Source organism: Oenanthe melanoleuca, chromosome Z, assembly GCF_029582105.1.
Source record: "Oenanthe melanoleuca isolate GR-GAL-2019-014 chromosome Z, OMel1.0, whole genome shotgun sequence".
In the NCBI taxonomy this organism is placed as follows: Eukaryota; Metazoa; Chordata; class Aves; order Passeriformes; family Muscicapidae; genus Oenanthe; species Oenanthe melanoleuca.
In genome coordinates this window covers 25,882,177-25,943,124 of record NC_079362.1, presented here as the reverse complement: position 1 = coordinate 25,943,124, position 60,948 = coordinate 25,882,177, and the positions used below count along the sequence as shown (strand labels likewise).

The window sequence follows — 60,948 nt, the reverse complement described above, 5'->3', positions numbered from 1 at the left end:
TGTTGCTATTTGGTTTTGCACTGAATTTTTTTTTTTTTTTTTTTTTTTTTTTTGCTGGAAGCCAAAATTAATGGACCATTCAGAAGGAAACAAGCTGTCAGAAAAAATACAAATCAATCATCTATGAGTGGCTGATGTCCCCATGTGGTCACTTTTACTGGTAGACTAAGGGGGATGGAAAAATACTCCCCTCTTCTGACTTGCTTCATCTTGAGGAGGGCAGTTTGCCATTGCCTGCCCAGTGGAACTGTCTCTGTTCCTATCCTGCCCTTCAAAACAGAGTTGTCCACTGTCCATCTTGCTCAGGTTTTTAAATATCAGTCTCATTGTCTTTTAATCTGGGACATTGCACTGTGACACCACAGGTTTTATTTTTCTGTTAATCTCTACAGTTCTCCACTGTCATCCATTTGCAGCCCACACTTCCCATCAGAGCTGAGGCTGTGTTTCAGTATAGTTTCAGAAGTCTTTAATAGAAATTATACGTCAGCTGTGTTTTTAAAGGTTCTTTAAAATGCTGTCTGGCTTGGGAGATGCTGTGTCATCACAGGAGGACTGTGGTCAATCACTAGCACTCACCTGGCCTGTGAGCACAGAAAACTTTCCTACCAGCTCACATCCTCAGCTTCTGCTCAGGGGAAACAGGCACGACTGTATTTCCCTTGACTTGTTGGTTTTGCAGTAGTTCTGCATAAGGCTGTAAACTCCATAGAGTGTATGCTATCTTTTGCACCCCCACAAAAATTTGGCTATGTCAGTGTTACATTTACACACGGCTCTAAGAACATCTCTGTCAGACCTCTTTGAAACCTGAGATCAAGACTAATGAACTGCAGTTATTCGAGGAGGGATGTATTGTTGACACCTTTGTCACTAGGCTAAATCCTTTCATTCTTTTCTGATGCAAAGCCCTTCTTGCAGTAAATAAATTGCAGTAAATAAGATTTACATGCCACATGCCGATGTTGCATTGTCTTAAACCAGGCATATTAACTTAACTGACCACCTTTTTAATTGGAGTATTTTGAATAGGTAACTCCTAATAGGTGCCATGTACTAGCCCAGGAATGGAAACAAGCACTGAAATGTTAACGTTGCTTAATTTAGTTTTTTTGAGGGTGAAACACCCAAATACTGCCTCTCTGTGGAGACAGCCCAACTTTATCAAGGCAAGGGTTATTTTTTTTAAGTCAAGGGCTTTCATCTTGTAACAGACAATGAGATAATAATGAGCAAACACATTCAGCTGCAAATTTAATGTAGTTTCAAGCCTTTGGGATGCCAATAATATAAAAAACAGTTGGAAGCAGGTTACATCCACAGAGAGTTCAGCGGAACTCTGCATACTGTCAAGAACATGGCATCTCCCTTTGTGTGTCACGCTGTAAATTAGAATATGAGCCTTTCTTGGAGACATACAGTACTTGGGTAAATATCATCCCTGTAGTCTGACCCGGCAAACAGGGTATGTCCCATCCCACTGTAAAAAGAGAATTGAGGAGGATTCTTATTGATGGATTTCTTGAATAAAAATAAAACACAGCAGCAATATTACATGTGAGGACTGTGTATTGATTAAGAAAGGTAAGTGTTCCTGCCGAAGAGGGACAGCAAGGAGAGCAGAGAGGGAAGGAGAGAGTCGGGGAGAGAAGCAGAAGCAGGGACAGACCGCTGCCGCGGCACGCCCGGTTAGCGGCAGCTCAGCAGATGGAGCTCGGCAGCTGCGAGCAGGGACAGATAGATAAATAAATAAATAAATAAATAAATAAATAAATAAATAAATAAATAAATAAATAAATGTGTCCGTGTGTCCATGTGTCCGTGTCCATGTGTCCGTGTCCGTGTCCGTGTCCGTGTCCCGCGGGCGCTCCCGGGGCTCCCGGCGCTGCTGCCAGCGGCAGAGCTCCCGCTCCGTGCCGGGAAGCTCCGCAGCGCTGCGAGGGGCCCGGGCTGCCTCGGGGAGCGGCGGGCAGGGAAGGGACCGCGGGCAGGAGGCCGAGCCGGCCTTGGGGCGAGCCCAGCCGGCCTTGGGGCGAGCCCTGATCGCTGCGAGACCCGCGGCCGAAGGCACCGGCTGTGCGGCAGATCATCGCTTCGATGCTCCAGCGGCTCCGTTCCCAGGCGCTTCTCCCCAGGCAGCCGCCCCACCACACTGGGGTCACTCGCAGCCCGATCGTGGGAGCTTCCTCTGCCCTGGGCGGCTGCCAGGCACAGGCTGCCGGGATGGGGCTGGCAGCACACGGGCAGCCTTGCAGTCTCTGCTCCTCATGTGTAGCATGTGCTGAGGCTTAAATAAAAACAAAATTACTCCCTTTTAGGTGAATGTGAATTTATGATTTAGAAGGTACCACATAGTGATACCCATAATGAATAGCAACCCTGAAAGAATTTTAGTCTGGTGCTTGTTTGTAGCTAAAACTGAATTAATTGCCCTTATGTCCTGAACATAAAAGTGCAGTACGTGCTTTTTCATGTGAACAGTCACCTTGAAATCACTGGGGATAAGTATCACAGTCGTGGGAAGTTTCATGTCTGATACGGATCTGCAGCCTGCTGCAGATGTTTACACAAAGCATGATTTTTAAAATTGTATGCTTTTATTTATTTTGATAGGATTATTTGTCCCCAGTAAGGTGATTAATTTGTATTTATTATTTTATTATTAATAATTTTTATTATTATTTATTATTATATTTTATTATTATTATTTTGGATTTAATCTTCTAAAGAAAGGGAAAGAGGAAGGAATTGAAAAGGAAAGTTTGCTACAAAATTATCCTTCTTGCAATAGGTACCTCTACCTGCTGCAAAATATACTGTCCACCCACAGTTACATCTGGAAAATGACAACAGAGAACACAGAGCATACTTTCCTGTGTTTGAGAGCCTTTGTAGCAATGTGAAGTGACAGCAGGATGATTGCAGCCGATGAAAAAAGATAAGATATTATTATCAAACTGCACAATCTGCAAGTTATTTCACTTGTTTGGGTTTAATTTTTTTCCTTTTGAGCTCTAATGCTGGTGCTGAGCTTTTGGTACATGATAAAAAACAATATACGGTCTTAATTGCAGTTCATCATTTTAGTAATTTTGATTACTTTGCTACTTGAATCAGAGCAAGGATAGAGTCAAAATATCATATATATCATTTGCAACGGAGAATTATGAAAACAAAAAAATAGTTTGTTGAGTAAAAATACGTTGTCTTAATGACTGTGATCAGTAACATACATTAGAAATGTAGTGAAGTAAATGCGGTCTTTATCTGCTGGCTATGTTGTGCTCTTATCTGCTGCAATTATCTCAAAATGAGTGGAAGAAAATGTTGTTTCCTCTTCCCTAGAGTGACTGTTGTCCTTCTGTTCTTAAGTGTGATGTGTGCCACAGTGGAAGGAACGAAAGGAACTTACTGTCTATGTTTTTCCTCCTCACCAAGTCCAGAAATTCACTTTTAAAGCAATCCTGAATAGCCACACAACTGTATCCAGTTAAACTATTATTATGACATTATTATTATTAGAAATCGCTGCAGCAACAACTTACCAAATGAACCACTAAAAGCAGGCCAAACTCACTGAACCACAGTAAAATCCATTAACAGCTGCTTGGGGCAACATATGGTCTTTTAAGGTCTTTATCTTTTCAACCATTTGTCTCTTCCAATGTTTGTGGCAGAGCCCTCCACCTGTATTTCATTTGAATATAAAGAGCCATTTCAAAAACTATAACTTCCTCTTAGTGACAGGCTCATTTAGTGGTGTGTCACTGTTCAACTGGATCTCTACTGCCATGCAGAAATTTGAATTAAAGTGAGAAAATACCTTCTACTGATAAGGAAAACGGTGTGGTTTTTCTGCTTTGGGAACTTCACTTGTGCCTTTCTGGCTGCTGCTTTGCCCTGTGCCCTGAGCATCCCTTTCGTGGTTGTTGCTTTTGAGGCTGAAGTTTCAGAGATGCTAACCCATTTTTAATTCAGATGACAAAAAAGGGAGGCGGAAGCCCGATTCCCGTAAGCGGAGTTGGCAGTTCGAGCCTGCTGTGCGAGCCCTGAGCAGCAGCTCTCCTGTGCCTCAGAGCATGTGCCGACACCGCCGTCTGGCTTCCACAAAGGCTCCGCGCACTTCTGCTCCTCGCCGGCTCGCGTTCCTGTGCTCACACGGCTTTGTCGAGCCTCTGCCGGCGAGTCGAGGCCCTGCAGGATTGGCTTCTGTTTGGAAACACAGAATCGTTTGAAGTGGTCGCAGCACGACATGAGGGATGGGAGAGGGCAGCAACAAACAGTAGAGGAGATCTGAAGCGGCACGGCTTCAAGAAAACTCACCGTCTGTGCTCGCAGATACGGAAATGAAGCCCAGCTGTCCAAACTCTTACAAGATATCTTGCAGCACAACAGGGCAGAAAAACAAGTTCCAGGTCTGTTCGGTATTTCTAGTGACAGAGCATTTGCAATGTCATTGAACAGGTTCTTCTGACATATCACCCCCATGATATGTCCATCAAGCTCAGTGTTGAATCCTGCTTTCCTGTGTGTCTCTCTCTCCTTTACCCTACTCTGTCTCACACCACAAATATATTTTTTTACTCTTCCCCTACAGAAGTTGAAGCTTTTGCTTCTTGGTCTGTGGTGACCTGGGAGCTACTTGTCTGAAGCAGTCTGAAGTACTGTGTTTAGGTTTTGTATCTTTTGTCTCGTCATATTGGGATTTTAAAAGTTTGTATAGTTTCCATTTACCATGAAATTGTGTTTATTCACCAAAATCTGTATTTATATATCCTTTAGGTTGCAGATGGTATTGCATAAATAATAAAGAAGCTAATGAAAGCATATAATTATTTTTAAGGAGGCCAAAGGCTTTATTAGGGCTCTAGTATGAAATTGCACTATTCCTCCATTTTCAAACAGTATGTAATGCAGGAATCAAGCAATTATGTCCGAGCTTTCTGAGTGGTGTAACTTGTGAGAAATTTATTGTCATCATATATTAAAGTGATTTAAATCTGTATTTAGCCCAGAGTGGCCTGACTAATTATTTTGTTTCTTGTTTTTGCTCATTTTCAATGGCCTTTGTTAAATAATTCAGCTACAACATCATAATCATAGAATCATCAGGGCTGGAAAAAACTTCAAGATCACCAAATGCAGCCTTTGATCAATCACCACCCTGGCATTTAGACTACTGCTCCAATTCCCACATCCGGTCATTTCTTGAACACTTCCAGGGATGGTGACTCCACCACTTCCCTGGGCAGCTTGTTCTAAAGCCTGACCATCCTTTCAGTGAAGAAATCTCTCCTCATGTCAACATGGACCACCCCTAGAACAACTTGAGGCTCTGTCCTCTCCTCCTGTCACAAGCAGCCTGGGAAAACAGGCTGACCCCCACTTTCAGGTAGTTGTAGAGAGTAATAAGGTCACTTCTGACCCTCTTTTTCTGCAGTCTAAAAATCCCAGTTCCCTCAGCCTTTCCTGTAGAACTTACTCTATACATTCTCCACCAGCTCTGTTGCCCTTCTCTTCAGCACTTCAGTACACACTTCAGCACCTCAGTGTATTTCTTGTAGTGAGGAGCCCAGAATTGGACACAGGTCATGAGGTGTGGATTTACCAAATATAGGGGCATGATCACTGTCCTGCTCCTGCTGGCCACACTATTTCTGGTACAGGCCAGGATGTCACTGTCCTTCTTGGCCACCATGGACACATGGCTGGCTCGTGTTCAGCCATTGTTGACTCACACTCCCAGGTCCTTTAGCTCTGGGCTGATTTCCAGCCCCTCCTTGCCCAGCCTGCAGCTCTGCACAGGATTGCTGTGACCCAAGTGCAGGATCTGGCACATGGCCTTGTTTAGCCTCACACAACTGGCCTTGGCCCATGGTCCAGGTGGTCCAGATCCCTCTGCAGAGCCCTCCTGCCCTGCAGCAGATCAACTTGGTGTCATTTGCAAACTGACTGATGGCTGATGGTGGACTTGATCCCTTCAATTAGATCATCAGTGAAGATGTAAAACAGGACTGGCCCCAGCACAGACCCCTGAGGGACACCACTAGTGACTGATCCCCATCTGAATGTAGCACTGTTCACCTCCACTCTCTGGGCCCAGCCATCCAGCCAGTTCTTAACCCGGCACAGAGTGCTCCTGTCCCAGCCATGGGCTGCAGCTTTTCCAGGAGTGTGCTGTGGGAGATGCTGTCAAAGGCTTTGCTCAAGTCCAGGCAGACACATGCATAGCCCTTTCCTCATGCTCTAGGTGGGTCACCTTGTAATTGCAGGAGATTAGGCTGATCAAATAAGACATGCCTTTCCTAAATCCACACTGGCTGGGCCTGATCCCCTGCTTGTCCTGTACACGCCATAGGAGCACACTCTAGAAAACCTATTCCATGAATTTCACTGGCACCAGGTTTAGCTGTCCTTACATATTCTTATCAGCCTCATAATTAACATGTATCCATGGGTACTGCTTCATGTTAATGAGATAAGGTTGCATTTGAAGGAAAATCTTTTGTCTCCACTAAAGCAGCTGTTAGTGTGGCTGCATACCTGGATGAATCAACTAATCATTTCATTAAACGAAAGTACTCTTAGCTATGCTAATCAAAAGCATGCTGATCACAATTTTTCCAAACAAACCCCCTGAAACTTATACAAACAAACCACTTCAACACTAACAAACCAGTCTTGCTCTGATATATAAGCTACGCTTTATTAAAAAGGATTAAAAAGGAAAAAAAAGATCTGAGGGACATTTCATCAGCATTATGCATATATTCCTTTAGCCATCTCTGGTGACATCATCTGAATGGTTAATGCTGCCTAAACATAGTTATTTGCTGTATAATTTTTAATGTGACAGGAAACACAGGCTTTCTGCTCTGAACTACATCTTCTTGGGTGAGGAGAAGATGGTGGGTGCTAAACACTGAGACAAAGCCCTCCTTATTGAATCCCAGCAGTAGGTTGAGAGGGGTTTCTATGTACTTCTTTACTTCTATGAGCAAGCACATGAGCAAAAGCTGAACAGAGAGTTTGAAAAAGAAGGAGGGGTGGAATATATAACACTGTCAGTGACCAGCTTCATAGACAGGTTTTTCAGAGAGGGGTAGATGCGTATATTTAAAAATGAGACTACAGTTTATGACTTCAGAGCTGTGGTTTAAGCCCAGCAGGCAACCAAGTACTATGCAGCTGCTTGCTTACTCCCACTCCAGCAGAACCAGGAAGAAAATCAGAAGAGTAGAAGTGAAAAACCTTGAGCTGATAAAATTACAGCTTAATAGATAAAGCAAAAGACACACATACAAGGAAAACAAAAGAAAGAAATCCTTCACTACTTCCCAGAGGCAGGCAGGTGTTCAGCCATCTCCAAGAAAGTAGGGCTCCATCACATATAACAGTGACTTCATAAGACAAATACCCTCCCACTTGATTCCTTCTTCTTCACCCATTACATATACATTGAGCATGATGCCACAGGGTGTGGGATACCCTTTGAGTCCGCCTAGGCTAGCTGTCTTTGCAGTGTCCTGTCTTCTACCAACTCCTTTGTACCCCCTGCCTCCTCCCTGATGGCAACAAAGGCCTTGGCTCTGTGGAAGCCCTGCTTAGCAATAACAGAAAATGCTTTATGTTATCAGTGTTTTAAGTGCAAATCCAAAACATAACCCCATACTGGCCACTGTGAAGAAAACTACTCCAGCCAAACCCAGTACATTCTCTACTCCTTACTTTGTACAATATACATCATGCTGTAGCCCTACATGATTTAATAGAATCTCATTGACAACCGCCATCCCCTCCCTATCCTTTGATATAATACGCAGATATCATTCCCTTAGTCTATGGACACCCCCTGCAAAACCCCATCAAATGTCAACATATGTCCATAGAACATCAGCTGAATTCATTTCAGAGCCCATGAGCTGGGGCTCTGTCTGTTCTGCTGGTCACTCAGGACAGGATAGGAGAGGAGAGGCGATTGGTGTGGTACTGTGGCCTAGAGACAGCTCAGGTCAAGTCACTGCTGCATTTGCACTGCTCATTGTAAGATTTGTCCTCCATCGGTTCATGTGGTTTCTTATTACAGTCATTTCTGTAAGCAAAACTCAAATAATGGGTTACAACAATTTATAGGTGCATCCATTACTATTTCCACCCCTGGGTATTTTGTGCCAGATTGAAAGGTTTAATAGTGTAATGAACTCTTCAGTTTGCTTCTAGTCTGGCTAGCAACAAGGGGCTCCTGCTATAGCAATTACAGAGTCCACCATGGACTCCATGGGATGCAGAGGGACAGCCTGCCTGACCATGGCTTCACCATGGGCTGCAGAGGAACCTCTGCTTCATCACCTGAACCACCTCCTGCCCCAGCTTCTTCTTCTTCTTCAGGGAAAGGACTTCTCACACTGCTCCCCTGTACTGTGGACTCATCCACAGGTTACAATCCCTCTGACTCAAGTTCATACTGGAATTCCAGCCTGTCCAGTACAGCAGCTGAGCCACCTGCCAGCCCTGGCACACCGTGGCTGTTATCAAAACGTTCTCAGGTACAGCAGAATGAGGTGATAAGCAGCACAGCACTACAGCAAACAGCCACCAACAAGCACTGGATTGCAATACACAGTCAGGCAAGTGAGCCCTGTGGGCAAGCACTAGAGCCTGCTGATTAATAATTAAACAGCCATAACAGCTGAAAGCTTCACTTAGCACATTCCAATCTACACTGTCATAATCTGAGTTTTCTGAGCCCCACATTGGGTCCAAAGAAGGAATGCTTAATCCCAGTCAGCAACTAAGCATCCCACAACTACTTGCTCACTCTACTGTGGTGGGATTGGGAAGAGAATTGGAAGGGTAAAAGTGAAAAAACTCATGGGTTAAGGTAAAGACAGTTTAATAGGGAAAGTAAATCACACACAGAAGCAAAGCAAATCAAGGAATTCATTAATTGTTTTCCATAGGCAGGCAAGTGTTCACCCATCTCCAGGACAGCAGGGCCCCATCCTGTGCAAAGATGACAAGGCAAACGCCATGACTCTGAACCTCCTCCCCTTATTTTGTCTTCCCCCAGATTTATATGCTAAGCATGGCACCATAAGGTATGGGATTGGCATATCCCTTGGGTCATTTGGGGTCAGCTGTCCCAGCTGTGTCCCCTCACAATTCCTTGTACATCCTCAGCCTTCTCACTGGTAGGGTAGGTAAGGAGCAGCAAAGGCCTTGGCTCAGCAGAAAAAAATCCCATCCCTATGTTATCAGCCCTGTTTTCGGCACAAATTCAAATTATGGCCTAATACTGTGAAGAAAATTAGCTCTACCCCAGCCAAAGCCAGAACCTTCCCACTAGACTAGAAGGAGGCATTTTTTAAGCCTCTATGGGTTTTTTTAATGCCACTTCTGTGTTACTTCTGGGAGAGGTAAAAGTGGCTTCTGCCATCACACTGACATGACTTCAGGTCAGCATCAGAATGTGGAACTGAAGATGTTTCTAGGACCCTTGACATTTAGTCTAGCATTGAGCTGTGAAAGCAGTATAGGACAGAGGATATAGAGAATAGTGAAGACAGGCTAGAGAAGTAAAAGCTCTTGAGTGAGGCTCTCAGTTCTTTTAATAAATGCAGAAACATCAAACAGGTTTCTCAGTTAGCTAAGGGCCATGTTATAAAAAGAGGAAGGTCTCCTTCTGCCTTCTTGCTGCCACTGAGCAAGGTCCTTGTCATAAGCAGGGACACTATCAAGTGTTTCATCTCTCTTGTGAGCAGTCATAGTCTCTGCCTTGGACTTCAGGGGCAAGAGAAAATGGACAGGCTTTGGTCCTCCAAGATTTTTGCAGAAGCATCCCCGAGCACACACACCGAGCAGCAGCTAAGATGAAGGGAGAGAAATTCGGCTGCTGTTGCAGCTGTGTTTCCCGGTAGTCCTGCACGGCGCCAGCCTGTGGTGCAGGCAAGCCAGCTTGGAGAGGATACAGGGGAGTATTTTGCCATCTCGTGGCAGCTCTGAAGTAAGGCACCTCTATGTGATCAAAACCACCCGCTGCCTGGAAGGAACAAAGCTAAAAAAGAGAGATATCCATTGAGCTGGCTGCAAAGTGACACTTGGAAGTTTTGCAGCAGAGCAGGCCACAACCCTGACCTGCCCATGTGCAGTCCCAGGTGCATGCCAGTGGTGGAACCTGAAACAAAGGTTGAGAAGGTAACAGGTTGAGAAAAGGTTGAGAAGGGGACCCAGCCCAGGGCAGGCCAGTGTTCAGAAACTATTTCTAATCCAGCTTTTGGTGTCATGCTGCTGGCAATTCCCAGGTAGCCAGGGAAAGGAGCAGATAACTGCAAGCTGGTGAAGGCTCCAACACCACAGTGAGAACAAGAGCACACTAAAGCTGAGCTTTTATGGTGTGGACAGTGAAGAATGACCCAGCTAGTCAGCTCTGGCTCAGGCAAAGTCAGTGGAGAGGCAGAAAGCTTGTCAGCACAGAAACCTTTGGAGGAGCACTGCTATAGGTCTATGACAATATTCATGTATTTGCAGGGTGATGTAGCTAAGATGGGAGATGCCGAACAAACTCAGGAATTAAACAATCTGAACCTTCTACTGACCTCCCTTCCCACAGGAGCAGCTTCTGCTGTGCCTGAGAGAGCATTGTCTGGGGTGCCAGGGTACACCAGAAAGAGGGCTGGGGGCTGTTCTTGGTCAGGAACTGCAGATACCACTGTCAAATTTGTCAGATTCCACTGTCAAGTTTGTCAGATACCACTGTCAGTGGCGGGCACTGCCAGTGCTGTGGCTGCTGCTCAGGAAGACATGAAATGAGACCTCTCCACACTCTTATTCCCACAGAGCTGCTGGCTGGGAAAATCCCTGCTGCTGACCAAAGGACCCCAGAGGACCTGATGGCAGAGGAAGGATGGCCAGGTTCCCCAAGAAAAGGCTGTTCCCCAGCTTCAAGAGGTATGTGGGATGAGGTGCTGCCAATCTGTGCAGGCAGTGGCAGAGGAGCCAGAGGGTTCTGCTCTTCACAGCTGTGTAGAAAGCCAGCACCTCAAACCAGACCCATTTTACTTCCAGAATTGCTTATTTTCAGCTCAGAAATTTTAAACCCCTGTGGAGAGCCTAGAATGCCTTTTAAGACATTTATATTTTCATGACCCAGAAATTAACTGTTCAACTGCCCACCTTGCATAAGAGCTGAGACATGCACACAGTGTTTAGCAAGGTGACAGAGTACAACTATTTGAGATACAAATCCCTCTTACTATGCCAGCAATGGGAGTGGGTAAGAGCCCTGATGCCAGCAAAGGGTGCAGGTGACAGTGAGGCTCCAGCCACTAGGGCAGGATGCATACATGTGCCCCAGGTGCACCTACTGGGGGAACTGAGGCAAGAAAAATGAGTGAATGCTGGCACCCACACACAAAGCAGGACTGCAGGTCACACAGCCCACATACCTAGTGCTACCTACTGAGAACACAAGAGAGGCTGCATCTGCTTTGAGCACCAGGGAAAATTATTGGGGGCAGGGGTGTAACTCCTGAGCAACCTTCAAGGTGGGCTACCTATGGTGAGAAGCAGGCTCTGGGTCCAGGCAGATCATGAAGGATAGGCCAATCCTGCTACCTGGGGAGATCTGCAGGAGTGGAGTGCCTGTTAGGAAGTGTCAGAGCATGCTTTTGCTCTTGAGCAAGAAGCAGGAGCAGCTGGTGCGTGGGAATGAGTAAAATGGCTCAGGATACGGGGCAGGGTTATCACATGAACAGAAGGGCTGTGCTGGTACTTCAGGGATCTGTGAATTCATGTGTGCTTTTGCAAACGTCAGTCCATACTGACTGCGGGTGAGAGAAGGGACAGGGCTGGCTGTGCTCGTGTTTTGCACTAGTCTGGCAGTAGTGATGCAGGTACTGCGGCAGGCTGCACAGCCTGCACAGCTGGCCTTGTCCGTGTCCTCTGCACACCAGTGTCTCCTGCAGGTACGTGATAGTAAAGGTCAGCAAGGACAGTGATTTTTCTCCTTCCTAACAGCGGTTTATGCTTTCCTGCGTGCTACTTATGTTTTACTTGCCCAACTAACCACACGGCTTCTTCAGCCTTCGATGGATTCCTCTGCACCCTCGGAGACAATGCGAAGCTCCGCTGCCGCTCCCGGTGTGCTGTGCCACGGCCTAGGGCAGCCCCCGGGTCAGGACGCGGCTCCCCAGCAGCCGCAGGAGGCCGCAGCCGCCGTGCGCACCCTCAGGGCAGCCACCGCCCCGGAGCACCGCGCGTTCCCTCACGGGCCCGGGCAGCACGGCCAGCCCCGCCCGCGGGCACGCCCCGGCAGCACGGCCCGCCGCACCACGGCCCGCCGGCCCCGCCCCGGCCCCGCCCCGGAACGGCGTCACTGCGCGGGGCGCGGATGTGACGGCAGCGGCCGCGGCCTGGCTCCCGGCTGAGCTCCCGGCAGAGCCCGGCTCGGCTCCGCGCCCGCGGGCAGCAGTTCCCGTGGCAGCGCCGCCGCCGATGGCGGACTCGTCCCGGCGCCTGGCGGAGGGCTCCCGCCGCCGCCGCCTGCCAGGGGAGGAGCGGCGGGAGACGCCCGGCGCCGGGCGCTGCCGGACGCGCCACAGGCTGAAGGCGGCCGCGGGCCTGGCCCGCGCGGGAAGCGAAGGCCCGGCGGCGGTGAGTGCGGGCCTGGGGGCGGGCGGGGCGCCGGTCCCTGCGGGGCGCCGGCCGGCGGCTCCCGAGGCGGGGGGAGCGGGCGGGGGCGGGCGGAGCGGGGCCGGGGCCGGGGCCGGGACCCGCTTCTGTGAGCCCGGGCTGCGCCACTGGCACCCGGGCGCTGGCGCTGCCTCATCCCCCGCATGGTGCCCGGGGTCCTGCCGGCGGAGAAGGCCTGCTGCCGGACCGGGTGCAAAACATGGGGTGATAGCTTTTGGAGCAGGCTTGTAACTTATTTCTGGATTGCAGTGCCTTAGGGTAACGCCAAAACCTAAGTAACTTTTAAACAGATGGATTTTTTGGTTGACTGTGTTTGACATCTCTCGTGATTTCACCCAAGCACCAGGCAGCCGCTCTCACAACCCCTGACCAGTGAGATCAAGGAGAAAAAAGAAAGGGTAAAACCTGAAAACTCGTTGGTTGAGATAAAGACAGTTAAATAAGGACACCAGAAGCCATGCACACAACCAAAGTAAAACAAGAAATTCATTCACTGCTTCTGATGGGCATGCAGGTGTTCAGCCATCTCCAGGAGAGCAGGGCCCTATCATGTGTGACGGTGATTTGATCAGATAAGCATCCTCACTCCAAATGTCTCACCTTTCTTCCCTCTTTTCCCTATGCTATATATTGAAGATGATGTTACATCGTCTGGAAATCCCTTTGATCAATTTGGGTCACCTGTCCCAGCTGTTTCTCTTTCCAGCTTCCTTATCAGCATGGAAGTACAGAAAGCAGAGACAGCCTTGGCTCTGTGTAAGCCTTGCTCAGCAGTAACAAAAGCATCTTTGTGTTATCAACATTTAAAACTTATTAACACATTTAAAACTTAACCCCAGACCAGCCATTATGAAGAAAATTTATTATTTCAGGCAAACCAGCACAACAACCTGACTAGATAAAAGGCAGTGTGTTCTTGAGGATGACATCTGGTTCTTTTTCTTCAGTCTTGAAAAAAAATACTTATTTTGGCAGGAGCACATCCCTGGAGATTGTCTAATCCAACAAGCTGTGTGTGGTCCAGCATGAATGCCCAACAAAGAGGGGCAGAGTGTGCAGGAACAGAACAGGTCCAGCAGAACTTGGAAGGTGATAATACAGTTCAAGTGCAATTACTTCTTTTGGCTGGTTTGTTTTAAAGTTCAGAACTAACTGTTCTTATAATTTTAATGTGTAATGCTAGATTTTTTAAGCTATGTTTTGGAAGATACCATGTAAATCATGAATTTACTGACCACATCAAAGGAGTTATTTAAGAGTGGGAAAGACAGGCCTGCCTGTTACCTTCATCTGTGCCAGCATGATTCGAGTGCTGTGTAAAACTTTCAGCACTGAAGAGCTGGATCTCACTGTAAAGAGAAGCCAAACAAAGCAGTTAGGTTGTGCTGCCTCTTTGTTCATCATTCTATCAGAGTCACTGCTAGGTTTTGCAATTTTAAAAGCAATTGTTTTGGGTTTCTGCTTCTAGAGGGTAAGATTTTTGCCACTCCATGATAGCAATGACCTTCTGTCTCTGTCTTTTCTAGAACATGACTTCAGATAAGGAGTTTGCAGAAAATAGCAATTTTTCGCCAAAAGCTAGCACCAGTAAGCTGCCGACAGATGCATCTCCCGACTCCAAATGCCCCATCTGCCTGGACAGGTTTGACAACGTTGCATATCTAGATCGCTGCTTGCATAGGTTCTGCTTCCGCTGTGTCCAGGAATGGTCAAAAAACAAAGCAGAGTGCCCGCTCTGCAAGCAGCCCTTTTTTTCCATTTTCCATACGATTCGTGCTGAAGATGACTTTAAGGAGTACGTCCTCAGCCCTTTAGAAACGAGCTCTTTTGCCAGCCCTGACGGCCGGAGATTTCGTTACCGCACCACCTTGACCAGGGAGCGGCGCACGCGCAGCTCCCCTTCCCGAGGGATGCTGTCCCCTCCAGATAACGGGATGCTGTTTGAAGGCTTGTCGAGCGAGCCAGCGCGACACAGGCACAGAGAGATTCAGCAGATGATCAGGAGGCTGGCCTCGAGGAGAAGGGCGAGCGCAGAGGGCAGATCTCTGCGGCAGATCCAGGAGGAGGACATGATCAACTTCCGCAGGGCTCTGTACCGCACTGGCGTGCGCATCCGCAGCATTCAGGACGGCGGCCGGTACCGAGAGATTTCGGCAGACTTCTTCCGCCGCAACCCTGCCTGCCTTCACCGCCTGGTCCCCTGGCTGAAGCGAGAGCTTACAGTCCTGTTTGGTGCCCACGGATCTTTGATCAATATTGTGCAGCACATCATCATGAGTAACGTCACTAGGTACGATCTGGAAAGTCAGGCCTTTGCTGATGACATCAAGCCGTTTTTGCTGAATCGCACAGAGCACTTCCTGCACGAATTCATCAGTTTTGCTCGTTGTCCTTTTAACTTAGAAGCGTATGATCAGCATGCCAATTACGACTGTCCTGCACCATCATACGAGGAAGGAAGCCACTCAGACTCCTCGATTATTACAATATCTCCAGACGTGGCGTTCCCACAAGGGCCAGATAATAGCTTGTCTGTGCCTGGGCTTGCTCAGGCGCCCTGGGACGACGAAACTCCTGGGCCTTCCTATTCCATTTCAGAAGAGGTTCGTGCAACCATAGCTTCTCCTCTGGAGTCATCAGAAAGTTCTGATGAGGACTCTGCTACAGGGAGTCGAAGAGCCAAACTGCAGACTGAGTTACAGGCTAATGCTGACTCAAACGACAGTGGCTCTTCCTCAGACAACTGTGTCATTGTTGGCTATGTGAAGCCGTTAGCTGAGAGGACACCAGAAGTGGTTGAGCTGTCCTCTGACTCCGAGGACTCCATCAAGGAAGAGAAAAGAGAAGATGTCAAGAAGCAGCGACCGGTCCAGTGTCACAGCTGGAGTGACAGTGAACCAAGCAGGAGCTTCTCACCACATTCTCCAACATATAGGGAGGATGTAGGAATTTGTAGAAGCTGTTTATCTCCTGCAATCGAGAAGACGGAATCAAAAGAGGATGAGAAGAACAAATGTAAAAGAAAAGATCTGCCTCCGCAGGACTTGAGTTGGAGCCCATCTCCAGGAAGTGACACGGTATGCTCTCCTTGGAATCACAGATTTTCTAAAAAGGGAAAGTCCAGGAGCCCACAGTCCTGTTCACGGGACAGTCGAGGCAGTCATGGCCATCGGTCTAGAAGGGATCACCATAGCAAAAGCCAGCTGAAAAGGAGACGATCAAGAAGCAGAGATAGTAGCAAACATAGAAGCAAAAGAAGCAGCAGAAGATCAAGGGCTCATGACAGCAGAGCCTCTCTGAAAAGCCAGAGGGGCTCTCTGAGTGGTGAGAGCACTCCATCCAGAGAAGTGAGTAGATCACGTTCACGTAGCAAAGGCCATGGTAAAAGGAGATCAAGAAGTAGAGATAGCGATCGCTACTATGTAAGAGACAGTTATCAAAGCAGACACCAGTGGGGTTCTGCTTTCTGCAGTCGAAAGGTGTTTGGAGACAGCTATGAATCTTCCAGCAGAAGGAGGACACGGTCTAACACTCTTTACTCAAGGCAATCTGCTAGTCCAGAGTACAGGATACGATCATTTATTGAGAGGACAGATCTGCATAGCCAGAGGGGACTCCATGAGAGACACTATTACTGTTATGAGAGATGCAGGTCAAGGAGTCGGTCCAGCAACAAATCAAGGACTCCTTCTGGAGGAACTGACAGAACGAAAAGTGAAAAGCCTGGTGGAAAAAGGAAGTACAAAACTCGCCACCTCGAGAATGCATTCATGGAGAGCACAAGTCTAGAAAGAGAAAATGACTCCAAGAAAACTTCCTCAAAATTTAGTGACTGCTGTAAAAATGAAGATAGCCTGTCAGACAATCGTGCAAGCAGTGAGACAAAGCGTAAGAAAAGGAAGAAGAAAATGAGGAGTCCAAGTGTGGAGATAGTCTATGAAGGAAAAGCAACAGACACGACAAGACATCTTAAAAAGAAAAAGAAAAAGCATAAGAAGAAACACCGGAAACATCACACGAGTAACTCTGTACATTCTTCTCCAGTGGTGATTACGATTGATAGTGATAGTAGCAAGGAGCCAGAAAGTACTGAATGGGACAGCAGTATTACATGGGCAGGGGCAACTCAGATAAACGAGAGGGAAAATGAATCTCCATCTGCATTTCTAAGCAGGACAGCGTGTGAGGAAACTGGAGGAGCAGACAAGTGTGGTATCCCTGCCACAAGGGAAAACTTAGATGGTGGTGTTAGAAATGCTGATGTCAAACTTCAAGGAACAGTAGATCAGAGTGTTACCACAGCGAATGCCAGCAGTAACACCTCTCAGGCAGAAACTGTAACCAGTTATGTTCAGGAAGCACCAGCATCGCCTTCCAGTCAACTGCCTTCCCCCAGGACTTCCTTCTTAGAGTGTCCAGAGAGAGAGCCATTGATACTGAGACTGCCAAAGAGATTTGTCAGCAGATCCTCGTGGTTTGATTTCCCTGAAGAAAAAATGTAGTAGGCTTTCCTTGGAACTCTTGTTAAAACTGTGAAAATTTTTTTTTGGCTCCTTTTTTTTTTTTTTTCCCCTCGAGAACTAAAATGTCTGATAGGGTGTCTGTCTGTTGAAAAAATGTCTAGCAAATGTATAAAACTTTTGACTGTGTATGCACTTTTGAGTCAAAGAGGCTAGAATATTGCTAGTATGTAATTCTAAAAGCTTGTTAGAGGACTGTTTGTAAGTTTTAATTTCATAAAGCCATCTACAGAGTATTTCAAAGTTTTGTGTAAACCAAACAACAGAAAGGAGCCTAAAACAAGAGCCAGGAAATGCATTTTATGGGGATTGCTCTTCTTAGACAAGGGAAACATTGTTTAGTTCATAAAAAGTGATTCAGTCTGAATTCCAGCATCATTTCAATCTGTTTGATTTAAGCTGATCTCTGCTAAAAAGTAGTCAGTGATTTCTACAAAAATTCTCAAAGAACTTTGAGTAATTTTAAGATAAGCTATGTCAGAATCTGAATAAAGCAATAAGATTTTTTTGTTATTTGTTTAAATATATTTACACATGTACTGTGCGTTTTGCAAGTGGAGTTTTTTCTTTTGGTTTTGAGTGTCTCATGTATCCAGACCATTGGTGCAGTCAGGAGTACTCCAGGTTGGATGGTTGCCTGGAGATCAGCTGGTACAAGCCTTCATGGAAAGTAGGAACTTTGATCATGGGGTTGGTTTGGTATTGAGTTTTCCCAAAAGCTCGGTGGCTGCTCTCTCTTACCCTAGGAGTATTCCCTGAGGAATTTTTTTTTTCAGATTTCTTCTTTTTATTTCACTTACTGAAGCCTGTGCATTCTGCCTTGTGTTCTGCAGTTGTGCCGCCTTCAATGAGTCTTTTGCTCTTCTTTATACCCTACAGCTACATGCTTTAAAGACATCTGTCTTGTCTAGCCTTAACAATAAAACACTTCCTCCTTGGAAAAAACCAACATTTACCCAGCTCAGCACATCCTAGATGTCCTGCTGCAGGTATGTGCAATGCACTGGGCTCTGGCAGGGTTTGTTTCCCAGGTTTGGCCCTTCTCTGTGTGCACAGCAGTAGCTCTGAGGGCTGAATGAGGAGGATACCTTCTCTCTTTCTCCTGCATTACCTCCATGAGTTTAACCTTGCCCACCAGATACTTACCAAGCTGCTCTGTCACTTTCCTTTCTCCACAGAACGGGGAGAAAGTAAGATGGGAAAGCTGGGTTAAGATAAGGACAAAGGAGAGTACTGTCACTAGCCAGATAGAGTTGGGGACAATTTATAAGTTCTATTGCCAATGAAGAATTGAGTAGGGGGATGAGAAAGACATGACAAACGAATTTCCTCTTCCTTCTCAACTTCACTCTTTCATTACATGCTCTTCTACCTCCTCTTCCCCAACTGTGCAGAGGAATGGGGAGTGAGTTTTGTGGTCAGTCCATAACATTCAGTCTTGCTGCTTCGTGCTCCTTACACTGTTCCTCTGCTCTAACATGGGCCCTTTCTTCAGGTGTGCAGTACTTCTGAACCAGATTGCTCCAGCTGCCAGGAAACCTTCTCTTGTGTGTTCTCCTAAGCACAGGCTTCAGTTCCTGATGGGAGCCTGTTCCTGTGTGGGATCTCCATGGGCTATAGCTTCCATCAGGGCATTGCTACCTGCTCCAAAGCGGGGGCTTTTCCACAGGCTTCCACAGAGGCTGGTCTCTCCTGTGTTGTGGTTATCCAGGGGCTGGAGGGGGCAGCTTGTTCCACCATGGTCTTCTTCACCTGGAAGTGAAGAAGGGCTTCTCCTGCCCAGCAGGTTGGCTGAGCCTGAGGTTGGCTGAGAGAGAGTCAGGAGCGATGACAGTCAGTCACCTCCACTCCTGCCTCTGAGAGCATGTTGGGGTTGGTCCGTACCTTGGGATTAGGTTTTAGGGAGCACAACTGAGGGAGCCAGGGACGCCTAGGGGAAGCCTAGGGGAAGCCTAAGGAGCTGGGAAGCCTAGGGGCCACATGGTATGAACCATAGTGGTGGTCTTGCCATTCTGGCTATTGGCTGCTAAGAGCTCTCTGGCATCTCCTAAGAATGAATGTGGTGCCTGCCTTTGTTCTGTTTAGCCCCAACAGACCCTCCAAATTCTCCTGGAGGGTAGTGGTGCAGGGACTGGGGTGTCTCTGGCAGATGGCTCAGGGATTGATGGTGCAAGTGCCTTTGTCTTGGAAGCCTTGGTCTATTCACAGAGCTGGGGTATCCTTGGCATAAGTGGGACTTGTCCTACACCTGGAGTGCTGGGATGGAGGGTACAGAGGAGAGGGCAGAGCAAAGTAGAGCTGTTGTGCTAAACAGAAAGGAAAGGTTGGATGATACAGCCCTTACAGTTGGTGATGATGTGGTTGGGAGCCTCTGGTGTTTGAGGATGAAGGGAGGGAAAGCAAAGCAGATGTGATGAGTGTCTTCTATTAGTTGCCTAGCTAGGATGCCCGTGCTGAAAAGTTAATTTGAGAGGCAGTTAGGAGAAACCTCTGGATCAGCAGCCTTTGTCCTTATGGCAAATTTCAGCTTTCTAGAGACCAGCTGGAAATGCCATCCTGCTGTGGTGAACAGATTTGAAAAATTCTTTAAGTCTGTGGGAGAGAACTTTGTATTATAAGTACTCAGAGAATACTAGGAAAGATGCCCTAGACTTGCTGGTTGGGAATGGACAAGGTCTGGTGGGATATGGCATGGTCTTGGCCACAGTGATCATCAGAAAATGAGCTTTAAAATGTCAATGCAATGAGAAAAAAAGAGCTGCAGCATTGCTTCTCTATTTGAGAGGGGAAGCATTGCACCACCCAGGAGTCCCCTGGGAATCTACCCTTGAGTGCTCAGGACCTGCATGTTGCATGGTCAGGGATCTACTGCAAATGCTGGAAAGAAAGCTGTCATTTCTCAATACTTCAAAGACATTTACCGTGTGGGAAACCTCATTTGATTGTTTTTCATGACACTCATTACTAGGAAATTGTCATTAAAACATGAAGGGCGTCTAGGGCAGTGAGCATATCCAAGGAAAACTGGTGTACTACAGGCAGCCCTTGCTTTCCAGTGCTGCATTGTGGAAATCGGCTCATCACTCCTGCTGCACCTACCTGCAAAGTGTGAGTAAGCAATGTGACTTGGTGTCAGCTGCTACTAAGAATTCTGCTTGTGTAGAAAAAGCATTGTGGTTTAACCCCAGCTGGTAACTAACTACCATGCAGCTGCTTACTCAGAGCATCCTACCCCAGTGGATGGGGAGGAGAACTGGGGGGAAAAAAAAAGTGAAACTTGTTGGTTAAGAGTTTAATAATTGAATTGGAGTAAAATATAATAGTAGTATTAGTAATAGTAATAAAAAGGAGAGAGAGAAAGAGAGCGAGAACAAAAGGAAAGCAAGTAATGTACAATATAGTTGCTCACCACCTGCTGGCCAATGCCAAACCCAGATAGGCCCTCTTCTGGGTAACTCCCCAAGTTTATGTACTGGGTATGACATTCTATCCCTTTGACCAGTTCAAGTCCCCTGTTCTGGCTGTGCTCCTCTCCACCCTTTTGTGCACTTCCATACTGGCAGAGCCTGGGCCACTGAGCAGTCCTTGACTCAGAGTAAGCACTCTTAGCAGCAACCAAACCATGAGTGTTTTACCAGCATCATTCTCCTACAGAATCTAAAATACAGTGCTGTAAAAAAAATCAACTCAAATTCCAGCCAAAACTGGGACAAAATCTGACTTGCATTAATCAGCTCGGGGAGGAAATGAGATTTATCAAACCTCTTCCAGAGTTCCCCTGGCATAATTTTGTAAACTTAGACAAGACTTCAGTCAGCAGTGGTGTTGGATTTAGCAACACACATAACCTTATCTGGGGCTATTTGACTTTTCCTGGATATTCTGCCTGTTTTCCAGGTGCCTTTTGAAAAGAAGGTGTCTTATTTACCAGACCTGGGGTGTGAAGTCCTGGACTCTCTTGATGTGTTTCTTTAAGGTTAAGGTTTTTAATTCCCTGTGACAGGCACATGGGGGAAACACAACGTTCTCAAGAGGTTAAACAAACTTTTACAGGCAAACTTTAGAAAATGAGGGTAATGGCAAATTTTAAAACGTTCAATCGACATAAAGTATCAGCGATGGAGAGACAGAGACATTCTGAGTTGAGATCAGAAGCCAATTTTATTGAGTATAGAAGGCCTTTATATAGGGTTTTACTTGTATGGTACTTATATAGGGTTCTAGTTTTGGTAACTATTTCCCATTGGTTACATATGCAATTGAATATGCATAATAAAGTAAGGAGATATTCTGTTTTCTAAGAAAAAAAGAAGGAGCTACAACCTGTTAAAAAGTTGTGAAGGCCTCCCTTTGCAACACCGAGGGCGAATAGCAGGAGCTTTGGATCTGGTTCTCCCCTTTCCTGAAACAATCTTTTTTCAAATGCCCAGGTTTCCCGCGCCCAGAACTCATTCAGGAGTCCCCCAGCATAGTCTTCATGGCTGGGAAAGCGTTAGCTTTAGCAATAGGAGTCTCCACAGCTTCGTAGGTAACTGTTGCTGTATGCTGAAGCATTCTGAGGTGATTGCATGCCTCAATCATTTCCAAGAAGGTGGGTTCCTCCTTAGGCAAGAACTTAGGCAGTTTTTTTACAGTCCTCATTAGCATTTTCAACAGCTAATTTTAAATGTGATCTCTCTCTGGCAGTGTCATTCTCAATTTGTCTTTCAAGAGTTTGTTTGAAGCGGTCAATGAATTGTATATAAGGCTCATCTGATCCTTGCTTTACCTTAGTAAATACTTTTTGGGGGGTTGCAGCATCAGAGACCTTTAAAAATGCAGTATATGCAGCTTCAGTAATACCTTAGGGGCCTCTCAAGGAATGTGGGCTTGCCCTGCAGGGTCTGAGTGAGACGGGCCAGGTGGTCCGTCCTGTGAACAGTGATATCCTGCTTTGCATGCTCCACAAATTTCACAAGCAAAGCTTCTAACTCCTTTTCCACAGCATCAAAAATGGCATACTGAGTTTGGGTTAATAGTAAGTTTGCCAGTCCCTTTAAGTCATGAGGGGTCATAAGATGAGTTGACCAACGTAGACTCTAAAGGATTAGCAAAGTAGGGAGATCCCAGCCCATGTTCTATAGCTGTGCAGCGTAGTTCCTTAATTTCCAAATAAGTGAGGGATTCCCACCACAAGGTATTTCCCCTGGCACAGCAAAGCCTGACTGGCATGGCTATTTTTGCTGTGATATCAAAATCCCCCTCCTTCAGAGCCTTTTTTAAAATTCACACCCAGTTTTCCTGGGGGTCAGGAGGGAATAGGTCAGGGTCAACATCTGGATCTGGTCCCAGGTTGAAGGGGACCCCCTCCTCCTCACTGCTAGGGCCAAAGTCAGCAATACAGGCTGCTAGTGACCATGAGACAGAATGCCTTCCCCTCCTTTGACTGGGCAGAGGGGGGTTGATGGCTGTGGTCCCTCTCCAGAATCAGGGGTGCCAGTGTCAAGTGGGCAGGGAGAGTCAGAGGCAGGGAGCCAGCGGTATCTGTAGAGGATACAGCCTGAGACTGCTCTTTCTCTTTTAAAGTCTCAAAGATCACCCTCCAGGATGGGAGCATATGCATTGCCAGCTCATGTCTCATAATAGCCAAATCATAGAGCTTAACCCCCACACCATCCCAAACAGCAGTTGTAAAAATAGAGGAGGAGTGACGTTGGGACGTTTAACAGCCCCCCATTTAAGAATAAGCTTCAAGGCCAATTTTGGCAAGGATTTGTTATGTTTAAGCAAAGCAAGCATTAGTTCAGAAACACCTCTCTCTCTTCGTTAGACATATTTTGTCCCATGTTTCCCCTGGCTCACCCCCTTCTCCATGGAGAGGTTGTTTCAGGCCCACTCCTGGTTCTTGCACTTCCAGTTCCAGGGGGCTCGCTGACTGCAGCGCAAATGGACATGGAGCACCAGTTATCGGTGGTGGAGAGAGGGGGACATCCCAGCTTGGATCAGAAGCCCATTTTATTGAGTACCCAAGAGGATACTTTTATGGGTTTTTTTAGTTGTATGGCATTTATATACGGTTCTAATTTTGGTAACAATATCCCATTGGTTACACATTCTTCTTGGCATCATGTCATCTGGTAACATTATCTTATCACAAAGTTTCATAACATGTTTCTTGGTCATTTCTAGCCCAGGGAACATTTATCTGTGTCTGTCTCTCCCATAGTTTCTGCTCAATCAGGCCTAAGATATCAGGCCCCTTTATCATTCCATTGTACTCTCTGTTTTATTCACTATAATAAAGCATTTCACAAGCTTAGCAAACTAACCCATCCAACTTTAAGTTACCCAGATTTCAAGAAGAGGAAGTTAGAAAAGGAGATGGTGTGTCTTTGTGCAGCTGCTTTTATTTTCTTTGGCCTCTTGGGACCCTCCCCTTCACATGGGGCTTCTGGTATGCCAGTAGCTGATAACCATTCTGGAGCTGGACTAGAAGCTCCAGAGAGGTGGGATATGGAGAAATGCATCATCTCACTTTTTGCAGAGCTGCCTTACCACCCTGACACACACACACAATTCGGTTGTTTTGATAGAGTGATAATTTTCTTCAGTCTCTTACACTGGGGTAACTTGAAATCTCGGAAGAGACATGACAGCAGATAAACCCACCAGAGCTATCTTGCTCTACATGCTCATGTAGGCCTGGGATCTTGTTTGCAGTTCATCCTGTCAGAAATACATAATAAGAGCCAGGGTGCTCTGCATGGGGCTGCTTCTTCTGTGCACACTTGCTGTGCTTCAAATGAGCTGCTAAGGTTCATCACCTTGAAGTGAAACTACAGGGATGAAGCATGTTTCTGTCTCCAAACTGGACCAGAATCCAAAAGGTGGCTGCAGAAAATGCTGCTGCTGCTGTCATGCATATCTATTTAACATTTTAATGAATGAATCATCAGGAGTGTCACAGATGCTCAGTGCCTCAGTTTTAAGAAGTTTCAAGTGCTGGTTTCCAGCAAGCTAGAACTGTCTGCAGTTCATCAGGTTTCACGGCCATGGAGTGACAGAAAACCTGGAAACATCCCAAGCCTAGCTAGGCAACCCACTCACCTAGGTATGTTGTCAGTGGTCTCCAGAAGGGGAACAGAATTAACTGAAGCAAGCCTTTTGTAAGTAGAGGAAAAATCCTCTTAGGAAGCTGTGGAATGCTGAGTCCTGAAGAATTTTTTGCCCAAGGTATGGAGTGACCAACTGCACATCTAGGGTAGTCTTTAGTCCTGATGAATAACATGTGAACCAGTGTGTGTGACAATAACACAGTTTATCTTCTGAAAATCTGTAGCTGATAGAGATCAGGTATCCACTCAGTGTGTTGTCCACAGAACAAGTCACAACTAAATGAAAAGCTTGTGTCCAAGGCATTGAGATGAACATCAAGTGCATATGGGAAAAGACATTCAGAGCATAATTATTTTTTAAGATCATTCACCTGGTGAGTGTAGCTGGGATGTTAAGTTTAATCCTCAGCCAATTACATGAGCAAGTTCCTCCAAAACCGAGGGCTTTGTGCCTTGAAGTCATAGCCCTGAAGAGTCAAAAATGAATGTACATACATGCATATATTATGTTTATGGGGAGAGAGGGAGAGAGTAGGGGGGAGAGCATGAGTAAGCTGACAGATGCCTCCTGTACCCTGAGAGAGGAGAAAAGAAAAAGCAAATACTGTGCATCTCCTGCACGCACTTCTATTTTGTTTGGGTATACAAAAGAAGGAAAAAAACCCCAAACCACAAATCACTGGATGGACTTGTATTTGTAAGATTTATGAACTACTAAATTTAGAAAAGTCATTTTACTCTTGCTGGTGTATTGCAGGCTCTTGTGCAAGAGTCAATAAGAAAAAAAATGTAAGTTACTTTCTCTGTGAGAGCATGTACAAATAGCATAAAATAGGTTCAATTAATCTTTTCAACCACTGAATTTACTCTGGATAAACAAAGCATGTATCAAATTATATGTCCTAGAAAGGTAATCAGCTTTATAAAATGCTTCACAGTTCTGCTTTTCTCATTATTGCATTGCCGATAGTTTTCTGAATGGAAAAACTATTCAAGCAAAATGTTAGAGAGCATTCATTTGTCATTTTCCTGCACAGACCAGGGAGCATCCTGCTGGATCTCAAAATATGTAGTCATTATGAAGATTGTATTGAACTATTCATCTTTTTTTGGCCCTTTTTTCTCAGGTAGTGTTCATTTATGATGGGTAATTTCCAGAACTCCTGCTTCAGTTGGTACAGGTGAAAACTCTGCAGAAATCACACTGATGATTAAATATATAGGATCATCACAAACTTGTGATTGAGCTGTGTTCAGACAACTTGTTCAGGCAACCTCTACTGCTTTACCTGTAGCTACAGTTGTTTCTTCATGGCAACCACCTGTGGTCCAAACCTAATCACCAAGATCATTACAGAAGAAACCTGTAATTTTAGGCTGGGGCATTAATCAGTGGAAACTGATTCTATCAATCCCTTTATATTGTTTGTTTGGTTTTTTTTTTGAGAAGAATGTTTTTTCTACATTTTTCATGGCAAATTGATGCAGAAATAACTCAGTAACCTATTGATTGCTACAGAGCAGTGATGGAAGACAGTGCTGGTATACAGTCAGAAAACAGCCTTATGCAGGAAACAGCCAGCACCACAATGAAGAACTGCCAAGGAACAAATTGCTGCCACAGAATATCCGTGCCGTGTCCCACAGGCCAAACAGGTGAATAATGATCTCACCTCCTACACAGCGCAGTTGAAACAGTATGCAGGATGTTATCTGTGTTGCAGCCACAGCTGCCAGAGAGATGGTTTCTTATAAAAATGCCTTGTTGTCACCAATTAGAAAGTGTCATGATCAGTGCCAGTTCCATATTTCCTTCAACAATATTAATGCAAATTAGAAAATGAAGGTTAGCCTTTGCCCATGCAGAACTATTCTGTAATACCAAATCAGTTGTTCTGAGTCCTCCCATCTCTTCACCCCATGTCATCAGGCTCCTGGATTTCCAATATGTCTTGTCTGGAGTGAGCTTGGGTCAGGTGTGCCTATATAGGAGAGTAGAGAACTGGCATTGAAGAATATATTTGGTGCAGGTAGCACAGTGTGTAAGCTGCAGGTTGAGCTGTCAGGGCAGAGACACACAAAGGCCCAGTCAGGGAGACACGAAAGGAGCCAACAATTCCAGACTTTCCTATGTGTCACATCCTGCTGTAAAATGAGAATCAGGGAGGATCCTTTTGATAGATTTCGCTGACAAAAATAAAGCGCAAACATAACAATATTATATCTGAGAACTGTTGATTAATAAAGAAAGATAAGAGATCCTTATGTTTTTGTTCCTGCTGAGCAGTGCTTGCACAGAGCCAAGGCCTTTGCTGCTCCTCACCTACCCCACCAGTGAGAAGGCTGAGGGAAGGAGGCTGCACAAGGAATTGTGAGGGGACACAGCTGACCCCAAATGACCCAAGGGATATGCCAATCCCATACCTTATGGTGCCATGCTTAGCATATGAGGAAGAAGAAATAAGGGCAGGAATTCAGGGTCATGGCATTGGTCTTGCCAAGTCATCCTTACACAGGATGGGGCCCTGCTGTCCTGGAGATGGGTGAACACTTGCCTGCCTATGGGAAACAATGAATGAATTCCTTGATTTGTTTTGCATCTGTGTGTGACTTTTACTTTCCCTATTAAACTGTCTTTACCTCAACCCGTGCTGTAAAAGGGGAGTTGAGGAGGATTCTTATTGATGGATTTCTTGGATAAAAATAAAACACATCAGCAATATTATATATGAGGACTTTGTGTATTGATCAAAAAAGGAAAGTGTTCCTGCCGAAGAGGGACAGCAAGGAGAGCAGAGAGGGAAGGAGAGAGTCGGGGAGAGAAGCAGAAGCAGGGACAGATCGCTGCCGCGGCACGCCCGGTTAGCGGCAGCTCAGCAGATGGAGCTCGGCAGCTGCGAGCAGGGACAAATAGATAGATAGATAGATAGATAGATGATAGATAGATAGATAGATAGATAGATAGATAGATAGATAGATAGATAGATAGACAGACAAATAAATAAATCGGCATGCCCAGCGCTCGGCAGAGGCTGGGCGCGATTACAAGCGGCGGCAGCGGCGTGTCCGTGTGTCAGTGTGTCTGTGCCCGTGTGTCCGTGTGTCCATGTACGTGTCCCCGTGTCCGTGTCCCCGTGTCCCCGTGTCCCCGTGTCCGTGTCTGTGTCCGTCCGTGTCCCCGTGTGTCCGTGTCCGTGGTCCCATGTCCCCGTGTCCGTGTTCCCATGTCCCCGTGTCCCAGTGTCCCCGTGTCCATGTCCATGTCCCCGCGTCCGTGTCCCCGCGTCCGTGTCCGTGTCCGTGTCCATGTCCCCGTGTCCGTGTCCCCCTCTCCCCGTGTCCATGTCCGTGTCCCCGTGTGCCCGTATCCGTGTCCCCGTGTCCGTGTCCATGTCCCCGCGTCCGTGTCCCCGTGTCCGTGTCCCCGTGTCCCCCTGTCCCCGTGTCCGTGTCCATGTCCCCGTGTGCCCGTGTCCGTGTGCCCGTGTCCCCGTGTCCGTGTCCCCCTGTCCCCGTGTCCCCATGTCCCAGTATCCCCGTGTCCCCGTGTCCGTGTCCGTGTATCCCCCTGTCCCTGTTCCGTGTCCGTGTGTCCGTGCCCATGTCCCCGTGTCCGTGTGTCCGTGTGTCCGTGTCCGTGTCCGTGCCCATGTCCCCGTGTCCGTGTCCATGTCCGTGTCCGTGTCCGTGTCCCGCGGGCGCTCCCGGGGCTCCCGGCGCTGCTGCCAGCGGCAGAGCTCCCGCTCCGTGCCGGGAAGCTCCGCAGCGCTGCGAGGGGCCCGGGCTGCCTCGGGGAGCGGCGGGCAGGGAAGGGACCGCGGGCAGGAGGCCGAGCCGGCCTTGGGGCGAGCCCAGCCGGCCTTGGGGCGAGCCCTGATCGCTGCGAGACCCGCGGCCGAAGGCACCGGCTGTGCGGCAGATCATCGCTTCGATGCTCCTTCGAGGCTGCTCCGCAGCGGCTCCGTTCCCAGGCGCTTCTCCCCAGGCAGCCGCCCCACCGCACTGGGGTCACTCGCAGCCCGATCGTGGGAGCTTCCTCTGCCCTGGGCGGCTGCCAGGCACAGGCTGCCGGGATGGGGCTGGCAGCACACGGGCAGCCTTGCAGTCTCTGCTCCTCATGTGTAGCATGTGCTGAGGCTTAAATAAAAACAAAATTACTCCCTCTCACTATGCTTAGATTGTGAGGGGAAGCCCTGGAGTTCCTTTGTTTTCTGTCCCTTCTTGGAGGCACCAGCTGGAGCTGCTGGTTTGTTTTTCAGTTGTTGCACCAAGAGGATCTGGATGTCTGAGACTGCTGTGGGAAACGAAATCTGCTGTGACTGTATGAATGTGGGGGAAGGGGTGTAGCTGGGAATATCTTGGTCCCAGCTCAGGTGGTGTGAGTGTGACTGCCACAGTGACTCCTGTATGGTCAGTCTGGGAAGTTTTTGTAAATGTAGGATGTGGCATTTCTTTCCTTACACACAGCATGGGCCAACAAGGTGAACCACGCTTTCCTAAACAAAGTGCTCTGGAGAGCCAAAGTTTTATTAGATTAAGTGAATTTAGGATGAGTGATGGCCTCATTTTTAGCTGACTGTGTTTGTTTCTTTGCCCTATTAAGCGTTTGTCCTATGAATACTGTGCTCTTTAGTGTGATTCTAGATGGATACCTGTGTTTAAACTTTTAGCTGAGTGGAAGTTTATCACAGAAGATCCAGACTTCATTACAAGAATTAAACTTGTTGCAGTTTGGGAATTTAAGCCATCTCTGCATCCCAGAGCTTGGGATAAAGAATATAAACAGCAAAGCCCCACTTCTTACCAGATCATCTTAGGTTCTTCTGCAAGTTCTATGCATGCAGAATGCTTAAATGGTGTTTTTAACAGCATAAAATGACAACTCATAGTCTAAGTTCTGATGGTTCCCAAAAGTGGTTGCCTAACCTCCATGAGAAAAGTTGATGGTATCCTGGGTATCTGCAGTGCAGGAGCATCCCAAGACAGAGTTATGAAATGAAAATAGTGAAAACTGTTGTAAGTACATCACCCTGCCTGGATTGTTTGTTTTTAGTAGTGGTTTTCAGTTGTGTAGATGTATTTGTTTGCACTTACACACAGTGTCCCGGAATGGACAGCAAAGGGATTACACGGAACATCTTCCTCGCTATTGAAACATCAGAAGGAAGCTCAATGATTAGCAACATCTCTAAAAATGGCTAAGAGCCTCCCAACTGGCATTTCTCCTCCCCTCTTTCTTCTCCTCTTTATTAATGCTTCTCTCCTTTTAGCCCCTTTGCCATTTGTTCTGCAGGTTCAGGTACCCTGAACATCTCAGATATTTGCTCAAATAGGGCAATATGGGAGAAGTATGGATCTTGTGAAGCTGATGCCAGGGCCCTGAGGGCATTGCATTCCAGCCTTCTCCCTGGTTCCTTTCTGCCTATGCTGATGTCCAGCTCAGGCACGGTGCAGCCAGAGGGTTGTGGTGCTGGGGTGCCAGGGGTTCCCCATCACTTGGGACCTTGCATCAGCTCAGCCCCACTGGTTTATCCTTGTGCCCTGACTCCCAGCTCCTCAGCCAAGCAACCAGCTGCTGCCACTTGCCAGTATTTGATGGAGGTGGAGGTAGCTTCCAGCTTCCTTAGCTTTGTTCTGCATGCCTTCAGTCTGGTTGTGTGCTGCTCTGCCTCCAGGTTCTGAAACATTAACAGTGATCTAACAGGAGAATCTAGAAAATTCTCCAAACTTGTCCATGTTATGGCTCATTAATTTCTGAATGTACTTCTCTGTCTGCTCAGGCAGTTTTTAATTTTTTTTAATGTTGAAGTATATGGATGTATGAGACATACAGCTTAATTGCTCTGCAGCTGTTAAATTCTCTATGTGCATAAAAGGAAGGAGAGGGACTTTTTACATGAGCAGATGGTAACATGACAAAGGGCAATGGTTTTAACTGAAAGAGGGCTGTTTATTTGAGATAGTAGGAAGAAATTCTTTACTCTGAGGGTGGTGAGGCACCGTAACAGGCTGCCCAAAGAAGGTGTGGATTTACTATCCCAGAAAGTGGTTAACGCCAGGTTGGATGAGGCCCTGTACAACCTGATCTAGTGAATGCCATCCCTGCCCAGAGGGATTGCAACAAGGTGATCTTCAAGGTTCTTTTCAACACAAGCCACTCTATGAAATTGAAGATGCAGAGTGAAGATGAGAATGAGCAGAGTAATAATAACCCAACTGGTTATATTTTCTTTTTCATAATAGAATTCAAAGTAATATATTGCAAGATTAAACTTTGCAAATATCTGTAGGCATTTGCTTTGCACAAGCTGGTTTTTTTTTTTTTTTGGTAGGGAACTAAAAAATCTATTTTCCAGTCTTTTTTCTAAAGACAACTTTATTTATAGTCCAAATTGCTTCTCTGATTAATAGAATTTCTCTAGAAGTATGCTATTTTCATACATCTACACACACTGGAAATACTGTGGAGCTGAAGAAATTACCTTTTTTCAGGAGAATAGAGACAAATCAGGATAGGATAAGTAATTTTTCAGCATGTCTTCTCAAAACATGCTACCAGAGTCCATGCCTTGAGTTGAACTCCACAGCATCATACCTTCTAGAGACTGAAAATGAGAAAGCATGGACAAAATTGTAATGGTATTTGGCTGATATGTTCTGTCTGATTATGACTCTGTACATTGGTATGTGTATAAACAATATATATTTAGGTTTCCTCTGAAGACCTGCTGAAGTGGAAACTCCTTTGGCAGCCTTGCAGGGAAGTCTTGTGAAAAATGTAGCATATAGAACAGAATCAGAAAACTTTGTAATAGTAACAGGACATTTGGATAGCAGTATGACTTTTGAGCTGAATCTCATAATTTTTTTGTGTGAAGCAACTGCTTCTGTGAATTTTAACTAAATGTCATTTAAGTGATCATTTGCAGGTACAAAATTTTATCAGATATATTGAAATAGACTTACAGGCTTTCTGATGAAGTCTCTCAGATTTACTAGTGAATTGTTTTATTTCTACAGACTTTGTGAACTGTGGAATGGCATTTTTGTTGATACAGATTTTGTGAGTGGCCTAATACAGGGGAATAAAAATGAAAAGCATTCTAAAGGTCTTTCTGGTATTTCTTTTGAAGTCAAAGAGTTTTCCTAAGACCTGAGTTAGAGTGAAGGCAATTCTAGATAAGTCATTCCTTCTGAATTAAAACACTTTATGGGAATGTTCAGAATATTTGTTTCATTTTATCATATTTTTGAGATCTCAAAAATACCCTCTTTTTATAGTTTTCCTCTTCTGGACTCTTTCATATTATTTAGTTCATATTAGTTCATTAGATTCTCTTTCATATTAGTTAGAAAAACTCGGGGGTGTAAAGGCAGTTGTTGATGTGACCTAAGAAGGGCTTTGTGCAAGGTGGAAGTACTGAGGGTGCTGTCACCCTTCTTGGAGCATGGATATAAGAGCCAGTGGTACCCTGAGCACCATTAGGAATCCCAACTCCTGTCTTCAGCTGCAGATGAGTGTCCAAAAACTTTTGGTATTCTCTACTGAGTCTGGAAAGTATACTAGTCAGACAGTTATTTCTCATTTCTCTTTGCCTGGGCTGGGCTTTTGCCTGGCTTTGGGGTACAAGGGGAAAAAATAAAAAAAGAAAAAAGAAAAAAAAAAAGGAGCATTCAGAGAGCACTAAATTCTTTGGTTGCATTTTTTTCATAGCATTTCATGACTTCTTGCTCTTGTATTTATTTTAAGAATAGGATACTTGAAAGGCCATTTTCTTGAACTGTGGAATTTCACAGTATTTTTGGAAGTATTTTTCTTCTCTTGAAGTATCTTGTGTGATGTTTGCACAGCACAAGATAAAAATGTCTCCTCTATCTTCACACTTCCTTCTGCTGGATGAAAACAGACATAATTGCTTGCCTATCTTTATATGCAGCTTTTTTTTCTATCTCCTTTTCTTAAGTCTGCTCATGTTTCCTGATTCCACTACAGCCTCTGCATCACTAATTGATCCATCTTTATCAGATTAAATGATTACATGATTGTCACAATGTGTAAATATGGTGCTTACTGGAAAATAGCATTTTAAGAGGTATTATGTATTTTAAGTTTATAATAATGGCTTTTTGCTATGAACTGTACTAACTTTTAATCTGTTTGGCTGATTTTTTTGCAGGAAAGCGAAAAACAGATCTGAGAGTTTTATATCCAGTACTGTTTTGATCTCCTTGCTTCAGTCTGCAGTTATTATTGGTGCAGTCAAGTATGCGGCTAGTGAATTATGGAAGATTGGTCATCTGGGATATTGTTGATGTCTTTCAATACACTCTGCTTCTGACTGTACTGCTGTGCACATTTCCAGACCTTTTTAGAAGTACTTTGAGTTTTGGCTAAGGTCTTCATGGTCATGGGCTAATGTCTGGTGGATTTGGCCATTGGTAGTGCTGAAGTCATGAGCAGAGCCAGCCAGAGGCAGCCTGTCAATTTGTTTCCAGAAACTTCTTACTACCAGTTCTGTTTCTCAGCAAGAATTTTCCAGGTTTGTGGTTTCCATACATTTGAGCAAAATTGTGGTTTTTTTGCAGGGCCTATGTCTGTCTGAGTGCTTCAGCTGTGCAGTGATACCAAAAGCACCTCTTCTTTTCAAAGGGATATTTATCAGTACTGGTTTTTTTTGGTTTTTTTTCCCCAGCCTCTGCAAGCCTCCCCTGGGAGTGTTTGGACTGTGCTCTCAAGCACATGCTGTGACTCTTGGGGTGTCCTGTGCAGGGCCAGAAGTTGGACTTGATGGTCCTGGTGTGTCCCTTCCAACTCAGGATATTCTATAATTCTATGGCTCCAAACCCACACCTCACAGCACAGGAAATGAGAGCAGTGATCTGATTTCTTGGCCAAGCCCTGACAGACTGCCTTCAGGAGGAGAGGCTGGTAAACTGGTTTTTAACTCAGTGTCATCACCTTCAGCCCAACCCCAACTCAAGCTGCCAGTCAACTGTGGGAGCCCAGGGCGTACCCCTGGCCTCCTTGGGGGTCTCAAAACACCCCTGGAGAGGGTCTCAAAGACCCCTAAGTGAGACCCAGGTGTCTCAGGCGCTGAATTCAAACCCTTGGGAGAAATTACCAACACAGAGGGAAGGGAAGAAAGCCACAAAAATTAGTAAAATGTAAATTAGGTTGTTAAAACGTAGATAAATAGACTTTTGGGAATGTTTGTGATAAGGAACATGTGGCCAAGATGGAGAATTTGGGGTGGGGATACTTCTTCCTCCTTCTTCTCCGTGTCATCCATGCTGGGTGACATCCTGGCACTTTCATATTGAATGGGGACAAAGCTTGACTGTTTAACAAAATTGTATTCTATTGGAAAGTTGTTATAAATATCTAGTGTGTAATTTAAAAACAAGTCCTGCTTTTGCCAGGCAGATTCCGCCCCGGCTGCCCGACTGAACAGACCGCTGTTAGCCGGGCAAAGAATTGCTGAAATAAGAAATAATAAACAATCCTTGAAGCCTCTGAAAAACCGTCTCCTGCAGTCTCTCATCGGTGGCTTTGGGAAAAAACAGGATTTAAACCACTGCATGTCCTCCTGAGGTGATCTCGGGTCTAAGGAGAAACCTTGGGTTGTGACAGTCAACCAGTGCTGAATCAGGAAGACACCTGAATCCCAAATTTCCTGCATGCAAGCAAGTTCATGTCTTTCCTAAGGCCGTGTGTGGATGATAAAGCTATGGCTTTGCTTCTTCCCCCAAGAATGCAACACTACCTACATTACAGCTTTAAGGAAATTTTAATTATATTGAAAATGGTCTTTCTAGTTCTGATCACTCTTTAAAATGTAGCCAAGCAGGAGTATCATCTGTGAAAACAAAAGTCAGTCAACCAGCCTTTGCTGCTCAGCTTTTGCTACCAATCTGTTACGCCTGTCACAACAAGTTGACAGATTGTCACAATAAATGGCACAAGTTTAGGATGTTGTTTTGTTTAGCCTTCATGTGAAATACATTGAAACACATTTTAGTAGAGGAGTATAATTAAAGTATAGCAAATGAATTCTGAAAGAGGGGAATAAGTTACACAGTAGTTTAAAATTGTCAGAAGAGTATTTTCTATTTTTTTTTTTGTTTACTTGAGGGGAATGCAAATTACCACTAGTGGTTGTGAATACTGAGGGAAAAAATCTTGATAAGGAATTTATTTCCTGAAAGCAAACTAGGAATGTGAATATTTCATTTACTTACTCAAATTACTTATTTGATAATTGCTACTCCTAAGCAAGCTCAGATAGTGCAGCCTGCCAAATATTCACCCCATAAGAGGAAGAAAACATGGTACATGTTCCAAGAAATGAAAATGCCTAGCCATTGGTATATTTTCATTGGGTATTTCTATTCTGTCTGATTTTCCACAGAGATCTGAGGTTTTCCTTTTCCTTCTTTTTTTATATCCTGGAGTGGTCTCGGGGCAGAGACGTAATTTTGGTTTCAGTTCTCACTCCTGATGCATCAATGGCCCTTCAGAAGTTCTGTTACCATGTGTCCAGTATAGTCCCTCTGTGGACTCTACTGCCATCCCTTGTGAATTTTGACTCATTTGGTATTACTAAAACCAAACTTTTTTGAAACAATTGCACTACGAGCAACAAAAAAACCCCAAAAGAATCCAGGCAATTAAAGCAGAAATTAATTGAAACCACCTAAGTGTATTTGTGTGTCTGTGTGTAAAGACAGTGTAAACAAGAGTGAAAAAGAATGCGGCCTAAAGCGTAGCAACACTTAAACTTAACAGTACTTTAACTTATGCCTTAATTTACAGTTTAACCTTAGCAATCTAACAGAGAAATAACATTTACCAGCATTTATCCTAAATTACAACTATAACTTACCTAATTTCCAGATGGACTTCAGTCACAGCAGTGTTTTATCCTGGCCACAGTTTGGGTTGGCACTTTTCTTGAAAGTGTGAGAATAGCTGTGTTATGCTGTTCAGGCCAGGGGAATATTTTCCAAGGCTGGTCTTGGGAAAAACAGAAGCTTATAATATATTCTGCAATAACTTTGCTACCTTATCTGCCAGGAGCATCTCAGAGAGCTGCAATTGTTCACTCTGAAGAAGGTGAGGGAGGGTGAGTGTGAGGGGAGGATTACACATGTGTACATAAACCAGATGGGAGTAAAGAAGACAGAGAAAGATTTTCTCAGGGGTACCCAGTGAGCAAATAGCACAAATAGAATCACAATGGATTCCACTTAAACAATAAAAAACTCCCACACTTTTGCTGTTAGGGTGGTCAAACAGTTGAGCAGGCTGCTCAGAGAGGTTCAGGAGACTGCCTGGGCACCCCTGCCCTGGTATCTGCCACCCAGTCTCTTAGTGTCACTAGTGGACCTGCTCAGGCTGAGCATTCACTGAGGTTCAGAGGAGAGAGAGAAACCTCAGAAGCAGACATGTGTACTGCAGGCACTTCCCAACAGCAGCACCACATTGGCATTGTCCCAGATTTGGCATGCAGGCACCATTTTCTCAGCCAGAAGGCTGTATTTAATGGAAAATAAAATCTCCAGGGCCATTGTTACCAATTGCAGCTCCTGTCATGTTATTTTAATTTCCTGAATTGTTTGGCAATTAACCAGGTAATTTTATATTCTAGCTTAGTCTGTTTTAAAAATGTCTGCTCTTATTTTTCTTTCTTTACTAAATGTGTGAACAAACTGCTGTGATACCAATATCTATATAAAAACCAGTAATACGATGTAGATGTCCATCAATTTTTTTTTCCATCCACATAAAAAAGGTTAAAAAGTGTCTAAGTTTTTCAAAGTTTAGGCAATTGACAGAAGGCAGTTTATTCTGAAAAGGTTTCAGTGGAAGGACTTTACGTCTCTTTCTTTTTGCTAAACAAGCACTATTTTTGTTTTCCAAATGTATTGCCAATATAAAGGAAAATAAATTATAATTCTCAGGTGTCAGCCTTGGCTATTGTTTGGTACCTTAGATTCATGTGATGTTGTTTTAATGCATGCATACACGTGCCTTTACACCTCTGTGTATGTGTTGGGTATGGGAACACTTTGCTGTGTCTGTTTCAGTGAAAGGAAGGCATGCTGTCAACAGAAAAAAATAGAGCCTTTCAGCTAACAATGAATTTGTGGACATCCACAGATTTCAGCTGAGGAGCTGGATCAATCTGAATCAATCTGCCTGCTCTGTGCAAGCAAGGATAAAACTATGTTGTCCTTAGAAGCTAGAGGTACATGATATGCTGTAATCAGATTTAATCAGATGGATGACTTCATCTTTGTCTACTATGATTTGCAGCATCAATTCTCTGAGAGTGGCTTGGGGAAAAATAGCCTCTGCTATATGACTGGATGGCAAAACCTTCTTGTAGTTATAATCAAGTAGCAATTATTTTGTTGGAGGGTAAACAAGATAAACAGTCCGTGAATTAACAGCTGCAACATCATTTTTTATTTTACCACTAGAGATATACAGCATGGCCTATAGTACAACTGCCACTCACTTTTAAAGCAGTTCTAGTTGAGGCTGAACCAGAAGAGTTTGTTCTGGGTTCACCACAGCTGATGTTGCCACTTTTATCTCTAAAGAGCTCAGACCTTTGTGCCCTGAGAGAAGCTCCTGTCCTGCTGCTTTCCAGCTTGCCTCCACCTCTCTCAAACCTTGGGACCAATACTTCTATTGACTCCATGAACTTCTGTGCAATTTGTTCTGTGAAAAATTCAGTTTCCACCAAGTTCAGCTTTTTCAAACTGTACCCCTCTAAGAAGCATTTCTGTGGCCATCTGGCAGCCAATGCCAATGAACAGTTGTGCCATTTCCCTCACCTGCAGTTCTTGTGACCTCAATCTCAGTGAGGACCACAGAATTACCTGCAAATCTGTGCACAAGGACTGAGCCTCGCTGACAGCAGGTTCAAGCATCAGTCTTGACAAATGCTTAAAGATGACCTCTTCACTTGGCTACTTGGGCCTGCAGCAGCTGTTGATCTATCATATATTTCAGCCCACTGAAAGTCTCTTTGGTGCATTTCTTTATGCTTCATGTTTATTGAGGATCAGTTTGAATCGTTTTGCTTTGACTGCACAAATACTTTGGTATAAGTCATCTGGCATTGTAGGCATTTTATTAATACTGCTATATAAGTGTGAAAGCCTTTATCTGCTGCCAGTAGATCTCTCCTTCTGCTTCTTTTGCTTTATTTTGCTTTGAACTCATTCTAGTTTTCACCTTCTGCTTTATATTCTTTACCAGCAGCTGCCCTTTTCTCACAGGAAATGCACACTCATGATAACCCCTCCCATCATCTGCAGCTTTCCCTATTTTTTATTCAGATGGATTTTTTAACTACTTTGGCTTATGAGATTGTAGCATTGATAGAAGGGGATGGGAGCTGGAGCTAATGCTGTAAGCCTGCTTTCTATTGCCATGGAGGTTAAATTAGGTGAACTAACTCTCTTTCCTTGCCTGAATATTTGTCAAGAAAGCATGGGGTGGGAGAGGAATTCAGAAACAAGATGCTGTATATCATCTGGCATGTTTCCACTAACTTCTCTGGATCTAAAAAAATTACCCAAGATGATTATGGGTCCTAGATACTGCATTATGTGAAGTGCATTTTTGAGTAGGTGTTTGATGCTAACACAGTGAAACATCTTTTTAAGGAATGATTATCCCTAAGACAAGTCTGAGGCAAATTGAAGGGAAAAGTGGGATTTTTCAGTGTAACAGAAGTAACCATACCTTGCTTTTTCATGCAGTAATTTATGTTGTATGCTCAGTTAATATTCAGTAATTCATATTCTGATTACTGCATTTAATAATTTTAGAAAAATCCTATTATATTTTGTCCATTAGAGAAGCATTTAACAATCTAGTCATTATCACTAGAATTTCTACTTTAACTGCTTGTAATACCTAATAGGCTAATCCTTTTTGAGATTAAATATTTAAAACTGCACAAGAAAAGCTGTTTGGATATGTGTTGGGAATCATTCAGCTATGAGCTGCACCAGAAGAATGTAAAAACAAATGTTGGACTCCATAAAAAATGTTAATTTTCATCAAACCTGATTTGAATGTGGACAAAAAGATGACAGTTTGCTTCCCTTGTCATGTTTGGAATGACCTCAGGAACCTTTCTTGGCAATGAGTTTCACAAGGAAATTGTGCACTAAAAAATTGCATTTCCTTCTTTTGGTATGAAATGTGTTGTCTGTCAGTTGTACAGGATATTTCCTTTCCTTTTTTTTTTATATTACTGGTGAAGATGAAATTGATTTACTCTAGAAAGTCTTTACATCTTATATGAGGAGTCTGCATGGGGAGCTAAAAGCAGCTATACAAACTGACCCAAGAGATGGTGGTAACAAGGGCTCAACAGACAGGAAAAAAGTACTGGAAGAGTCTGTAGAAATAAAATGCAAAGGTACCTGAAATGACATTTGGTAAACAACCACCTCCAATCTGAGGTAACTTAAGAGGTGTTTTCCATTGAAACAATATCAATACTTTACAACCAGTATTCAAGCATTTAGAGTGCCTTGGTAAGCAAATACTTCTTGACATTTCCTGTCAAACCTGGGCCATCCATGGCAACCATGCTATTGTTGCTGTTGTGTTGACTCTCTTCAATGTAATTCTCTCTTCAATTCTGTAATTCTACACCTTTTTTCATTTTAGTTAGAGGAGCTAGAAGGAACTGCATAAGTCCCTTTGGTGCATTATAGCTACTAAATAGCTGTGCTTTTAAGTTGGCTATATTTTGCTTGCAAAATATCTGAATTATTCAATTGACTCAGAAGAGGAAGGTTATTCTTTATTAAGCCCTTTCACACCTTCTATCTGTCACAGATATTAGGGAGTACTTTTGGTAGCAAAATTAACACTGCTGATGACAAGTTTTGCAGTTTTTGCCTTTATCATGTGCAAAAAAAGTGCCAAGACAAATAAATCTGAATAAGATCATCAGCATTAAACTTTCTGGCAAACCAGAAGGTACTTTCAGGTGCAAGTATTTTACTCATAATGGGTGCAGAGCAGTTGAGTGAACTATTAGTGTTCTGTAGTTCTGTTTGTGGTTTGTTCTGACTATCATTAATTAAATGGTATGATTCAAATTGCACCACATGGGAAAAACTGGTAGAGATAGCAAACATAGAAGTGATTCATTCAGTGTTGGTTGTGCATGGACAGATTTCTTTTACCAGCCATGTAGATTGTCAGTAGGTTCAAAACATTCACATTTGAGCCAGGGTTTATTGTCATCCCAGCCTATTTTGACAGTTGCTGTACACCTGTGCTGATGAGTGACAATGAAGAATATGTAAAAATTCTAAGGCAAAATGCTCTGAAATGTTTCACATGACCTAATAATAAAGTAGTTTCATTCAGAATTCTTATATGAAAACTCTAATTGCTCAGGGTTCTGCTGTCAAATTTGGTAACTAGAAGTTATCATTGAAAATGTAACTAGTCCAGAGTTATGTGCATTTCTCATGGCAGTGTTTATCACATAGTTATTCATATCATCTCAAATGCAGTTTTACTAGAACAATGTCTAAAGCACCTGATTAAAAATTTAATACCCAGAATAAATCTGGTACTGTATCTACATGAGTCTCTGTCTAAAATCATCACCAGTAAAAGATTAAATTAAATTAGCTGATGCAGTCTACATTCTGATCTCTGAAAGTCCTTTATAACTAGAACTTGGGATGATATTTATGCTGTAATAATAATTGACAACTGAGCTATATATTCCTCACATACTTTCATTTCAATGCCAAACAAACTGAATGATGAGGATATATTGACATATTTATTAATAAAAATATAATGTCCTGTGAATAGTTATTGAATAAAGATTTCTACATATTATGATGGCCCAACAGTTTTCTTACATTGTCTTTAAAAAACTTGCCTTGTTCTATATCATTGTGAAGTAGTCACTGTATAGCATCATGAGCAAACCTGTTTATAAATATGAACACTGCACAAAGGAGCTCTATAAACTGTTCTGCCAGGTAGCAGGTGTTTATGACTTGCTGTATTTAAAATATATTGTTTTTAAAAACTTAAATTGTTAATGATTTCTTTAAAAATGGCTTGCTTGCTTGGAGAAAAGTGATTGGTTATGAACATTATTAGTCTGGTTTTAGATACTGTCTGCAAACGGCCCCATGACTTGATTTAGTCAGAGCTGGCCACATCATGCAGTTGTGACAGAGGATAATTTCCTCTAGTGCATGTCATGCATGATGAGTTTGGTGAAAGTATTATTAGAAGGTGTGTTTTTCTTGAAATGTTCTACTGTTACAGTGAAGGTGTAAGATACAGTGTTATTTGTAAACAACTCAAGTGTAATGTCTGCAATACACCACACAGAAGCATAATCACTGTCAAAATGACAAGACAACATCACAGAAAGCGGCGGCTGGAATTGACTGAGGTGACAATCTGGTTCTGAAACTGTTTTGCTCTGATTGCATATTCATGATTCCTTTCTATAATATGTTACAGTTACTGTGTGAGTCTTCTAAGCAGACATTTTAACATGACTAGACTGACACCTCACACTTTGAGATTTGAAAGCCTAATCTTCAACACTGCTCCTTCCACCTTTTTCCCCCAAGGTCTAAATCTTGACTTGCAGGTTTAGTTATGAGATACATCCACGTGCAGGAGTGCAGGAGTACAACAAACTGTGGCACCCGTGCTGCTGCACCAGGGATGGTGATTTACTGGTACAGCAGGACCCTGGTCTGACACCACACAGCCGACCCAACACGTACCCATCAGTGACTGCTGAACACTCATGAGTGTAGCTGCAATGGGGAGCTGAGGTTAGTAGCCAATTATTAGCTGAAAAATGAGCTTTCATACACACCCACGGGCAAATAATTTGCCTGAATTTCTCTCTGGCCTTGGGTAGCTCTTTGAAGGCGACTCTCTTGTTTGCTGTTTATTTGGCTCATTTGGCTTTTAGGAAGTCTCTTCCAACATGCTGTGCCATAACAATGACAGCTGCTGCTGAGAGAATGATAAAGCTGCAGACACTTGTAGAAATAAACTGTTCCATTTGCCTCTCGGATAAGCAGAAAGCAATGTTCTCTCTTCTTTTATGATTTTCATTCAAGTTCAGAGAGAAATTTGAAGGGAACAAAGCAAATACATTATCTGTTCCTATTTTTTCTTTCATAGTTTGTTTTTCAGACAAAGTCAAAAGAGTTTGACAATTTTCCAAATAAATTATGATTTTTAAATTTTCTTTTTTTCTTTTTCTAGGAATAATTTATCAAAAGCTGAAGTTCTATGTAACAACATTCCTGAAGACTTTCCAGATTGTATCAATACGTAGCCAGTGGTCCAGAAGGGAAATGACTAAGAGGAATTTATGAAACGTGCAAAAAGACAGATAAATGAATTGCACTTTTATTTCATATTAATTCTCTCCTTTTTCTCATCTCCCTGTTAACTGTACACAGAAAAGTTTTAACTTGATCTCAACGCAAAAGTAGAAAAGGTGGATTTTATAATTAAAAATAACTTGTGCAATCAAGAACTACTAGTTCCTATCCCCTACCATTAATGAAGAATGGAAATATATACTATAGGATGTAATTCATGTCTCAAAGGCATCCCAAATGAATCCCAAATTTACTGTTGCTTTGTCCAATTACCACCTTACATCTGACCTTTCTCAAATTTTTCAGTCTTTCCACCATTTTATTAGGTGCTACTGCCCATGTTTTCATGGCAGAAAACACAGAAATCTTACATTGGCTAATCTTTCTCTCCATGCAGTTCACAGCTAAAGGCCATCATGCAACACAGTCATATGGATTTGAGTATTTTTTGAGTTAAATATGCTTCTGAGTGAAAGAAGAGAGGGGCCTCTCTCTGCAGAGTGGACAATCTTGCAAAGAGCTGCGTAGACAGCTGAAAGCTGACTTTTATGCCTGAGGGACAGTGACCAGGATAACAGGCCAATTTCCTTTTGCTCTCCTTGTATAGAACATCTGTGTTTGTTCAACTCATTGAGGATGAAAATGTTGCATGAGTGGAGTATCTGCTGTATCCAAGATTAAAGAAAGAGGTCATGGTATTTTGACAAAGCTAGTCAACAGCAAACCTAGACTTTTCAGACTAGCTCACCTGAATTTAAGGTATTTGCAGTGAGTCAACCAGACAGAGAACATTGTTGAGTCTGGTCCTTTAATGGGGAATAATTCACATTGCAACTTCTTAGACTGTTGTCAGCATTTCTGCAGTACTGAATCAGCCTGAAGCAGCTGCTGTAAAAGTATCCAACCTACCAGAAAGTGCATTTTGATGTCTTCCTAAATGGGAGCTTCCATTTAAAAGCTTGGGTAGGAATACCAAAGGCTGGTCCCTTCATGAGGTGGCATGTGACCTTCCAAGTGTCTCCATGCCCTTCCCAACTCCCAGACCCACCAGCAGCTAAATAGGAAGAGTGAAATCACCCAAGGCAGAGCTGATCAAGCCTTGCTGTTGTCAGGGGGAAGGCACAAAGTACTTTTCAGTCTGCTTACCCTCTGCTGCAGAGACCTGCCTCATCTTTTGCAGGTGCTGTGAATCCTCAGAGAGCTCTGGGTCCAGCTGACACCTCTCTTGTTCACACAAACCAGAGTGATGCTGTGCCACAGCCTGCTGCAGTAACTCTTCCACCAGGTGAGGGGGCAGACAGCCCCTCATAATCCCACTGCTGACCTTGTTAAAAACATAAGTTCTCTTTCATTACGCACGGCCCAGAAAATATTTGTGATCATGCAAATTTTGGAAGGGGTGTCAAAAAGGAAGATAATTTTTGTAAGACGAAGAAAAAGTTTTGCAATTCCACTGCTTTTTAAGATGTCATACATTTGCACAAAGCCTTGTAAATTTTCTAATTATACCTGTAAAGTTTCTTCTGTTAGTGCTAATACCTTTATCAATTTTTAACATACACTGGTGCTTTCTTGAATACAATAACAGCAACAACAACAACAGCAAACATGGTAAAATGCAGTTTGTTAAAAATTGAAGTGTTTCATGGAAATTTTTCCTTAAAAAAAGTGAGAGAAATTAAAGTCTTTGAGCACATTTTCAGTTTTCTTATGTCAAAGCATTTAATTAATATCAAAACAGTTTTTCTTCAATTTATAGAGTACAATAATGTGCTATATGTGTATAAAAATAATGTTACTAGATGTTAAGTGTATCACCCTTAGAGTTTTATAATAAAAGGGGAACAAAATGTTTTAATGATGTTGGCAAATACTTAGATATTATTGAAATTAGTATTTTGGTTTTTTAATTTCATGGTAAATTTCTTTTTTCATGGTAAATATATTTTTTTTTTACTTTTGACTTGGATATGAAGTAATATATTTCTACTAACTGCTAGGAATGTCTTCAGAACACAAATTTAATATTTAATGAGTTTTCTTCACCTTTTTATGGAGAAGTAGCAACACACATTTTCCCACAAGATGGCAGAGGTGAGTTGTGAAATTTGTGGGCAAGGATGTATGGAGACGTGAAAATCTGAAAAAAAAGAAGCTAGAAGCTTGATAAAGCAACAAGAATGAGGATATTATGAAGCCACAGGGAAAATTCCAGCTTAGATTCACTTTTTGGTGACCAAACAGAGCAGCATGTATTTTATTGTAAGATTATATACCATGACTTTCCGATTGCAAGCCAAAATTGGCTACAAGATCTAATTACAGTTATCTAAGATCTTATTTTTCTTTTAAATGAAGTGTTTTCAGATACAGATTTCACTCTCAAATACATATTTTTGTATTAATATGGCTGAAAAGTGTTCATATATTGTCTGCTGTTAACTAAGTAGTAAGAATCCACAAATCATTTTACAAAAAAAAATTGAAAAGACAATAAGGGAGATTTATCCCATATGTGGTGATAAATATGTATCAAAAACTGTATTTTATTAATAATATTAATTAATATTTAATATGCCACATCACGTTATACATCTCACCCACAATGAAATTAAAACCGCTATAAGTAATGCAATACTTTAGAGCAGAGCTGCCATAAATATACATGTTTAATCATGAGAGGAAATATCCATCATCAGTGGGCATACAGTGATCTTCCCTGATCCTAACTGAGAAATAGAAACGTTTTTCACACTACCTTCATAAAAATCCTGCAATTCTTTTTATTATGATTTAATTAAAAAAAAAATAAAATAAATAAAAGGCTGTGTTTTATCCCTGTTTTGTACTAAGCAGACTGTGTGTCTGTCTCTCTGCATACGTATGTGTGTGTCCACACGTCCCCCAATCTCCCCACCTATTTCCAGCTTTCCCATCCCTATATCCCAAAAGGATGTTGGGGAAAAAAAACACCTGTATGGGCGATTATGAATACAACTTTACATGGTAGTGGAAAGAATGACCATTTTGTGGAGACGTCGGTGCAGAGTGAGTGTCTCTCCGTGTGGTGGGAGAGCGCAGGAGACAAGCCCAGCTTGCTGTCTGCATGGTTTAGGCCCTGCCTAAGTCACAGCTCTCTGCTGGGGAATGTGGATTTACTCGAGGTAACGTAAAGCCAAGATTTGCATGAGGAAATGGCTCATCCAAATGGATCCCAGCCCAAGTGAAGAACGGCCATCCCAAAGCATGGCTTGGCCCCATCCAGCACACGCCGATAAAGGATCACACCTGGATACTCGTGTCTTTCCAAAGCATGAGAGGGGCAGCTGAGGGTGTCTGCTCCACGACGTGGCACGGAATTCTGGCTGAGACAGACTCTTGCTGTTTTCTCCTGACATTCTCGAGTTCCTACTTTGCAGCTTTCAGGTGGGTTTCCAGCAAGGTGGTATCACCCTGCCTGCACAAGCAAGGAGAGTTATCACACACCTCAAAGCCAGCAGTGCAGCAAACTTGGGAGGAGAGGACTGACTGTCTCAGCTGCTGTGGGGGGAAGCAGAAGACACATGGTGGGCTGCAGGGGACAGGAAGATCTTGCACTGAGTCTTCGTATAAACTTAAGTTTCCCCGTCTGTCCCTCAACTGCTGTTACTCTTTGAGTGTTTGAAAGTACTGTGGTTTACAGAAAAGCATGTTTTGATGTCAAAACCGCTGTCTAATTCATCTCCCCACAGTTGAACAAATATGGATGTTGCTTCCCTAAGGCCTTCAAAAAGAAATTCCAGTGGGAAGGGCGTCCACAAGTCACCAAAAATTTTCAGCCTTAAGTGTTTGAGTGCTTTTGCTAATCTTTAGCATAGCTTTCCTAAACAATTATTATTTGTGTCCATAATTTGGAATTTGGTTTGGATTTTTTCACCTTTGACCAAGTTCTAATCTTCTTTGCAATTGCTACGTCAATTGAAGGCTTTGAAAGCTGATTTTTATTTCCTGTAGTTTCTTGGTTTTGACTACAACAGCTTCTTTTACCTTCATGATATTTTATGGCTTTCCTGATTTATGCAAACTTTTGTTATCTCCATTTACTAAGAGGTAGATTCCACCTCTGCTGAAATCACCAAGGGCTGCACTATTCTCACAAATTAAAGTTAAATAAAGTTGTGAACACCCTTAAGATAATTGATGCATCATGTCAGTCTTACACTGGCAAAGGCAAATAAGGTGCAGACTTTACTCTTGCATCTTGGTATCCTTTACTTATAACTGCAAATGAACAAAAGTGACTGTCAGGTATTTTTATGTTTTCAAAATACTTTGTTGCAACACAGATTGAGATGACTTTGTTTGTTCAAGTGAAAGCTTACTTTACAGATGTGTTTTTTGGCTCATTACAGTTTCAGGTTGCCACTGTTTGGATGTCTCAAAGAGGGATGTGAGGAATCCAATTCCCATAACACCACTGTAATTAGTACAAATCAGATCCACAAAAGTAAAATTCAACTTGGCTCCTGAAATCAGTTGTCTGCAGGAACTACCAGAGAAGCTGAAATTAAAAAGAATTTGGCTAAAATGTGTTCTCAGTTTGCTTCTGTAGTGGTATTATCTTTTTGATGTAGGATTTATCTTATCCAAATACAGGTTTCCAAATGGAAACCACTAGTGCTCAGTGGTAAATAAGAAATGTTCTTACCTTTTCCAAGTGCTCTCTACCACATCCTGAAAAGTTTGAAAGTTTTACTTCTGTTGTGAGTTGATTTAAACTCTGTTGACTGCACTGTCATGGAAGGAAGACGCACTCATAAAAAGTCACCATAAAGTTTCATTTGGAAACATGTTTTTTAAAAAAAATCTGTATTTCTGACAAACTTGATACCATTACCACTTTGTGAAAGTCAAAGGATGTAGGAATAGGAATGACTTTTGTGCTTTTAAATTTTTCTAATTGTGAAAAGAAAGTGTAGTTCACATATGGAATTTCAGGTTGTTTGCACTGTCTCAGAAACATATGGTAGCTTGCAGTTAAGCACAACAGAGAAGTGGAATTGGCATGTTCTTCTTTCAAATTTCTGGTGAGAAAGCTGGATTACAAATTAAAGGGAATGGTAATTAAATGAATAATATAAAAATTGTTACTTTTAAAATTCTCACATGCATGTACAAGAACAGAAATTTCTTAGCTTTCCACATTTTTTACACATTGGAGAATAATATTGTCTTGTATGTATTACTCTGTAACTCTCAAAAAAAGCAATTACCCTGTAACTCCCAAAAAAGCAATATGCAGAAGTGTCAATAATTCATGTTTGTATATCACTTGGTTTTGGAAAGAAGAAGTCGTAGTCTAGAATGTAAGTCAGGTCCAAGTTGTAAAGAAAATAAACAAATTAATTTAAAGCAGCTTTCTGTTTTGAAAATGAAATAAAATACTTGATTTCATTGGCATTTTATTTATCTCAGTATCTCTTAGTTTGGGCTATTGACATGTAACATTAAAATATTTCATAATATCTGGCTGCAAAATGACCTTGGAACTGGAAAGTGAACATTTACCCTTTACATTTCACCAGAAACAAGGATTTTGAGATCATTGGTTTTTCAACTATTCTGTTGATAATAGGTCAGAAAAAGATCTGATCCATTCTTCCAGATCTTTTCGTAAACTAACTGGAAAAGAATAAAAGTATTTTGTTCACATAATGCTACAAGCAGCACTCTGAACACATAAAAGGAATAGAGATATCAGTACTGGGTAATTACTTTCTGAATTAAAAGTTTTTCAAGTAGTGCAAACTAAAGAAGGAGGAATAAAGATTGAAGTTCATATTAAATGGATTCAACAGTTCTGTTTGACTTTTGGTTTACAGGTGAAGTAAAATCTTTTCTCTCTCCTTCATGTACTCTCAGAATTTCAATCTGATTTTAACTATATATGAGATATATATATATGTCTTCCTCTGATTGAGAGGAATCACATTTTTAATTATTGCTTATAAGTTGAAGAAATTCACTTGGATTTGTAAAAACTTCCTGTGATTCTGTAAAAAGACATTTTTGCCTGCAGAAGAGCTTATTGCCCTCTTTGAGAAATGCTCCATGGAATAAATTTTTTTTTTTCTCATTTAAATAAAATGCATAATTAAAATTCAGGGATAATTTCGCCTTTTTCCTTGGTTATTTTGAGCAAAATATTTTCCCATTTATCAAACAGTGTCAATCAAACTAGGCTACTCTGAAAAAGCCAAGGAAAAATGCCAAATCACTTGCATTTAAATACTACAAATCCATTTTTATATCTGCCAAGTTTTGCTGGGCTTCACACCAGAACTATGTGAAACTACAAATTTCTTACTCTGCCACTCTGGCTCTCCAGGAATTAATTTGGAAAAGAGAAGTAAAAGCCCAAGTGTCTGTATTCTCTATCAAGTTTCTTCCTTTAAAGTTTTGTTTTAATAGCTTTTTTATCTCTTTTCTATCTCTCTAGAGTTTAAGAGAATAAAACCTTTTAGCCAAAAGTTTTATATCTTGCAAATGAGCACCTGGCCATGAAATCCTCCTAAGTTTTAATTAGTGCAATAGTATGAGCTCTCTTTCACTTGTGACAAGGAATTTTACCACAAAATTACCAACGTACAGCTCATGTAAAGACCTCTCATATGATTAAGTTTTTGACAACTGTCCTTTCCTTGCCTTCTTGACAGAGCAATTCAGTGCTTCCCTTACTAATTGCGACACTTAAGCACTTCAGAAAACACAGGTCCGTCCACTGCATCCTGGCCAGAGAACTGTCTGAGCGCCCTGTCCGCTGCTCCACCACGCCCTGTGGCACTGGCATCCCTCCTCCCGGGTTTCTTTTCCAGAGCAGAGACAGCCAGTGCTCCAGCCATCACATGGAAGGAGTGCTCCCCCTCCGAACAACTGGGCTCCCTGCAGCCCTTCTCAGCTCCTGCAGAGGCTGGTGGCTTCTTTATGGAGTCTTTGGATCTCACTGAGTTGCATGATAGGAGCCAGAAATAAAGCTATTATAGAGTATTGTGTTCAAGCCATTTAGTTGCAATCTTGGTTTTTTAGTATATTTAGTAGTGAAAACTCTATGGGATAAACTTCCAGGGAAATTTTATCTGTGTTTTATCTCCTGTAGCACACATACCGCACAACACTTGCATTAAAAGAGCTGGATAAGTGGTTCAGTGAGCAGCATGACTGGTGTGTGAACCAGAAAGTCATAATATCATGATAGTTTTTATTGCAGGCTCTTTTCCTTACCTAATCTCCCATGTGTCCTTTGCATCTTATCACTAGACACATTATTTATTTTACCCATGCCTCAATTTCTCTAACTGTATGATAATGAAATTCACACTTCCTAAAATGCTTAAAAATCTCTGGACAAATTCAGTACTTAAAAGTCTCTGGAAAATTGGCAGATCTGTACAACATTAATGGCAAAACTTTTCAGATAAAAATATTTCTGCAGGTACAAGATATACCACAATATGAGACTCTCTGTGATTGCAAAAATTGCATTGACCTAATGGTCCTTGACACACAATTGTTTTCACACTCGGAGTACAAATCCAGTCAGACCTAAGAGACCAAGCACTGACTCCAGGGTAAATAACAAACTTCAGACTAGTAACAACATATTCATCTAGGTGATTCCTTTCAATATGTACAGATTTTTCCTGATGATATAAATGACATCTTGTGACTAAAGTCTGTATGTATATTGACAGTTACTGACAGTCTCCATGCAATTTCTATACAAATCTTACAACTGAAGGAAAAACCCTAGGAAAGAAAATGTTTGACATACAAACAAGTAAACAAGCAATGCTTAAAGCATCTAATTTCCTCTTACTGGAGTGCAAACACTGCCCTAAATGACACTGTATTTCCTTCAGTGCATAGTTTCAATAACAGATATTTCATATTATCCTCCAAAAACAGAAAGAAAAGTTGTGTAGTTTGAAATACATCTCAGTGTTTCCTATTCATTTGAGTATAGCTCATATATATGGTTTATATCATCATTATAGTGTGCTGTTGATCACAGTACATCAGTCTTCACTCTCTGTACAGAAGATATACCAACTTCCTATTTTGCATTACCTTCAGTAGCATATAGTGGTTCACCTTAAATGCTGGACCAGGACTTCTCTGTTCCTGACTGCCACCATCTCTGCACAGCAGTCCTGGCTGAGCTCTTATGGTGAAACAAGGTCTGTTTCATACTGACAGCTCTAAAATCCACTTTTTTTCTCTGTCTTTGAAATTCTGTTGATTTGTGAGTGGAGGATTCCTTTCATGAAATGTTGAGTGGCCCCTGCAAGGACTCTGATATGTAGAAGGAGCTGGAGCTTTTTGATCAGTGGTTTTATTTTCTACTTGAATCCTGAATGTATCTGCTTGATAAGTTTTTTGGTTTTAGTTTTGTATTACTATGGTTCCCATTTTATATTCTCCATCCTGTCTAGCAGAGGCTTTTGAATTCTCTGGCACACCCAAAATATTTTGATGTATAGAGAAGGGAAACTCTTTATTCTCTGAGATTTTTTGATATCAATATTGAATTTAGTGAATTCCACCTGCATGTAAAATAATCTAGCATACAGAGGAGTAGGTACTGAATCACTCAAGTTGTGTGTAGCTGTGGTTACCACCAAAATGCCCTGCATAAGTCATGGACCCAAGTCACTGGTCTTCTAAGGTAATATGGGGTAGCTATTTTTTACACTAAAGAATTCATCTAGAGACGACTGACTTGGGATGCAGAGCATCCCATTGGCACTCCAGATGTGCATGGAAATGTTTAAATGATGTGTGGCATATGCCCCTGCTCCCCACCTGTTCCTTCAGCTGGAGCTTGCTATACCCGAATCAGGATACTCACTGTTGGCTTCCCTCCCCTCCTCTTCTCCAGGGTGGACACAGATGCCCTGCAGAGCTCCAGTGTTGCTCCCTGGCTGTGGCTGGCCAGCCCTGCCCTACCTCTGGGGCAGGTGTGGGGCATTCTCTCCCAGAGCCCTCACTCCCACACAGGGGCAATTTTCTCTGCTGGACAGATCCTGAGCCCTGGAGCTTTCCAGTGTCTGTGATATATACACTTGAAGCAGATTTCTGGGGAACATTAGAATTTGCTGGTCCTTGGAAATATGTCAATGGAGTTTGAGAGTTCATTGACAAAAACTGGGAATCTCCCTAAAGTGGCTGAAGAGCAGTCAAGCAAGAAGGGAGACAATGCACTTGGTTTCAGTTGTGAAACACTTTTCTCTTTGCTAAGATTAATTTTAATAGGTATTTGTATTTTCATTTGCAATATGTAATATTCATACACTGATGTTTTGCTGTCTCTAAATAAATATGTTTTGTTATCCTATGTCAGATAGCTGTAGCCAGTTTCTCAGCCAGCTAACTAAGATTAGTCATTGTCTTTCTCCCTGCAGTGATGTTAATTTTCAGCATAAATATTTGGGCTTTCTCAGATTTGCTCTAGGTGTGTCCTAGTGTTCATACTTGGTTTCTTGCCTCAATTTCCCCATTACTTACTGTTCTCATAGGTTTTCTATGGCCAATTTATCACATTAAAATTCCTCCTGCACTTGTGGGCAATATGAAATGCAAAACTGCCTCTGACTGCAAAATAGTAGATAAATATAATGAATTCTCTAAGCACTCTATTGAAATAAAACATGAATCCTCCACTTGTTTTCTACCCTGCAGCCTAAGCCGTACATAGGAATACAGCCTAATTTGCAGGACTGTAACTTTTTAAAAAAAACTTTGTGAGTAAATCGTGTTTCATTGTTGCCTTACTGTTTCTGAAAGTACAAACTAAAATCTGTTTCAAAAACTGATTCAAACTTCAGCGTTCACAGAACACCTCTGAGACACAGACCTGGGTGTTGTCCAAGGGCACCAGCTGGAATGCAAAGCTCCAAGGCTGCCGAGATTAAATTAATTTACACTCCACGAGCAATTATCCTAGTACAAACTACTCTTGACCAGAAGACAGAATGACCAGTTTCAGGAGACACCAGTAACAAAGTCCAGTCTGCTACACTGACAAGAAGAGAATAAAGTAAAGCAGTTTCAATTAACACAACTTCTTTCGTATAAAATCTGTCGAGGGTGTCCTTCAATGACATTGACAGAATTACCTGCATATCATCAGCATATTAGCCACAGCTGCTTTAACTTGTAAAACTCTCACCTTAAGAAATGTTTCATACTTGCAGCTCCAGTAGATGAAGCAGTTTTCCTGCAGATCTCCACTCATGTCCTAGGAAATTAATCTTCTACTGCTAAGGGTCAAGAATCCAAACCAACCAGAACTTTAAATTTGTCTTGCATTTGCACTCGGGTAAATATTATTAGAAAATGGTAAGACATGGAGAATTAACTTTCATGCAGAAAACTTGCTCATAATTTCCCTTTTTAAAAAGCAAAGAAGAAATATACATTAGCGTACTTTTGTCACTGATGTAAGTACATGCTTAAATGAGGGGATAGTAACTGTAAATGGGAAATTCAATTTACAGTGAAAATCCTGCTTGAAATATTTGTAGGGGAAATTATAGCAAAAAAGGGGCCCATTTTATTTTATGGTGTTGAATTGGGAGTTGTGTGTGCATTCATTTTTATGTAGTGTTTACTATTATTAAAAGCCTAAGGTTTCTACTGCTTATTCTTTAAATAATAGAAATATTACAGCTACACACACCCCAGGGTTTTTATTAGACTGTAGGTAGCTTTATTCCGATGTAAATTTCAATACTATGAAATTGAGATAATTTTATACACTCAGTTATCTCCTGCTTTCCAACATACCACACATGGCAACTTTCTTTTTCATGCATTTTCACAACAGTGAGCCTGAAGAGAACTCATGTTGTATATCTCATGCCTTACAGGAGCTTTGATTCTTGATTTTTTTCAGCTTCCACATCAATTTAAGTTGTCATAGCATAAAGTAACAAAAAGCAGCATTTGTATTTAACTGTAGTTATGTTTATTGATTGATGCTAAAACCCAGGAAATTGTGTTTCCTTTCACTTTGGAAAATAGAGGAAACTTGTTTAGCTCAATTTTTATTCCCTCAACAAAACCAAGAAAATTTCTCCAATGTAGTCTGAAAACTGACTATCTGTTCTGGCTTAGAAGTAGAAAGATAAGTTGGTGCTATGGTTCTTTTAAAGGTATTTTTATCCTAGCTTTTTACTTCCAAACTCTACCATTCTGCAGAGTTTCAGTAAGCATTTTGCTTCCTCATATGCAGCACATCGGAGTTACAACTTATATACTGACCAGAAAGAAAGGTTTGATATTCATGTGCAAAACTATCAGCAACAGAGAACCTCTACACATCTTGTCATGTTTTGCAACAAGCTCAGGGAGCATGACTTGACTTCTACAATATGATAAATTATAGTTATGAGCAGTCTTTTGGCCTCTAGAATCAGTAGAGATTGAAAGCTAGGGGAGCAAAAGAACTGGAGGCATATGTATTCTGCATATAGCCAGATTCTCTGGAAGTTCTACACCAGACCTAGTGGGAGCAATAGGATTTACTCTGTCTGAGCTCTTTTGTTCTGTGAAGTTAGCCCTCCTTCCCCACTCAGAACAAGGGGGATGGCCTCCAGAATTGCACAGCCTCCTTAAGAATGTCCTCAATTTTGAGGTCAACAGAAAAATAGTAGAAAAATAATAATTTGATATCAGAAATCACTGCCTGTCTTGTCTGTTATCATTCCCAGACTCTGCCTATATCACCAGAATCTGAAAAAAATATTTCAGGGCAAAGATCACTCCATGTACAAGCACCATTTCTTAGGCTTGCCTCACATCTGCCTACTCTCAAGGATGAGACTATGGCAGTGTATTCTTGTCCATAAGGCAATTCCATTCTTACACTGTCAAATATTATTAAGTTAGTGATGGAACAATATTTTTTTGGTTTTTTGTGCTTGTGCAACAGCTATACAGATAGGAAAATGATCCATGAAAATATTTCTCAGGCACTTGATTGGCAATCACTGGTGTTTCAAATAAATGCTAGTATGTTGCTGTCAGAGAGTATTTATATTTCCAGTCATCCTAGTTCTTCTTAATTGTGTAGTGCTTAGCTGACATTTTTTTCAAAGGAAAGATTTCATTCAGGCTCAGTTCCATCTTAGCTAGGCTTCCCCAGGACTAAAGTTTTTCCAGCAGGTGTAAATAGAACAGTTCTAAGTAGTGGTATGATGTGTGACTTCACCAAGAAAATGAAAAGGGAGATGCTGTGGACCCTCTGCTGTCCTTGGACCATCAACATTTCACCAGCTTGAGACCTCCTGCCCCCTCCTGGGGAGCTCAATGACTGCTTGAGAGGCACTGATTGAAATCTGGTCCTGGGTGAATAATAACTGAATCATTAGAATAGTTTCAAATTGTCCCTACAGAAATACCATGTGGATGTTGCACTGCACAGATGAAAAAAATGGACCAGGTCAGATCTACTGGTCTTCCATTTGTGATCAAAACTGGCTACAAGTTAATGTCCCCCAGGCACAAAGCTAGTTCATTAACCATCTACACTAGGCAGACCTTGCACTGACACCTCATGCTAGTGATTTCCCATGCAAAACCTGCCATTCCAAGCAAGAAGCATGTTTGTGTTTTTGGAGTCTGAACTGGGGAAAATGTCATTGTGATTTAAGCAACAGCGATCGAAAGTACATAACTCAAAACAGTAGGACTCAGTTCCAGCCCTTATTACTAATCCAAAATCAGTAGAGAACATCATGTTCAAATAAATTATTTTTGTGTAAGACTTCACTTTTAAGTCTGTGCGCAAAAATATTCTTTTTGATCTGGGTTCAGTGGTTTTCCTCACTTATCTAAAGAGAATTAGCAACACGGGTAGTACATTAGACTCAAATATAAGTCAAAACCAACACTAGAACAACTGTTCCTTTATGGTTTTACCAGCTCAAGAAAGAGTAATGTTGAGAAATAATTAATAGTGCTCTTGGAGTGTTTGATTTAGTAGATTGTTGTGGCAAAGAGAAGCAGGGGCAGAGAGGCAATGGACTCTGGGCCATGTTTTGCCCTCTGCTGTGACTGGCAACAGCTTGGACTGTCTCACATGACAGATGCACTCAAAGACCATTTGTGCTGTCTGTGTTAATGGTACTTTTCGGGACACATTTACAAATCCATATGGAGACAGAAGAGGTGACAGAAGAGTTTCTACCCTTTACCCTGCAGTGCTGAAGAATCAAAATTCTGACTCAGTTTCAGAGCAAATGTAGCATGTTGGAAAGTAGGCATTAAGTGTAACTCTCTGTGACAGTTGGAACATCCTTAAATGAATTACAGATTAAATGGCTCCACTAAAAATTCACTGAGTAGCAGCATCTGCATTGCTGTTAATTGCTAATGAACCCAGCTATGCATTCCTAGATGTTCAAGCACAGAACTGATCATGGGGTTTATATATGGTATATTTAGTAGCTTAACAAGGCTATGTCAGGATTTTTAGACTCAAACAATTTTTGGTCAACAGACATTTCTTTGCATACAGCTACTAAATATGGTTGTAAGGACGGGGAGCCAAGTAGGAAAAGACTGTAGCTAAACTTTTCTCCATTTCTTTGTCTTTTATAGGTGTGAACCTGCACATTGTAATGTCTCTTCTTCATTTCAATAGTTACGCTTCCCTAACTAAGCATGTGCTGTTTGAATTGCATAACTGTTCCTGGATTTGCTCTCATTTATTAACTTTTTATTTTCTCTAGGACTTTAAATCAGCAGAAGATACACAAATTTAAAAAACAAACAAACAAACAAACATTTACTCAAGAACAAATTTTGAGCTCACTAGAATAAATATGTATATGTACAAAAATAAAGCCTTTGGATAATATCCAGAAAAGAAAGACACAGTGCATTTCACAGTGAAGCTGATCTGTGGTGGGTGGAAGTGCTTGTTTTAACAGCAAAACTATGGCAATAGCTGTACTGAGAAACCTGCACTCTACACAAAACAACAAAAATATTGCAATGTCAGCAGGGAAAAGAGTAACTTTTTCCAAATAGGCTACTTCTTTATTCAAGCTGCCTTCCATTTTACAGGTGATAGCTCCTTCTCTCTGTTGTCCAGCTGTGGTTCCCATCCAAACAAAATGCTCTGGGAAATAATTTATTGCAACAAATCCCCTTTATAAATAATAAACCAAAGCTTTGTCCCAAAGAACACCAGGACAGCTGTCAAAACAGGTGAGATTTGTTTACAAGGAGAACTAGGAGATGTAAATGGATGAGGCAGGAGCAGTGGGAAAAGGAAGCATGGTGTCTTAAGGTTAATGTACAATGCAACAAAACTGTAGGGCATGTTTCAGGGGAAAAGTTAGAGGCATTTGAAATATGAGAAACTACATCCAATAAATCATATGAATCACTAGGTCATGAAATATTGGCAAACTATTTTTATTCTAGAACAGCGACTGATCTGGTTTGGAGAATATTTTCTTATTTATTCAGCAATAGAAGATTCAAAATGTTTACTTCCAGATTGTGTTGGTAGGAAGATGGCAACTATGTTTTTTCTTTTCCAAATGTTTATTATCCCTGTATCAGTACAAAGATGTAGAAAGCTATAAAAAGTAGTCTACAGTCAGTGTGACACCTATCTTTTGAGATTTCATGGATATTCATGTTTATGATGGGTTAAATTTATATAATGATTAAGTGTGATGCAGTAAGGACTTCCCTGGGCTTACACATTAGGGTGAATTATCAGCTCCAAATAACATTACTGACTCCAAATGAATTACTTTTAGTTCCTATTTTGGTAACAATTTGGTGATTAATACCTAGGAAAATACAAGTGCAGGGAACAATCCATGGCAACTTGATACTCAGTTTTTAGCTCTTGAACATGCAGCAAAGCAATTAGATTTTCTTTATGTTTTTATGATGTATAATAGCATTAGTGGTCTCTAAGTCAGGCATTTCCTGGCAGCTAATAGTGGGTTGGGTTAAGAGCCCCTGGGTTTATCTTGGACCTTTTACTCTTCCAGACAGTCATTAGCTGCCAGGAAATGTTTGACTCAGGGGTCATTATTGCTTAAATATTGTTTCTAAAAGCTTCCCATTATTATAAATTCATTTTGCTTTTGTGCTGTATTAGCAGGCATAAGTAGCAATACTATTAACTATAATAACAAATCAGGCAAATAATAAAGGTGCTGCAGGACAGGGACAGGGCCAAGACAAATTGTTTTCTATGGATTTCTAGTTTAGGGTTGGATATTGACACTGTAATAAATCCAAAAAAGAGGAGTAAGTATCATGTGACTACTAGAATAGAGGAGAAAAAAAGACAAAAGGAGAAAAGAAGAGGGAGAAGCAATTTCATGGCAAGAGAAAAAAAGACAAAATCAGAGGGAAAAAGTAGCATAATGCCAAAGTTTTGAGTGAGAAATTTTGTATTCCTGCCAATGTGAAAAATTACAAGAATTTATTGCAATGTGCCAAGTAATTGTGCATATTACATCACCAGCATCCTCTTTTTGTGTTTCCAGTGCAAACAATGAGGCCACAATACTAAGTATTAAACAGGCCACTCCAATTTTGTCGCAGGTTTTCCGCAAGAGAAGACCTCATCTGAAATCCCCAGAAGCAAACAGAAATGGAGCATTGCCTCAGTGTGATCCAAAACTTTATTCCTTTTTCACCTGGTGAAATTGCAGCTCAGATTCTCATAAGCCTGAATCCATTACCATGTATATTCCTTTATGCTCCCAGGTAGAGACTGATAACATCTGCCCTGAGCCTCCTTTCCTCCAGGCTAAACATCCCCAGCTCCCTCAGCTGCTTCTCACCAGACCTGTGCTCCAAACTTTTCCCAGCTGCTTTGCCCTTCTCTGGACATGTTCCAGCACCTCAGTGTCTTTCCAGCAGTGAGGGACCCAGAACTGGACAAAGGACTCTGTGTCCTCTGGTGGGGACACCACACCAAGGTGTGGCCTCACCAGTGCCAAGTACAGAGGGACACCCCCTGTCCTGGCCACAATATTGCTGATGCAGGACAGGATGCGCTTGCATTCCTTGGCCACCTCTGCAGGCTGCTGGATCCTGTCCAAAAATACAAAACACGGCTTTCTTTTGACTGCCTTTATGAACAGCCACCAAAGAAAAGCATTGCAAGCTGAAGACACTGTAGTACACAGTGCAGGCCTCCCTAAGAAGCCCCAGGACTCATGCCCCCTTTTTTGCACTGTCTTCACAGCATTTGTTGACTTCAACATTCACTCATATCAATTGTCCATGAATGAGTCAGTGCTCAGCAGCAAGACCTCCCACTGAGCTCCATTTTAGTGAAGCACTTTTGTGAACACTCAAGCTCATCAATATTTCAGTAAACTTTGGGCAAATATATTTCTAAATTATTCTGGAAGCAGACTGAAAGTTGTGCTTAAATTAAGCCTATATAAGTTAAAAGCACATTTAGGCATCTTGGATATCAAGTCTAATATATCTTTTTATTGAGTCTGGAGAAAAAAAAATAAACGAGAAGAAGAATTATTTATTTAAACATCAATATACCTATTCTGGAGATGATAAAGAGTATACTACCTTCATGCATCACATTATGTTATCAGTACAAGTTTCACTCAGAGCTGACAAGACCTAGTAACCTAGCCCTGTACCTTATTCTGCAAAAATAATTAGAAGCCATAATTATCTGAACTCAAATTTGATATCTACAGGTATGTGCTACAAATAGCTGTTACAATCTCAGACAAAAATTGCCTTAGAAAAAAATGTGAAAAAAGTAGTACAATGAGATTATCAGTAATTCAAAACTGATGCATTCTAGAATTAATTTCAAATTTTATTTATTAACCTAAATCAATAGTATTGAGAAAATTATTCATCATTATGAGGAAAGATACATTTTGAGTGAAGAAAATAGTGTTGTCCACAAATGAAAATTCCATTCTATAGAGCAGAAATAAAAATGGATTTCCAGCCAGCAGCTGCAGAAGGAGTGGTTCCCTGAGTTCTGGATTTGAAACAGATACATTTATCCATAACTGTATTTAGCTTTTCAGATGTAGGTAGATGTATGGAACTCTCATAAGTCTGAGTTTCCCCATCTTAAAGTCAGAAAGAAAAACAACTATCTGAGTTAGTTGACTGCATTGAGACATTACCCTTTCAAATGTTTACTGAACCAGTTTTCTAAATAAAGTAAAATCTTAGTAGTTTTTAACTCACCACAAGGTTCAGGGTTCAAACAATAGTCTTGAACCCATAATGTATCTCAAACTGACACTGTGAGACCATGAAGGCTGTGAAGTCTGGTGTTCAGAAAATGAGGAACTACCAGAATAAAGCTGTCCCTGATATTTGCAGTCACCATTCTTATGCATATGCATTACTGTGCAATCCTTTCTTACATAACAGCACACAAGCTGTTCCATGGGATGCTTGTCTCTGTCGGAAGGGTAATCATTTGGTATTCCCTTTTATCCTCCCTGGAAAGGCCCCAAGCCTCACTTAACGCATACAACAGGAAACCTTCTGTGAATTAAAAGTTAATAATTCCCTCACTAGTATCTCTGTAGTAATTTCTTTGTAGTCTTTAAGACTGGGAATTTTTATAAATGTACTTAGATAACTGTTCAGACCGCCAGTAGCCTCCATAAAATTTTCAAAATTATCTTTGTCATCAGGCTCTGCAGCAATTGGAAGCATTTGTGTGATGGTCACCTCTGGTGGGAGCTGCACAGAGCTCATCCCTTCCTTGTTCTGTTGGAGGACGATTCACTAAGGTACAGCCCCAATTCACCCTCTGGCAGAGATCAATGGCTGTTCTTTATATTTCTCTTGTGCTTGTGACACATTGCGCCGGCTTCACGTGGAAGGGGGGAGGGATGGATTCGCCTCAGGAAGGCCGCACGCGGCCGGGGAGCAGGAGGGCTGTCCCGCCTCTGGGCTGCGGCAACCAATCGGAGAGCTGGTTTGGTGATGGACAGCTCGGGAAACCAATTAAAAGTTATTTCGCGTTCACAAATCACATTGGATAACTTTAACTAGGCTCTTTCGGCTTCCGGTCCCTCCAGAGGTGAGGTGGCTCTGGCCGGGACCCCCCAGGCCCCAGACCCCGGCCCCGGCTGCATGGCCCCGGGCCCCGGCCCTGGGCTCGGGCTCGGCACAGCCCTGGCCCCTGCCCTGGCCCTGGTGGCCCCCGGCTCGGATCAGTTTGGCTTGGCTCGGCTCTCCTCTCCACGTGGCGTGGCCGAGCGGGGGGATCAGGGAGCCACCCAAGGCTCTCCCTTCCCCCCTGCCCCGTTCTGAGAGAAGAAGCCTCCAGATGCCCACGTGGCTTTTTCACGACCTGGATACAATTTTAACTCTTTTAATGCCTGGATAAGATTCTCGATCTCCTGAACTCCCTTGAATGAGAAGAAATGAAGCATGGAGACTACAGAGGTCGGCGGAATGAAGATAAACTTCCTGATGGGAAGAGATTGAAATGATGCAACTGATGAATAGCTGAAAACCTTTTTTTGTGGGGCTATAAGGGGATTGTGACTACACTAAAATTCCTTTAAACTGTGAAATATACTTGGGGAGGTTTGAGTGCTTGAGAAGAAGACTTTTTGCCTTGGGGAAATGGAGCTCACTGTTTTGGGACTGGAATATGAACAGAGACATTTGATAGAGAAGGAGATGAAGAGAATATTGTTTTTCAGCAGCCTGCCTTTAAAAGTAGTACCCCATGTGTGCATCATAACCCATAACACGGCTCTGGAAGGACTGTGGGAATCGGAGGAAATCATAGTTTGCAGGACCGGGCGGATGCAAATTGTGAGAGTGGAAACATCCACTAAGCCTAAAGCCAAAAAAAGGACTTTTCTCTCTAGAGTGAACTGAAATGATTATTTAAGTAGATAACTGACTGAAGTGTTCTCTGTATGTTGTTGTTAAGAAATGTGGAATGAAGGGAGGAGGGAATAATCTGGAAATCTTACTATGAATTCTTTTTGTGTTATTAATAAATTTCTTCTTATACCCTTTTATGTTTTAAGCCTGCCTTGTCTCTACTCCGAAATCCTCTCTCTAAAGGAAACTAAATATATTAAAACTGGCAAACCCAAGTCACACCATGGCACACACCCAGCTGGGACCACAATGTGATTGTTTGTGTCTGGCCAGGGTGACAAGGAAGAAGC

At 42.5% G+C, this 60,948-nt stretch overlaps 1 protein-coding gene and 2 long non-coding RNA genes across 5 annotated transcripts; 2 read left to right on the top strand and 1 right to left on the bottom strand.

Annotated features, from left to right (window-relative positions):
- Positions 1 to 8,505: 8,505 nt before the first annotated feature.
- Positions 8,506 to 12,268, bottom strand: LOC130265372 (uncharacterized). The gene is made up of 3 exons (XR_008842591.1): positions 12,065 to 12,268; positions 10,135 to 10,174; positions 8,506 to 10,039 (listed from the first exon to the last, which is right to left on the bottom strand). It is a non-coding gene; the product is annotated as an uncharacterized LOC130265372 (long non-coding RNA).
- A 123-nt stretch (positions 12,269 to 12,391) lies between these two features.
- On the top strand, positions 12,392 to 17,754 carry TOPORS (TOP1 binding arginine/serine rich protein, E3 ubiquitin ligase). 3 transcript variants are annotated; one of them, XM_056514234.1, is made up of 3 exons: positions 12,563 to 12,651; positions 13,666 to 13,779; positions 14,217 to 17,754. In XM_056514234.1, the coding sequence occupies exons 2-3, from the start codon at positions 13,720 to 13,722 to the stop codon at positions 17,190 to 17,192; spliced, it is 3,036 nt and encodes a 1,011-aa protein (XP_056370209.1). In that variant the 5' UTR covers positions 12,563 to 12,651; positions 13,666 to 13,719; the 3' UTR covers positions 17,193 to 17,754. The 3 variants fall into 3 exon arrangements, with proteins under 3 accessions (XP_056370207.1, XP_056370209.1, XP_056370208.1); XM_056514232.1 differs by lacking the exon at positions 13,666 to 13,779 and having other exon boundaries at positions 12,392 to 12,651; XM_056514233.1 differs by lacking the exon at positions 12,563 to 12,651 and having other exon boundaries at positions 12,787 to 13,779.
- A 22,226-nt stretch (positions 17,755 to 39,980) lies between these two features.
- Positions 39,981 to 47,123, top strand: LOC130265383 (uncharacterized). The gene is made up of 2 exons (XR_008842594.1): positions 39,981 to 41,168; positions 41,607 to 47,123. It is a non-coding gene; the product is annotated as an uncharacterized LOC130265383 (long non-coding RNA).
- The last annotated feature ends 13,825 nt before the right edge of the window (positions 47,124 to 60,948 follow it).

What these genes read in the sequence shown, in the direction of transcription:
- TOPORS (XM_056514232.1), top strand. Translation starts at nt 12,493, where the DNA reads ATGGCGGACTCGTCCCGGCGCCTGGCGGAGGGCTCCCGCCGCCGCCGC. An exon ending in GAAGCGAAGGCCCGGCGGCG is followed by an intron (nt 12,652 to 14,216) that starts GTGAGTGCGGGC and finishes TGTCTTTTCTAG; the next exon opens with AACATGACTTCAGATAAGGA.